The sequence below is a fragment of the Equus przewalskii genome, chromosome 5 (genome assembly GCF_037783145.1).
Source record: "Equus przewalskii isolate Varuska chromosome 5, EquPr2, whole genome shotgun sequence".
In the NCBI taxonomy this organism is placed as follows: Eukaryota; Metazoa; Chordata; class Mammalia; order Perissodactyla; family Equidae; genus Equus; species Equus przewalskii.
Window position 1 is genome coordinate 15,714,654 of NC_091835.1, and position 72,089 is coordinate 15,786,742.

General features: G+C 41.2%; 1 protein-coding gene across 6 annotated transcripts; it reads right to left on the bottom strand.

Moving 5' to 3' along the window:
• Positions 1-11,578: 11,578 nt before the first annotated feature.
• Positions 11,579-39,003, bottom strand: LOC103546381 (thiamine transporter 2). Of its 6 annotated transcripts, none has more exons than XM_008512927.2 (8): positions 38,901-38,997; positions 36,215-36,371; positions 31,066-31,227; positions 27,375-27,526; positions 24,913-25,741; positions 23,136-23,328; positions 21,535-21,676; positions 19,656-20,754 (listed from the first exon to the last, which is right to left on the bottom strand). In XM_008512927.2, the coding sequence occupies exons 3-8, from the start codon at positions 31,097-31,099 to the stop codon at positions 20,578-20,580; spliced, it is 1,527 nt and encodes a 508-aa protein (XP_008511149.1). In that variant the 5' UTR covers positions 31,100-31,227; positions 36,215-36,371; positions 38,901-38,997; the 3' UTR covers positions 19,656-20,577. The 6 variants fall into 6 exon arrangements, with proteins under 6 accessions (XP_070474613.1, XP_008511149.1, XP_008511150.1 ...); XM_008512928.2 differs by having other exon boundaries at positions 31,066-31,221; positions 38,901-38,993; XM_070618512.1 differs by lacking the exons at positions 19,656-20,754; positions 38,901-38,997 and adding an exon at positions 11,579-11,732 and having other exon boundaries at positions 31,066-31,221; positions 36,215-36,332.
• Positions 39,004-72,089: the final 33,086 nt, after the last annotated feature.

The window sequence follows — 72,089 nt, forward strand, 5'->3', positions numbered from 1 at the left end:
TCATCTTGCTATTTGGATGCGATGAGCTAGGACTAAGGATTCATTTCAATGACATGTTTCCCCTTCACCCGGCTAACCACAAGGATTAATGGATTGTTGATGCCAATTTTGGTATTGGGAAGTGAGCTGCAGCTATGACAAATATCTAAAAATGTGGAAGAGGCTTTGGAACTAGAGAATGAATGAGTAGAAACTGGAAGAGTCCTGAAGTACTTGATAGAAAAACCTTAGACTGCCTTGAGAATATTGCTGGGAGAGATAGGGTCATTAAAACAAATTCTGGTGAAGGCTCTGAAAGCAGGGAGAAGAGCTATAGAGAAATCTTCTATTGTCCTAGAGAATCATATATCATCATGAGCAGAATGAGGCTAGAAATATGAATGGTAAAGGTCCTTCTGGTGAGGTCTCTATGGAAACGAGGGAGATGCTATTGGATGCTGGAGGAAAGGTGATTTTTGTTGTGAAACAGCAGAGAAGACGGTTGAATTATGTTCTATTATTGGGAGGAAAGTAGAACTTGTCAGCAATGAACTTGGATATTTTGCTTGGAGATTTCCAAACAGCGTGGAAGGTACAGCCCAGCTTCTCCTTGCTGCTTATAGTAAAATGTGAGAGGAAAGAGATAAATTGAGGAAGGAACTGCAAAGCAAAAAGTAATCAGCACTTCATGATTTGAAAGATTCTCAGCCTACCCAGATAATGTGCTTTAGAAGCAGGGCCAAGGGTGTGGCTGGACAATCATTCGCTAAAGATTAGTGTGTGGCTAATGGGGCCAATCAACCATCTCAGCAGAAGCCAAGACTAGATACGGTGTTATCAAGGAAAGTTCCATGGAGAACTCTCTTTTATGATGGTTTAGACCTCTGTGAATTGCATGGGAGACTGACAAATTTGTTGAGAATTTTGTACCCGCAGAAACACCACCAGCTTGGACTAAAAGCGCCAGAGACAGTATGAAATGAAGGAAAAATGACACTGAGGGCAGAGGCATGGATGCAAAAGCTTGAGTTGATGGGACTTCCTTGTGCTGAGAGGGCGGGGCTGCCATCCCATCACGCTGAGAGGACAGAAAATTATTCTCAGGGCTTGAAATCTAATGGAACTTGCCCTGCTAGTTTTTAAGACTTGCTTGGGACCTATTACCGCCCCCCCCTCCCCCTTTTAATTCCAATTTCTAGCCTTTGGAATGGGAATGTCTGCCCTATGTCTGGATACTGCATTTTGTAAGCAGATAACTTGTTCTCTGGTTTCTTAGGCTCACAGATAGAGAGAAATTTTACCCCAGAATGAATCATATCCTGAGTCTCACTCAGACTGATTTAGATGATTTGGGTGATGAAATGTGGAACTTTAAGTTAATGATACTTAGATGAGATTTTAGACTTAAAGTTGATGCTAAAATGATCAAGACATTTAGGAATGTTGGGAATGGGAGACCTATTAGATGAGTTGTCCTCTTCTTTGAGGTAAAGTAAATCCTGGTCCAATTTATATCAACAAAGCTCTTACTTAAATAGGGTAGGTGGCGAGGACAATCAGAAACTGAATTATATCAATAAAGAGCAATGATGACAATGAAAAAATTTGCCAGTGGTTAAGTTGAGGTGACTGCTTTCCATCTACTTCTACCTCACTGAATGTAGGGAGTTGCTCTTCTATGTGGGATGCTTCTGGAGTTTTCTAGGCCTTTCGTGTGTAACTTACTGATGAAATGACTATCGCTGGTTCATCAATGAGACTTACTGGGGTCATCTATTTTCTGTGCTCCTGGAACCCCACTCTCTTCTTTCTTCCATTATATTTCTGTCCAGTCTGACCATGGATTGTTTGCACAACTCCAAAGTTGAACTTGAACTGAATAGCTCGTCTTTTCTTTTCCATGCGTTTCATGTATCTATTTCTATTTCTGCTGTTCTGGAGATGCTGAAACTCGCTGCCTGTTTTCATCTTTTTTCCCGCCTTGGCACTCCTGCCCTCTGAATTTGGCTTGAGAAAATCAGAAATAAACCTAATAGAAGAAATATAATCTCCCACTTGATGGGGAGGAGAGAGGACCACAGCCTCCTTGGAGAGAGGAGGGGATGAATAAGAAAAGGTGCCAGGATCAGGTAAGAATATAGAAATGGAGGAAGATGATCTTGAGAGAGAAGGGAGATGGAAGTTATTTCCCCCAGTTAATAAGGAGAGCAATCACGCTGCTAGTATTTTTCAGGTTCTTGAGTTCAAACACCAGCTTCATCATTTTCTAGCTGTGATTTTGGGCATGTACATGTGGTCATTGTATTGTCTTTGATCCTCATTGCTGCTCCCAGACAATTATTCCCAATCTCTTGGGAGAAAATTAAAATGTTTGCTTCTTTGAAACTCATCTAACTTGACCGCTTTCTCCCAGTTGCTGATATCTACTGACCTCCTGATCTCTTTTCCTCAGTCATCAAACTCTTTGGCATCAATTCTTCATACCAAGTCCTGCTACTGTCTTACAGTTCTTCAATATCCACATGAAAGTCATCTCGTCTTTCCAGTCCTTCAATCTTCTTATTTCCAAAGAGCATTTTTTCCATTCTACCTCAACTACCCATTCTTGTGGCCATACCTCCATTCTCCCTCTAACACGGAATTCAGTCATCTGGCCTGTCTACAACTATCTCTTCTTGCTTACTTGATCAACTACTTCCACTGTACCATTCTTCAGCTCCGTCAGGATACCTCTATTCTCCTTCCAATCTTTACAGCCCTCTCCTTTCTTTCTTTCTCTTATTTTTTTCTACAGTAATCATGCTAATGCCCTAAACTCCATTGCTGTCCATGTTTTGATCACACCTGTGTGGAAAAACCCCAGTCCTGGGGTTGAAACAGAGCCTATTTCTTAGTTGATGATTTTACATTCATTATTGTGCTTATTGGATTAATAGCTGAGTTCTCCATTAGGGTGTAATCTCCACGACATCAAGGATCAAGTGTATAATTATTGATTGCAAACAATATCCCCAGTATCTAGAAAAGAGTCTAGCAGAGGCTTAATAAATATTTTTTAAATGAATGGAAAATTTACTGAGCCCCAATTGCCTCATTTTATAAAATGGGGAACACAATATAGGCTTCATCAGAATGCTGTGAATATTAAATAAGATCCATGCATATAAAGAACATGGCACGGTATCTGGCATATAATTACTACTCATAGTTTTAGTTCTTGTTTTTCCTCCTTCTCTCTTTTTCTTCTTCCCATTTTATAACTGACAACTGGTTACTTGCCTTCATGAGCAGGAAGTGTGCAGGTGTCCTGTGGTCCAAACCCTGGTCTCGGCAGATGAAAAGAGTGAGTGGTGGTCTCGGGAGGGATGAAGGACTCATCATTGACCTGTGGAGTATTCAGGGGCTCCCTTAGGCTGTATTTCTCCAGACTCTTACCCATTTTCACCAGGCCTAAAGCAGATGCTTCTGCCAGGGAGAAATGACAGGAAGGCCATCTGCTCAGAACTGAGCCAGAAACTGTCATTCTTAGAAGGATGGGCAGAGAGGTCTGAGTCTAGGGTAATAGAGAAGGGTTAAGCTTCTCAGTAATCATCAGAGGACTCCTTGGTAATAGGCACCCTTATTGGTTTGACCTTCTACATCAGCTCTGAGAGCTGCTGGGTAGGGGTTGCTTCTGGGCTTGGAATCCTGCCTCCTCTCAAATACTCAGACATGGGCGCTCCTCCAACTCCATCTTTATGCCAATGTTTGGGTGACTGTCGCAGCTGATTCATTTATGTGCCTGCCTCATCCTTCACTCCTCTCACACAGGTCACTTACCAAGACTGTAATGGATAGCTTTCAGCATCAGATTCACTGGGGAACTTGGTAAAATACAAATGTCCTGGTCTCATGTCTACAGCTTCTGATTTTATAGATCAGGTTTGAAGCCCAAGAATCTGCATGTTTAACAAGATGGAGTGGTCACAGTTTGATGCAGCGGACCGAGGAACACTGCATTTCATCCTTTCCATTGGCCCAGCTCCCCCAAAGACAACTTCGTGAGGTATATGCCACTGTGGCCATTCACAAATGTAGGAGGTAAGGCTTACTACAACTTTTTAGGGCTTTCTCCCTCTTACATGGAGATCCTGGGGTACCCTTCCAGGAGGTGGTACTAGAATGTCCCATGTGCAATTTTCAGTTGCTACTCAGTGATTCTTCTGATTTGGATGTGCCTTACTCCAAGCTGAGGAACACTCTGGCACCCCTGCCCAGATTGCTTTCCCAAAAAGGGACTGCCCGAGTGTCAGGTCTGCATGCTGCCCGGTTTAGCGCTGCAAAAAGGCACTGGTTAAAAGATATATGCACACAAATATCCGAAATCTTTTAGTCCACATAAGACTTTCTCCACCTCCATACCCCTTAGAAAGACCTGTGTAGTAAAATACAACCCATCATCTACTAATGCCTGTTTACTTTGAATAACCCCCATAAGTATGACTTCTGGCAACCTAATTCAATCTGGTTGTACCTGTCTATCCACATTTCCTGAGATTGTGAGTGCTCAGCTTGCACTCCAAGTGTGCAATTCTCCCTCAGAACCAAATCAATTCTTCCTAACACATAATATTAACAAGTACATAAAAATGACACTGCTGGTAGTTGCCATTTTTTACCTAATTTCTACTTAGGCAGATCTTTATACGATATGCTTTCCATGCCTTGTTTCTAGTCCTTTGAAAAGTTTGCAAAGTAGATATTGTCTCCATTTGGCATGTAAGAAAGTAGAAATTCAGAGAGAGAACACGGTTTGTCCAGGGTTGCAGAGTTTAGAATCCAGTTCTATAAGGACGCAAAGCCTGAAGTCTCTGTCCTCTCCCTGCTGGGTTGTGGCATGATAGTCTCAGTTCCTTTCTCTCCTTCTTTTCAAGTTGTTCCACAGTCTTGTTTATTTCCTCTGTCTCTGCTGGCTATTCCCAAAGGTTGGACCTATGTGGAATACGACTTAAGGTTGCCATCTAAAATGATGTCTCATTAAATGGTTGAGTATTACCCCACCTGATAATAAATGGAGCATGCATTCTTGAAATCAGTTCAAAGGACATTTACAGAAGCTCTTCTTCAAATAGTTTAAACCCTCAAATGCTTTTCCTTAGGCCAGTGATCCTGTACTATTTACTGCTAGTGACATCTACTGGGCACAGTTGGAGCTATTAGGCTCTGAGTGACATGGAGCTTAATTCCCATCTGAGAAGGTTCATATGGAAGGGAGGAACATCTGGATTGAGCGCTGGCTCTGTCTCTGGGGCCCAGGAATGCAACAAGGGATAAGACCCTTGCTTTTCTCTTCCTCCAGATTAGGCTGCTGCTGGGGCCACTAACAGAATTTTGGAGATTGCTTCAAAGATTCTTTCCCTTTATTCTTGCACCTAATAGTGTATAATGTTGAGTAAATGTAGCAGCCCCTCTCCAACCTGGGGCAAACTACAAAAATCAATGACAGTCTAATTATTATATGACTCATGTAAAGGACTTCTCTATGACAGACCCAGTGAGGAGTAGAAATAAGAGTTCCATGCAAATTACTATTTTGCTATTGCCCTCTTTGTTCTGATATAAAAATTTTCTCTCCTCTGGAATGAATAGTTTTCCCTACTCAGAATGCAAAAAGGGTTAAATCCCTTATTTTCCAACGTGTTGTGACATGAATAAAACTAACTGGTGAAGTCTCATAAACACAGTTCTTTACTTTGCACCTTTATTTTCTGGGCTGGCCAAATAAGACACTAATCCTGTATATCTTTGCTACAGCAGTTGGTAACACACACACAAAGTCGGTTCCCTGAGACCCCATTTACAAAAGCCTCTGCAAAGGATTCTAGCCACATACATAAGTTCAAGACAATATACAGATGCCAAAAAAGCCCAGGCGTGTTGATAGCAGAACTAATCTTCTTGCTAAGAAACAGAAAACTTTTAAGAATGAGTGAGATGAACACAAAAAAATGGTGCGAGAGAATGTAAAAATCCCAGTACACCTGGCTAGGCCAATGAATAGTATCTATAATCATAATTATGCAACTACTTATTGCTTTTTAACTTTTAGAATTGCTTGATGGTCAAATTGTTGAAGGCTTGTCAATAGTCATAGAAGGGAATAGAATGTTATCAATCCAGATATTGTGAAAACAAAAGGAGAGACAACAGAAGTTCAGAGCTGTAAAAGGAAAGGATAGATGGAAGAATGACGAGGAGTCTAATATTCTCATTTTATAAGGTGGGAAGGCAAAAGATAATGTATAAGTGAGTGATACAAGACATAAAGGAGATAGCGAATTATTTAACAAGAGATGATTAATAGGCGAACTCAAAACAGTGATATGCCTCTATTAGGGACCTGTGATTTAAGTTAACTAAATCTTTAACTGTAAAAGCCAGAAATCAATGGCTAGTGTTGAAAATTGATAGAGCAGAAAAAAAGGGTCTGAATGCATCCTCTAGAGATAGGGCAATATTTCTTAAGTGAAACCTAGGAGCAGAAACTGTTAAGAGCATTAACAGAGGTTCTCCTAAGAGAGATTTAGGGCTGAGGAGGAGCACAGCAAGAGAGGACACCATTGCCTTACCCCATAAGGCCTTCTATCTCCTTTGATTTCTTTGCTTTGATAAAGTATTTAAGATTATATAAAAAGAGTAAATGATGCTTTCTCAGAGTGGTGCACACTGATAAGTTACGAAAAAATGAGCATTCTTCCAGAACCATGACTCCCAATTCATCATCAGTCAAGTAATTTGGTGAAACCAATGTCTAAAGCAAAAACTAGAAAGATGTCTTTCATCAGCTGCTTCTTCCAGTAGTTAAGTACTGTTTGTCTGGGTTTACCTATGTGGTCTTGAAAGTGAGAGAAGAGGAGGCTTTAGCCAACGGGAGAGTGTTAACCAGCAAAAGATGGAATGAACAAGGTGAACATGGAGCTCTGTACTCTGCCCAATCAGAACACAAGCAAGGCCAGCCACAATCAGCCACAATCTCAAAGTTCCTGTCTATAGGGTTGTGAAAATCAATAAAGGCAAAACTCTTTTAAAATGGAGCCAGGAAGCCAGAAGGGGGAGCTCCTATGCAGTACCACTATAGGTCAATTACAGACCCCAGGAGAAAGAAGTTGTCAGTTACAGGAAGAAATGTGCATTGCATCCCAAATAGAAATAGACTATCTCAGCAAGTCAGCCAATGAGAAGCCATCACCACCTTGAACTCTTGCTTTTCTCCAATGGACTTTTGTTCAAAACAGCCCCTCCCAATTGCCTCCTTTTTCTCTGTAAAATAGCATTCCTCTCCTTTGTTTGTTGGATTTGCCTATGGTCCATAGCATGCACACCCTGAATTGCAATTCTTTGGCTATTCCCGAATAAACTTGTTTTGTGAGTAAAGCAACTGGCCAATTTACTTTTTCAGTTGACAGGGCAGATCGGATAACACCTGCCACAAATCTTGATTGAGCAATGAAGCTCACTGTGACATGCTGCAACCCTCAGCAGACAGGAAGGAACAAGTCAGAGTTCCATTACCGCAGGTTCCTGAAACTTCCACCTTGGCATTGGGAGAGATTAGATTTTTCCTTGTTTTAAAGATAAATCACTGCTATTATATCAACAATTTCTCTGAGAAGCTAAGTTTCTGGATTTTCTCACCATCTAGTTTTGTTAGTGACCAGAAGACCAGCTACATTCCTTCTATTTCACTAGCTTCTTATTGTAATCTCATGCCCTAGGGCTTTTCCAACATCACAGCTTTCTTCCTGGCACATCTAATTGGGTTGAATTTTTAAGAGTCCACACACTTGCCCTTTTCTTTGTGACATTTGCCTTAATTTCTCTAAAGTGGTTGCATTTCCCCCTTATCATTTTCTTTGATAATGTCTCCCTGTCCAGGATCTCCAAAGTGGTTTGATCCCTTAGGATTAGGATTCAGACATCTGTCTCCCTTTATTGCACTTATTAATGTGCTACCTCATTATTCCTGTTACATCACTTACAACCTGTTCGTGGACCACCTCCTCCAAGACCTTTGCAGCTGGCTCCAGGCCAGCATTCTTCTCTTTCTACGTGGGTGTAACTCACAGGGATGGCATTTGCCAGTCAGCACTGTGGATTTTATATAATGGCCCTGAAGCCCACACACATTCTTAGATGAGATTGGTTGTCCTTATAATTGTTCTGAAAGATAGGATAGGGAAATGATGTTCATGAAGGATTCAAAAAGAAATGACAGTGTTGCCCCAAGTTCTCATTTTGTGCATAATAAAAGGGGACAGAGTGTGGGCTGTCCCCCCTCCAATACTCTAAGAATCCGCTTTGGGTAATTTTAGCCTCCCCTTACCTCTCAAGATTCATCTCTCATCTTTCTGAGTCACCTTGCCTGTGGGAGAGAAACTCAATGCAATACCTCGAATAATAGTGTCTGTGGAGAGGACACAGTCAAATTCCCCCATATTTTTTCAATTCTGAAGCTCTAGAAGAGCTAAGCTAGTGACAAGAAATTTGCAAACCATTTGATTCTCATCGCCAAAAATGACCACATTACCTTGGCAACAATGCTTTACACCCCTCTTCATAACCCACCATTTCTTCCAATGTCTCCAGAATAAACTCTGACTATAACGTTACAGATTGGGAGTTGGGGACAAGGTCCCCAAAATTGGATACCTGAAATGGAAATTTAAGCATCTAGTTGAATTTCATACACTTTCAAATAAAATAAATTTCTAATTTACTCTTGAGTGTTTAAGCAGGAATAAAACTCTGAATTTAGATAAAGACACTCTATGTTCTAATCCTGGCCAGGATCAGATGGAGCAGAAGCTGATGCTATGGGAAGTGAAGAGACTTGTTTCATTTCTGCTTCTCTGCTGCAAACAAAGAAAAATGGAAAGTGATTTTTCTAAGTCTTCTGATTAAAAATAAGCTAATTGTAAGACCTATAAGAATGCCTAGTTCATATCAAGCACTCAATTAATTATTAATAAGAGGTCTTGCTTTAGATGGGACCTCCTCCAGGGCAATTCAGTATTTTCAACCTCACGCAGACTGTCTCTTCGCAAGACCTCTAATTTTCCCATTACTCCAATGACCATAGTTTCCAGAACCCAAACATGTGCTCTGTTGTGTAATTAGGCAGTACTATGAGATATTTGAAATTGGGACTGTCCCAGAAAAATGCTAACAATATCATCTCTGCGTCAAAACTGGGGCAGCTCAAGAAAACGTGTATGCCTGGACATCTCACATTTAGAGAAATAATTATTAATAGTAATATTAGCCAAGACTTATTGAGCCCTTCCTGTGTGTTGGGCATTCTTTTAAGCACTTTACTTGTGTGTCTTAATGCATTTAGTCCTCACAACAATCCCATGAAGTAAGACCATTCTTGTCCCAGTTTTATAGGTGAGAAAATTGAGGTATAAAAATGTTGAGTAACTTTTCCCGAGTCATGCTGTATGCAGGGATGTGAAGCTGGGCAGGGTGACTGGAAAGTCTGATGTCTGGACCACTTGTCTGTGCCTTCTGAAGAAGGTGCACATGCAGAACAACTCCCCCTGCAGCTCCATCAAAACACAGTATCAAACCATCCCTCTTCCATCATCGAGGAAGACAGGATGTTGGTAAATGGAACTAGCTACCTTCTCTTACTTCTGCCTGTTCTTATTCCTTTCTTCCTTTACCAGTTCTGATTTCTGCTTCTCCTGCTACCAGTCTCTGTGGTTGCCCAGCTTCTCAGTCCCTCTGAGCCACCTCCCTCCACTGCCAAAGTGTCAGGGCATAGTCTAGACACTGAAGCATACTCCCTGCTGAAGCCAGCTTCTTTTGTAAAGTCACGCAAAAACTTGATTCTCGGAGCCAGTTCCTTCTGGAAATATAGGTAGCTGGGGAATAAAGCTTGAACCAAGATTTTCCCCAGACTGATAGAATCGAAGAAAACTAATTCAGAATTTCTTTTGAATTCTGTGCTCAGTGGCTTAAAGTCCTAGAACCACAGATTTAGAAATGACTCCAAGTGCAACCTCCCACCCAGTGCAGATAGCACCTGGAGGCCATTCCTTCCAGGTGATGTCTTCAGCCTCTGAGGAGGAAAGGGATACGGAATGGGCGGGTCAGAATGTTGTCACTTTTATCCTGCTTTTCTACTTTTCACTTGAATATGAGGTGTTTTGCTATGTAGGGAAGAATTTGTGCATCAGTAGAGAACTAGATATTGGCTAGACTCTAGAACATGTTCTTCTCGGTTACCTATTCTAGCCTTTCATTGCCAGGTGGGCTATTTCACAGATCGGCACCTTGCAGATGACTACAAGCAACACGAAACAAATCTTGTCTATAGACCTGCGATTGAATTCTGTCCAGAAATAATAACTCACTTACAGGCTGCTTATTCCGTTTATCTGTGGTTAGATTTGTTTAAGTATCAGAGGTGACATGTAGCTGAAAACGGAGGACTGGGAAATACGGTGTAGGTGGAAACATAGCTTAGTTTTCCAGCACCTAAAATTCATTGTGGGTGAGTGGTCCCAGGGTTTGTGTCCCATTCTTGGTGGCTTCAGCCAGTAAACATTATGTCCAACCTATTCCTTTTTACTTAAATGTCTGTTATCCCAAACTTTGTTTTCCTAAAATACATCAACATGGAATGAGCTGGTTAATTCTACTTGTCAATGCTGACATTCTGCTCTTTGGCTTGCACACTTTTTTTTACATATTTTTATGGGTGTTTACCACATATAGCATAGAAGAGTGAAAGATCATGGGCCTTGCAGTTGGACAGGCTCCTGGCTCCATCGCTAACTGTGGGACCTGGGACATGTTACCTCCCTTCTCCCTTCTGGATCTCCTTCCATTCATCTGCAAAATGCGGATGAGAGATTTACCACTCAAGTTGTTGGGAAGAGAGTGTCTGGCTCCAAATACACCCCAAGTGCTCAGGGATATTTGCTATCTGCCACCATTACTTTTTCCCAGTCATGGTCAGGGACAGACCGCATGTCCCTCAACTCATCTGTAATTAACAGGTGTGAGAACTGACAACACAGACACAAAAATCTCAGAAGAATGTCTGGATATTATTGCATAATTAGTGTTCCAGGCTGCCAGGAATTGATCAGATAAATTTACCTCTGAATCATTGTTACTCTGTAAATTAGCATTATCTGTTTAGATGTGATAGTTGGGGGAAAAACACAGTTAGGTAATTAATAAATATAAGATTATTTGAAATATGTTATCTACTGAAAGAAACCCAAAAAACCTTTAAACACAGTCCATAATCTGTCAGATTCTTTCGAAGGTCCTAATTTTGGTGTCAAACTGATCAAGTCATATTTTCAGGTATTATCTATAGCTGTATTAATTTTTTCTGTGGAGGTCCAGGTATATCAATTTGTCTTTGAAACATTATTCATTTTTCTCATTTTCCACCTTCAAGGAAGTTTAGAAATATACTAAATCGACAGCAGCAATCCCACTGGATTATCAGAAGTTTATTTCAAGACAGTTATCTTTCAACAACGGCTCAATTCCTTTTTGCTTCCTTAATAATGAGTTCTGACAGCAGAGCAAAGCTGAACCCTGTCTATCGCTCTTCCTCACAGGGACATCTTGCTGCTCTGAAAGGATTTGCTCCTTTTTAATTCAAGTCTGTTAAATTTGGGAGAAGCCACAAAACGCCATTAGGAGGTAATTGTATCACCACTTTCTTTTTTTTTTAATTCCAGGTAAACCTGTGGGGATTAATAGGGGCAAAAAAGAAGAAGAAGAAGATTCACACTGATGTTCAAAATAAAGCTTCCTTTGTCTGCCAAATGAGAATAAAAGAGGAAATATCCTTTTGAGGGTGCAGTCTAATTATACAATCTTCCTTAGCTAATTTTTATGTGCATGTGTAGAATTGACATAGATGTTTTTCTTTCTTATACTTCTCTTGCCAAATTTCACTGTCAAATTATAACAGACTCATGGAAAGAGCTGGGGACTGCTCTTTCTTTTTTTAACTACTATCTGGTAGACTTTGTGAAAGATTCAAATGAGCTGTTCCTTGACTGTTGGGTAGAATTTGCTTGTCAAACTGTCTGGGTCTGTTTTTTCTCTTCTTTTTTGGGTGGGAAGATTTTAAACTCCTAATTTGATTTCTTTAATTGTTAAAGACCAATTCATGCTTTCTGTTTCTTCGAGTCAGTTTTAGTAAGTTATATTTTCCTATGTCCGTTTTGTCTATTTTCAAATTTATTGGTATAACTTAGTTCATAATATTCGCATGCTTTGATCCCCACTGCATCTGGAGTTATATATATCTTAAAACTCATAGTACTATGTGGAGGGGGCGTGATGCCCTTTTTTCTCTTTTTTTGTGACCAATTTTCTGGACGATTATAAATTTTCTTAATATCTTTGAAGAAATCTACTTTTGGCTTAGATAATTCTTTTCACTGTATATTTGCTTTATTTTTCAGTAATTTCTGCTTTTAGCCTTAGTGTTTCTTTCCTATTTTACCTGGATTATTAATTTTTTCTAATTTGTTAAATCGAATGAGTAGTTTAACAATAATTAGCCTTTCTTCTCATCCAACATACAGATTTTAGATCTATAAATTTTCCCCCGAGGACTGCTGTATTTACATCACACAAATTGTCTCACATAATAATTTTATTATCCTTGAACTTTCTAATTTTTATTTTTTGATAAATGAATTATCTAGAAATGTTTCTATATTTCTAAAAATATGGATTTGATAATTATTTTTTGTTATTGTTTCTAACAATTGCATTATGATCAAGATGTATAGCTTATATAATACTGAAGTTTTGAAAAATTTCGAGACTCGTTTTGTGTCTTGGATAAAATCAACCTCTGTAAATGTTCTATATATACTTGAAAAGAACATTCACTTCATTTATTATAAATATTGATATATTTGCATTCATAGTTACCATTTTTACTTTTATTTTCTTGCTTTTCTGATATGTTACCTTGTTTTCCCATTTTTGCCTTTTTTTAGACTAAGTATTGGTGGTTGCTGTCATTGTTTTTCTCATTCTTTTTTTTACCTCTCTTCTAGTTTGGAAGTTATGAATTATAATTCTAGTTTTTTAGGTGCCACTTGAGTAATTATAACAACAAATATGTTTAGCAATCGAAGTTTGAAGTTAGATGATGTGTTTGTTCTTCTCCCAAGTAATTCAAAGACTTTAGAATGCTTTAACTCAGGTCATTGTCCAACCTCAATGCTGTGGTTGTCACTATTTTGGGGCTGCATTTTTCATCCCGTGGATGAGAAGTTGTTGTGTTATACGGTCATTGACTGTTTAGCTCACCCACCTGGTCACCTTTCCCTTTACTCAACCCCTTCCTCAGCATCTCAGACCTTCCTTCTGAGATCATTTCCTTCTTCCTGAACCACATCCTTCCATGGAAGTTCCTTTAGGGAGGATCTGTAAGTGATAAACATTCCATTTTTTTGTCCGAAAATATTTTCATTTTCCAAGAATTCTTGAAAGAGAGTTTCTTTTGGATACACTTCTAGGTTGACATTTATATTCTACTGTCTTCTGACTTCCATTGTGTTTAGACATCTGCCTTTGGTTTAATGATCATTTCTTTGCAGCTAATTTTCCTTTTTGTCTGGCTATTTTTAGATTTTATTTTTCTTTTTTGTTCTTCGGTTTCACTACAATGTGTGTAGTTTGAATTTCTTTGATTTTTATCCAACTGGTATTTGTTGAAATATCTGAATTTGAGGATCGGTGTCTTATATCACCATGGAAAATTACCAACCATTATTTTTGAATAGTATGTCTTCTCTATTCTCTGTATTATCTTCTTCAACTTCAATTAGACATTTGTTAAGCTAATGTTTCTCAACAGAAACCCTGTTGTAAATCTGGATGGGAAAATTCTTTATTGTGTGGGACTCTTCCTTGCATTATGGGACATTTTACATTCCTAGCTCCCAGACACTGTGTCATTGTGATGAAATGCCTTCATACATTTCGAAAACCCCCTAAGATAAGCAGTTATACATCTGCTTGGGAACCACTGTGATAAATCTTTCTTTCATCTGTGTCTTCTTATCTTTCATAATTTTAATCTCTATGCCACTCTGTGCTGAATTCTGAGTAATTTATTAAGCTGTTTTCTGTCACTGGTTTTCTCTTCAACTGTGTCTAATAATCTGTTTAATCTTTCTATTGAGTTTTTAAATTCAATTATTTCATTTTTCATTTCTAGAAGTTCTAGAAATTTGGTTCCTTTGCAAATTTGTTTGGTAATTATTTTCATTTATTTATTTATTTTTGGTGAGGAAGATTGGCCCTGAGCTAACATCTGTTGCCAATCTTCCTCTTTTTGCTTGAGGAAGAGTGCCACTGAGCCAACATCTGTGCTAATCTTCCTCCATTTTGTATGTGGGACACCACCACAGCACGGCTTGATGAGTGGTGCGTAGGTCCGCACCTGGGATCGGAACCTGCAAGCCCTGGGCTGCTGAAGCAGAGCACATGAACCCAACCACTGCACCACTGGCCTGGTGCCTGTTTGGTAATTATTGATAACTTTGTGTTCCTTTGTCATATTTACATTACCTTCTTTTATTTCTTTAAACATATTAACCATTTAAAATTTGTATATTTCATTCAACCCAAGATGTCACTGATTATAAGAAACATTACTCATTTATGTATCACTAAAAAAAGATAAAAGGCTCTCTCTAGGGGCTGGCCCTGTGGATGAGTGGTTAAGTTTGTGTGCTCCATCCGCTTCAGTGGCCCAAGGTTCACTGGTGGTGGCATCGCACATAAAAGAACTACATTGATCTACAACTAGGATATACAACTATGTACTAGCACTTTGGGGAGGAAAAAAAAGAGGAAGATTGGCAACAGATGTTGGCTCAGGGCCAATCTTCCTCCCTCCCACCTCCCCCCCAAAAAAGGCTCTTTCTGTGATAGACAAGTGTTATTCCAGTATCCCTCTGTAGAGAAATATTTTTTCTTCTTCATTCAATATTTTGAAGGCATAGACAGTCTTACTTATCTTTGGAAAATAATCAAACATCTAGCACTTTTTCTGGAGATTTCCCTGTAATGTGAATTAAGGCTTAAGTTTAGAACTGTAGTGGGAGAAACCAAAGAGATGGCTAAAAGGAAAACCTAGTTGGGATATGACATAAATATTTCAGTTATACAAATTATTTTCATAATTTCTTTAATTCTATTTTGGTGACCCTTAACACAGTCAACCTGCCCATCCATGGTATAGATTTATAAGACAACAGGGAGATTTAGGTATAATTTGTGGTTATGATAATGGAGTAAATTTAAGTGGCCCACATAATGGTATAACTTGTTCTGTGGCCCCAGTGAAGACTCAGTGGTCCTTCTTTGATGACACAGTCCCAACTTGGCTCTCTCTGGTGCTGCCAATAGCATGGAAGATGGGCTATGTCTCCCACTTGATCCTAGTCCTGGTTGTCTGGCCTGACATCCTTAAGTCCTGGATCATTTTACTCCTGCCACAGTGACCCTTGGCAACCTCCCCAGCCAACATCATCAGCTCGCCTCTCTGTGCCTCCACAGTGCAAGGAGACATTTGGGGTCTCTCCTACTCCACACGGGATCTGGGGGTCACTCTTTCAAGTTGAACAGGCCATCCCAGGATAAGATACATGTCAAATTATTCCTTCTATTTCGATTTTTCTGTCTTTTCTTCGCCTCATACTCTACTGAGTCAGAAGGCATTCATATACTCCTTTCTTGTATGTCACATCTTCTGAGTTTTTTAAGTCTATGAGGCCTGGTTCTTAACATGTAAATAGGATTTTAAAAATTTAGAAAATTTCCTTCTGAAGGTCAGCTCTTTTATTAAGCCAAATGTTTCCAGTAAGGATAGAAATGAGAAAGAATTCTAAATACTCTTCTGGATACTGGGATAAATACTAACAAGGAAGAAGCCATTTGTCATGTGTCCTGGGTCACTCCATCACCATCCTCCTCAAGATGGTATTTAAGGGCCTCCCCCAGCAGAAGGTGGCATCAGACCTCCCTCACCTCCTGAACATCCGTCCTCACCTCTCCTGAGTCCTCTCTACTGACACCATGGGGTGCTGTGGCTGTGGAAGCTGTGGTGGCTGCGGTGGTGGCTGCGGTGGCGGCTGCAGTGGTGGCTGCAGTGGTGGCTGCATTGGCTGTGGTGGCTGCGGTGGTGGTTGTGGTGGTGGCTGCGGCAGCTGCACCACCTGCAGATGCTACCGGGTCGGCTGCTGCTCCGGCTGCTGCCCCTGCTGCTGTGGCTGCTGTGGGGGCTGCTGCAGTGTCCCCGTGGTCTGCTGCTGCCGCCGCTCCTGTGGCTGTGGCTCTTGTGGCTTGTGCGGCTGTGGGAAGGGCTGTTGCCAGCAGAAGTGCTGCTGCCAGAAGCAATGCTGCTGCTAGGGGGCCGGCCTGGCCCCAGCTTTAGGGTGAGAAATGCTGGGACTTGCTCTCCTCATTAATGAGACTTTTCTCCACCCATCCTGTCTGCTCCTCCTCCCAAACCTTCCCACTTGCTGTCACCTGGGTGTCCTGGGACTTCTTCTTTTGAACATATCTCTGGTTTTGGAACTCTGCTCCCCTCTCTTTCAACCTAATAGTCTCAAACCTTTTTATTTGAAAAAAAATTCAAAGAAACAAGAAATGGCCATCACAACGATGTAAACCCGGTCCAACACCTGACGACCCAACACCTCCCTGAGCCCAGCCAGTGATCACGATTCTGAGGTTCTATTTGATGGATATTCACGTAGCCTTCCAACCTGGTACTTCTCCCTCTCTGCGTCTGTGTGCACACGATTTCTATTACTCTTACCTTTTCTATTGCTGTCACTATTGTTTCCAGTCACCACAAAGTTGTTGCCTAAATTTCCTAATGAAACACAGAAAACAGCCCTACGTGATTCTGCTTTTGTTCAGCTACAGCAACAGGGCGCACACAAGAGATTTCTACCTTCTGGAACAAGTTGAACGATAACTATGCAATGACAGCAATGCCACCACCAGGCCTCCGGGCCCCGCCCCTCCCAGCTGCGTGTCATTTTTCCATCTCATGAGATGGGCTATTCCCTCAGATATTTCAACGCCACTGCTGTGTGTCCCTCTTCCTTGAAGGCCCTGTGACCCTGCTTACTTGTCAAAAGTGCGTCATGTGCCTCTTCAGCCACAACTTCCTCAAACCGGATCTAAATATCTCGTCTAAGTCAAGACCTAAATATCGGCAAAGGGCAAGTCCAGACAAGCTAGAACCATAAGATTTTATTTTTTTCTCAGAAATGGTTATTCTCTTGCCATAGCTATCCCCTTATTTCTGTTATTTGTCTATGAATTCTGTTTCTGAGTCATTTTATGTACAAAACAAAAAATTCAAGATATTTCTCCATAAGGTGTTCTTACCAGTCACAAAAACCGACACCTTATAAAGCAAACCTATGTTTTAGTTTTAAAAAAAAGGTATCTCTTTAATGAGATACCAAATAAAATTTTTTTATTTAAAAAATATTTTTTCTTCTGTCTGTTCCCTTTAATTATAAATGCACATTTACTTATGCATATATATTGCAAAAAATGTAAAAACATCAGAATGGTTACATATAAAAAAATTAAAAATCTCCAGCTCTTTCTTCTTCACTGCTAGTTTATTTCCCAAGAGGTTAAACAGTTTTTTAAAATTAGCATTTTAATTTGGGGTGGGTAATTTCCAGGGCGCAAATATCAAAAGCTGTGAAAAGATGCCATCCTCCCATTTCCCATTACGCCACAGCAGGTCATGACTGTTAGATGTTTTGTTTGTCCTTCCAGAAAAGTTGTACGTGTATATAAACGAACATAGATATTTTTCTCCATACTTTTAAACAAATGACAAGCCATTGCATTCATTATTATTTTGGCACTTGACTTTTTCTCCACACAATAATATATTCTAGAGCCCTTTATTGCTATGTAAAGATGCTCCTCATTTTCTAATGTAGTTAATATGATTATAAATGAATATATTAGTGTACCATAATACATTTCCCTGCCATTTAATGAAATTTAAATAGTTCCCAGTCCTTTGTTCTTAGAAACAACACTGTAATAAAAAGTCTTTTCTACACGTCAGTTCCCAGCCTTGCAAGGATATTGGTAGTGTATATTGCCATCAGAGAAGTCTATAGGTGGAAAGAGATGAACATTTGTAATTTTGAGAACGTGGGATTTTCCTTCGTAGCAATGAAACTACTTTACACTCTGACCAACAATCTTTGAGACTGCTTGTGGACCCATTCCCAGGGAACAAAGTGCATTGTCACACTTTGGGATTACTTTCTGGTCTGACAGTTGAACAATGGTATCATTGCAGTTTTAATATACGTTTCTCCCATGAGTTAATTTGAGCTTCTTTTACATGTCTGAGCCATTTGTATTTTTCTTTCTCTGAATTCCCTGTTTGTGTCCTTTTCCCATTTTTCTATCAGGTTATTGATCTTTTTCTTATCAATTTGTATTGGTTCTTTATGAATTAGGGGAAGTAGCTTTGACAAGTCACACTATTTTTCCCAGATTATCATTTGTCTTTGCTTATAGTTTTTCTTTGATGCATAGTTTAGCTTTATGCTGTCAATTCTTTTTTTTTTAATGACTTCTAGGTTTTGTGTTCCTTTAGAAAGGTTCAGGGTTATAAAATAATTCTTGCATGCTTTCTTCTGGTATTTTTGTAGTTTCATATTTTACATCTGCATTGTGATTCATATATATTACTTATTGAGAGATATTCTAGCACTCTTGGGTCCTACTTATTTTCTCCTTTGAAAAAAATCTGTTTCAATCTTATTAACTATTCCATCCTCTTCTTCCTCTTGTATGAGATGCGATCTTTATCATAGTCTTAAATCCCTTATGAATTAGGGACTCATTCAGAACTTTCTACTCTGTTCCATTGGACTTTTTCATGCTCCTATGTTACTGAAATTAAGAGCAGAGAGTAGCATTTTACTCTCTGCAAATAATTTAACCTCCTTTTTACACTTAAAAAAGCATTCATCCTCAAAAGTGTTTTCAGGTGAATTCATATATGTTATACACATTTAAGTTATTAATTAAATATAATCTTAGGAATTTTATTACTTTTGTACTACTATAAATGGGGTCTTTTACATCCATGTTATCTTCTAAATAGTTGTATCTTAAAGCTGCCAGTTTTGATATATACTTACACTGTCTCAGTTTTTAACTGACTCTCTTCAGTGTATACTTGTAGTCTCTGGAATAATGATAATTTTGCCTCCTCCTTTCCAATTTCCGACTTCTAATTTTTTTTTTTGCTTGTCTAATTGTGTTGGCTAATACCTCCAATGCAACAAGTTAAGTAAGAAAGCTGATACTGATCATCCTTTCCCTGATTTTGCTATAAGTAGGAAAGTTATTAATTTTCTCCATTAAGCGAATGTGTTGGCTTTTGGGCTGAAATTTTCTTTTCAGTCCAGGGACTGAACTTTTGGATTTGGAGAAGAGTGTATTTGAAATACAAATCTTGAATCAGCATTCTTTATTCCCGCTGGCAGACTGCTCAATACAGCCTCTACTGAAGATTCAAAGGACAGAAAAGGCCAATTTTCAGTACAATTCATCAAAAAATTAGGCTCTTTAATATTTTTGCACATTTAATTTTATTTAGCACAATTTCTGCCATTTAAAAATCAGGTGCCTCCCCCATCAGTGTTTTCTTATTTACGAATACTTCTAGAAACCCCTGGAAATTTCTACTTAACTTTTTCTGTCTTGGACAGACATCATGCTGACAGAGCATTAAAACACCTCTCTGGTGTCACATTAGGGAGAAAGCTCATTACTTTTCCTAGGGCCACTGGGAATGGACATGAATGTCATTCTGTGGACACACAGGAGGGTTGCAGCTATTCCTGAGGTAGAGTTTCAACAGCACAGCTCAGCAGAGCGCAAAATGAAAAATAATCATGAAACAATTAAATGGTGATATTATCAAATACTACTTTGTGAGTGATGCTATGTTATCAGGATTGAAGAGGAGTCCTTAGAAATGGGACTAAATCCTGCAATTCTCTCAGAGAACTGTTAAGTTATATAGAAATACACTTAATGGAAGGAGAAAAATGGCTCATGTGACAAAAATGTCCCATGGGTTGCCTGTTTTGGTAAGATAAAACAAATATCTAAGCCAAGCAACAGGGTCAGTCTAGCTAGTATTTCTGCTCACGAATGGGGAACATCAACTCCAGGACAGCTGGAACTTTCTTATGGTTTCTTTCCATGCCTTTGCATGTCTTTGCAAGTGATCAAAACCAGAATTTTCCAGCTATTGCTATTCACTGGGGTTGCCAAAATGGGTTGTTTCATTGAGATAATGGGCCCTGTTGACTTCATCCAGTTCAGCTGAGCACATAGATATCTGGTCTAAAGCTGACATTTTGTTGTGGTTTTGAAAAGGTTCATTGGAAACCACACTTGTGAAACATGTCAACTTATGGCACTTAGTGGCTTTGTGACCAGCACAGTCCTTGCTCAGAGGTTGTAATGGTTCACATAAGATTAGAGCTTTGTTCCCATGATGACATCCCTTGGCTCCTCTGGGTGTGGTCCATATGGATTCTGACTTGTAGCAGAGCTCTGCACCTTCTTTTGGCATTTGGCTGCATAGATAATGTATACGCTTCTCATTAGGAAAATTCCAGCAATGACTGCAAAATAACTCCCATAAACTAAAAACTGGAGAAAAACAAATGGAATTAATTAGACGCACACAAAATCTGTCCATGTATGTCATTGGTAATACATGGTGATGCTGTTGATTTGCTTGGATTATGGGGTAAGCGAGACCCAGGATCTTAATATGGGTCATTTAGATTTGCACTAGACTCCCTTCTCCCATCTTAGAAGAACCAGGTATGAGAACGTAAGCAATACAGTAACTAAGGGTGTGGGCTCTGGAGCCAAGGTTGCTTGGGTTCAGATCCTAGCTAACAACACCAATAGTGAAAAAACAGTGAATCTCACTGATTTTTGTGTCTATGACTGGAGGATGGTGCAATGGTATATGTAATGTCTCTAAGAATCAATTTTAGACATTGAGGTGACTTCCTATCTATCTTATCTCCCTTTCTTTCAGATCCATATGCAAAATGAGAAATTGGACTAATTTTAAGTGAAGTAGGGAGGAGGGAACTGAGTTCTGCAGTTGAATCTCAGTAAACCTTGGAACTGGATGGTGGGAGGAAGAGGAAAAACATAGGGGACACAAAAACCAGTGTTACCCAATGATGTTTTAGGAGCCAGAGGTAAATGCTGACCTATTGTGATTATTGTTCAAAAACTATTTGGTATGTTATAACATGATAATTAAGGAATTGCTTATTTTAAAATTTTCCTAGCCAAGGAATTCAAGAAATTTGAATGTTGGCAGTGGTAAGGTTGAAAAAAAAACCTTTGAGATTACCTACTATATTTCCACCAACTACAGGAGTAGGAACACAGAAGTACTGAGCTCACCTGAATGCTGATTGGCAGATTGAGCCCTCTCTGATCCACCACGATCACAGTTACAATGGTCTGAATCACCAGGGCAATGAAGGTGTTGATTCCAAACACGAGAGCATAGCGCTCCACGCTCAGATTAACTGCGATCTGAAATCTATCATCAAACATCAAATAAGTTTTTAACAAGAACATACATGAGATTCTTATCTTTAAAAGACAGAAATGGAAGAGAAAGCAGTATCTTGTTACCAGCACTTTTTGTCTAAATCTCCTCCAGGAAGAGCAAAGAAAGGGAGTTAAAAAATACAGTGAAAGGCTGAATTAAAATACAGTTAAAGGAAATGTGGCAAAATTCCTCCCGTGCAATTTGATGCTTCCAGAAATTAAACCTAACGTTCTAAGTTCTCATAACTTGGGAATATTGGATGCTATCTGACTTGAGATATGGTTTTGCAGTAAATTTTTATGAAAATGCAAGCAATACCCAATCTGAAGAATTTTTTGCAGAGTTATTCATTTTATTGTCAACTGTCTGCATTGACAGTTTCAAAATTTGGTAGGTGAATTATTCTTTGGAAGATCCAGATCATGGCTGGTTGTCCAAGTGAGTCAATTTGTAATTAATTTATTTTTAATAATTATATAGGTTTTGAAATCTTACTACAAAACATTTATGAAAGACTGGCAATTGTATATTATTTAGAGTTCTTCTTTGTAATTCAGGTAAAAGGCTCTGGATTCTGAATACTGTTAAAATGAAAAGAAATCATATCATCTTACCTTAACAAATCCTCACATTAAAAAAAGAAACTCAAGACTCATGAGTTTGATTCATTAAATTGACACATTTCAGTGAAAAAAAGTAAACTTCTCAAAAGTTTTATCCCTTTCCTTTATTTCACGATCTTTTCCCAGAGTGCTTAGAGTTCTGTGTTTTGTCAATTGCTTATCAAACATTTTTCACATATTAAAAAACAAAACTTGATAAACCTTTTGTCTCTACTTCTTTTGTGGGATTTGAAATTCAAATGTTTCTTACCTCTTTTGGTTAATACTAAAGCACATTTCCTACCGTTAGATTTCTATACACTTATTTTGGAACTAAATGTTTTCAATGGTTTTTAAAAAATGATCTCTGGGATTTACAGTTTCTTGTAACTTTTGCATCTATCATTTCCAGTATCCAAGTTTTTATAACCTGCTGACAATATTTTGCTTCACACAAAAGCATATGCCTTTTATGAGAATTACTCAAGCAATTAAGTGAAATTAAGGATGAAATCTAAACCTAATCATTCAAAACCAGATTGCACCACCCCTTGTTATGGCCAACTGCTCGAAACAGGAAACCACAACCTGACAATCTATGTCACTGCTTTTGGTTTATGAACCTACACAACTTTCTCTCCTTGATGACTAATCTTAGCAATATTCAGAGGGCAAAGAGTTAAGCGAAAGATGGCTTAATTTTCTCTAATTTAGTATGAAGTAGTCAACATTTAATATTGCAACTGATTAAAATTCTTCTGAAGTTCTCAGACAAATTATAGGAATACAGAAAAGAGAATATGGTTTAGTTTTAGGAATGGAAAGAAATGGTTGGTAATACCTACACAGCTATGGTTATAAGAAGCATATAGCTGGACTTGAATATCAAATAGCCAGCATAGCATGCCCAGATGTTGGTTGTGTAGTGCATGAGAAAGAGAGCGCCTGCATTGGCAACTGAGAAGATCGCCAGAGCCAGCTCTCCCAGAAGATCCCAGTTGACTTTCACATAACCCACTGCAAAGGCAGCCACAGCCCCTGAAAAAGAAACATCAAGGAAGACGACACATACTGACTTTGCACATGGGAAATATCAAAATGCTCTCTTAAAGACTCAGGTCTTAGGTAATTCTCAAAGATGAATATGTTGCTATCGCAATTTGTGAAAATACTGCAATACACCTAAATGTGGATTTATCCTTTTCTCAATCAGGTTTTCTTTTCCCTTTACTTCCTATTCTTTCAATCATTTAGTCCTCACACTTTCAATCAGCATCAACTACCTGCCAAGCGCTGTACTATGCAGAGAGGCCAGAAAGGTTCCTAATCACAACAGAGCAGAGAGAAATGATACATAAACCCAATCACTTAATATATCATCCTAAGGGCAGAGACAGAAAAGGATGAAACGATTGCTCTGGGAGTACACCTGGCCTGTCCATGTTCGTCTTTCTTTATTGTTTTTTATCATATGTTCTTTTCAATGATGGGTAACAGATGTGTTGCATTGGGTAGTAAGTTTTAGTCTTCATTATTAATTTTTCTTAACCTTAATCTTATCTCTAGTCTCCATCTTAATGTCTTCAAGATCTGGCCTAATTTACTTGAGGCTTTTGGTGCACAGACCTATACTGACTTATAGAATTTAACAGATTGAATAATTGCCAGTAATTAGGGTTACTAATTATAGTTCTCTTAAACAAAATGAAAGGCATTTATGTTTCAAATTATTGACATTCGATTATGTAACTTTTCTGCATGTGACCTAGGAAAGAACCATTGTTACAAAGGGCATAAAACTATTTCCCCCCCTAGAATTTGGAATGTAGGAGAAATAATTTCAGTGAACCAATTCCAGCATAATCTTGGTTTTCAGAAGTTAAACTGAGGCCTCCTAAAAGCAAGACAATAATAACACGGATGCCACATGAGTTTTCTGAAATTTTTGTAAATGAGGGTGTGGAAATCGGCAACTTCCTAGAAAATATCTTCAAAGTCTCGGTTGAATTTAAGTTTCCACTTACCAGGATATAAATATTTATTGTAGAGAAAACTTCAAAGGCAGATTTCCCTCTGATATTAGAATCCTGACTCTCACATATCTTCCACTCATTTAAATCTCATAGGAAAGCTACTTTTGAAAATTTTTGGTGTATGGCCTAGAATTGCTAAAGGTGGCTGCCAGCTAAGTCCAATCCTTTCTTTAAAAAAACTCTCCCAGTGATAATCTGAAGCCTTAATAGTTCATTTTCTAAAATAACAAAACTCTTAACTTATATACAAGATGCGTATTATCTTTTCGATATTAAAAACAAGTCTGGAAGAACAGGGTATTTTATTAACTTTTCTGATGATGAAGTGGAATCTCAGGAATTTGGCCAGAATTTGGTTGAGCTCTTGAGTTACCTGTTGTAACTACAACACACTAAATAGAAGTGTCATAGTCCTGTCCCCTCCACCCCCCCACCACCCACCCCCCCACCCCCAGTGCCTTCCATTTCAGAAAAACATTGATATGCCTTCCGAACACAGCTAATTTTCCACCATGGAGAAGTTTAGCAACTGGAAAGATGAACTTAGTTGGGGTAGCCCATCAAGGAAGATAAATCAATGTTTACCTACCTCCAAAGGTTGCGAGAGCTTCTACTGCCCCATTATAGACAGAAGAATTTTGGGATGGTGCTTTATAATCCCACAAGACTTGAACATAGTTCAAAATCTGGTTAAAACCTGCTGTGGAAAACGCCCACCACAGGGACCAGTAAAAAAGACGCTTTGAGGAATAGCACTCCTTCAGATCTTGGAACCACTGCATGAAAACTCTCAAAGCTAAATTTTTTGGCTTTAGGCTGCTCAACAGGCCATCATCTGGGTTCTCCGATGTGGCAGATATTTCCGACGTGGGTTTCTCCTCTTTGCAGCCTGGTGCTTCCCCCTCCTGAGGTTCACCTAACACGCCATTCTTGTTTGATGGCTTTTGTACTTCTTTGCTGGGTTTTGCATGAAAAAACATGCTTTTCTGGGGCATTGGTAGAAAAAGTGAGAGAAGAAAGGCCATGGAGACAGAGACCAGGGATATGACATTGAGGTAGAAGTAGGATAAATTGGCCAGAGATACCAAGATCTGGGCCAGCACTGAGGCTGCTGTGTAGGCCACCAGCGTGACACTCCTGCAGTAACCACTCACTTTCTGATAGTGTTCTGGGCTGACCACACTGTAAATGTAAGCATAGTAGGCCACCTCGGTGGCAGTGACCATCCCATAGAAAAACTCTACAACCTGCATGGTCTTCACTCCTTGGCCAAACAAGAGCAGCAGCCAGGTAACGATGAAGCTAATCCCTTGTAAGATGATGACTGGCTTGTAGCGGACGTAATCGGTGAGGACAAACACGGGGAGAAGCAGCACCAAGTAAGAGTAGGTCCACACAGGAAAGATCTCATTTGTGATCTGCAAAGTTGAAAAATGGATCATGTGACCACAAAGCATGAGGAAGTCAGAAGTGCTAGCTTTCTCAGATATGTACATTACTAAGGTATACGTGGCTTGCCCAATGTCAAATTCTGCATCTGATCGGATAGAATATTCTTCATATTACAGAAAAGCACAGTAGAAAACCGATTTTCAAGGAAACCACTAGGAAAAGCAAGCCTCCTGCCCCCCAAAAAACCAACTTACATACTTATGTGCATTCCAGCAGAAAAATATAATGTGCAATCTGAACTATATTAAGATATTATGTACATTTGAGTAAATTAGCTAAAAATTATTCAACAGATACTTCTGGGTTTTTAAGGCTCTTAAAAATTACCATTCTCTTCTTGTTCAAAGATTAACATTAGATGAATCTGGAAACCTTTATCTTTATTTGATCCATCACTACGTCAAAAATATCAGCCCTTCCAAAATCTGGATGGACATATATATGAAGACGGCAAAGAGTAAATAACCTTGCAGAATTATGGAGTGGGAACAAGTAATGCATTTAATTTCCTTGCTGGCCAAATTTGCCAGGCTCAATCTTATTCAATATTGCTTTTTCAATTCTGGCCTCAGTATAATATGGGTCATCTCATGGATTTAGTCGGAAATGCATAGGAACTCAATGTTCATTCATAAAAAGAAAGGACTGAAGAAGTTGTTGATCTCTGGGGCATGACAGGTGAGTTGGAGCTCGGTCACATTAGCCTTTGTTCTGGTCTCCAGCAACCTCAGTGGGTCCAAATGTCAATGATGAGGGGAAATTCAGTGATGTGAAAGGCTAGTGCGACTGAGCTGCACTTTTGAGGATGGGGACATTAAGTGATCACACAAGCAGATGCCAGTAGGTTCACTGGCTGATTCCAGACCTCTATCTGTTGTTTGCTTGTCTTAATTGTGACATGCTTCCATCTGCGTAACTCTGAAACAGAGTTTCACTAAGCGATCTTACAGCAAAGCACAACAAGCTTGCTTTTCTATACTTACCACCTTATCACCTAATAAACCAGCATCAATTAGCCTTCCCGGTAAAGCTACACTCTCTGCAGTGTCTTCATAGCTCTGGCTGGAGATTATAAAACCAGCCAAGGGTAGCTCTCCAGCGCATTTTCTTGCTGCACTTGTTATAATGAAATAGGGAGATCTTTTAAGTAAGAGACTTTGGCCTTCTGGGGCCTGCTGGTAAATAGTTTTTCAAAACTGAGTAAGTGTCCTAAAGAAATGGTACAATTCTTTATCAGATTCTGCTTATACCTCAGCAGCATGAAAGTTTATTAGGACTAGATCCTGTGCCTGGCGGTGATTTTATTTTAGGATTAGCATAATAGAATTAATGGAGAACTGAAATGTTCCGTGTAGTAAGATTATTAGTAGAACTCTATAAAAGTTAAAATATTTATTTCACATACACTGTGTTTTGTTTCCCGTTTGCGCAAGTATGAGGAGGAAAGAATAATTAGACCAGTTCTATTGAATAAGAAGTACCATGAAAATCGAGGTCAGTGGTTATCTTTCCCCAAGTTGAATGAAACTCTGACCTCATGTCCTTGTTCAAGTCCTGCAAAATTAAACCACATTAAGATATGTATGTATGTTAACCTACCTCTGAGCTGGTCAGGTTTTTATCTGGTCCAGATAAATAAGGGATAAGGAAGGGTTCTGAGGGTCTCATCATGGAGAAAAATCCAAATAAGCAGAGGATCACAGTGGGATAAATCCAGGAATGACTCGGCGAAGTTCGGAAACAACCCATGGCTGATCAAACGGAAAGAGAGCCAAAATTAACTGATGTTTATTCCTGTCCTTGGATGTAATGAACAATTGATTATTTCTAAATGGTTCATGAAAGGATAAAGTTTCATCCATCTGCAGCTGAAGTGGAAAGGTGAGTGATGAATAGCTGCTCTCAAAAAATATCTCTTAGGTGACCAAGTCAAATCGTCATTGTCAACAAACTTATTCATTAGTCCTGGGGGTAGAGTCACACTTCTTTAGTTCTCCATCACAAATACAGTAATAAATAGCTCCTAATAAATGGTAAACAATGGGCCCATGACTGCTTGAAAGTCAGTAAAAAACACTGGCCAGGGAATTGTTGGTGTACATGTGGTAGATAAGGTACTTCTAGGAGGTCAAACCCAAGAGAACATAGATTGAGTTGATCAAATCTTCTATTATCTGCCCACTATATTTTGCACTGTGACTCTGAAATTTTTAACACACTGAATGGCACGTGTGTATTTATACATTTATCTCTCCACTAGACTATCCCTTGCTTAGTATTGTGCTTAACACATCATAAACATCCAAGATATTTTTAAGTGTCTCCAATCTGAGAATTTATAATTCTTCAGTTAAAAAAATTAAAATGGATAATGATGTAACTGGCCATCTTCTCCATATTTCTTCCTTCTCCCATACTGGTCTTAACACTATCTTGGGAATGGAAGCCATCCCTTCTTAGTCTGTTACTCCACTTTTCTTTATGACTGGGCCCATTTCTTCCCTAAACCTGCAGTTTCACACTGTTCAATGCGGCAGGTAGCTAATTAATAGTTCATACTTTTTTCCTAACTTAGAAATAAAATTGCTTGAAATTCAAACTTCAGACAAAAAACCCAGCAGAGTATCTCATTTTCCACTGCACAGAAATAGCAAAACAAAACCAAAAAAACTCCCTTATTTTATGGTGGCTATCTTTGAAACAATCTTTTTTTTTTTTCATATGGATTACAATGTGCATCAGGAAAATCCTGTCTCATTCTTTCTTATTTTGAATCAAGCTTTACTTTGTAAAGCATACATGTTTTTGGTAGTCTCGGATGTGGTTAAGTTCTCTGAGATAGTATATAGGAAAGAAACTAACCTGCTGTGAGTATGATGCTTTTCTGCATATTATCTCATTAAATTCTCATAATAACTGTAAAATATGTACTAACTTCTCAGATTCCCAGGTGAGTACATGGGAGATCCAAGATGTCCAACAAGTGGCTTCAAACCACATGGCCAAGAGTTGAATCCAGGTCTCCCTGACTCCCATCAGGGTCCTTTCACCTGCTCCACTCTGACTCATTCTCGTGGTCTTTTCTCCTTGGCTGCTGGTATTAACCTAATGTCAACCTCTCCCCAGTGAGGGAAGAAAGTGTTTTTATAAACACATTGATACTAAAGATTACGGCCTAATGCATAGAGCTGCCAGGGCCAATTATAGTTTGAAAGCGGGCCAGAGAGAGGGAGGATGCTCACTTCAGAAGAGCAAGTCACCAGGGTGGAATTCCAGGTATTCAGGAGGAGGAACTTCGCTAGGGGCTAGGGAGGTGGGCAGAGCCTCCTGGGTCATACCTCGGTCTGACCCCACCCTACCCTTTCACAAGGTGGCCCCAGACAGCTGCATAGTTCCTCTCAAGTTAAATAAGGTGAACACTGTTTCCATCTTTGTCAACAAAACCCTTGATGAAGTGGTGCAGAGACAATGGAAACCGAATTTGGAACTGGACTGCAGCAACTATGAGCAATGCTGACAATGTGAAAACTTTGCCAGAGCACCCTGGGTTTATCCTCCACCTCCTCCCCAAGCCCAGAAGGCATGAACTTATCTTCTTCCCGAGCTGCTGCAGGAGTGTGCTGGGGCCTTCTTTCTTTGTGAGTAATGTTCTTGTAGAAAAGGCTAGCCTGGGTAGGCAATTACTGAGGCTTGGCCGTCTTTCAAAGTGTGGTCTTAAAGGAGTGGCATCCGCCGACTCGACATCTAAAACGTTCTCTCACTAACTCCAAGTCATCATCTTCTCCACGCATCTCAGAAACCTAGGACTATGCCCATGGGCCCTGGGCTGCTAAGAGTCCCCTGGACTACTGACGTCTTCGTCTCTTAACTGTTCTAATACTGCTGCCTGACTGGATTTAGTTGGGAAGGTGAAGCAGAATTGGACAGTAAATGCCCAACTAGAGTGTAAGCAGAAGGGCAGGGCTTTTTAACTGTTTGGGTCACTGCTCTATCCCTGTGCCTTGAAGAGTGCCCGACACACAGTAAGTCTTGTAGAAGGAAGGGGGTGAATGTCAGACCTCCCCACTGAGAACTAGGAAAGCTCTGCCTGGGTTTCCTGAGTGCACTTCCTAGCTGCATCAGGTAAAGACCAGGGAGGCCCTCAACTCCACAAGGGTCCTGTGGTTCAGCTGCTTGTCTGTAAAATGGGATAACAATGCCACTTGCATTGTGTGAGCACGGAGCACCTCGATACTTGGAAGTGACTTGGGAACATGTTGAGCCCAGAATTGCTCCTCAAACACATGTCATTTCTCTTCCCTTTGCTCTCTCTATGTTGGAGGACTCAACAGTGCTTCTGGCTTAATGAGGAGAAAATGAGAGAGGACTTAGCTGAAAACAACTGAGAAAAATTTGGGGAGCTCGTCCCTGCACCCCAGGATGCTGGGCTTCCTTCCCTCACTCCTTTTCCTAGTCCCCTCCCCTGGAAACAAACGCATGCGCCAAAGTTAGCTTTTGGCCAGAGGAAATGAAAGAAGGCACTTAACCAAACATTAGCAGGAGTCCTCTGAAACCAGGACTGGGAAGAGCAGCTAGAGTTCCTGGTTTAACCGCAGCAGCAGCTCCCAGACCCTTTCAGAGACCATGTCTCTCCTGGTGGCTTTTCTTCAGCCTTCAGGGCCACAGCCACTGTCCCTGCCCACTGCCTGCTCTCCACTGGGAGACTCCTGAGACTCTTAGCTGCTAACATCTGGCTGTTCTTTCACCTCTCTGCAACTCAGAGTCTCTTTGTCCAGCACGTGCCCCATTGCATAACCCTTTCCAACCCTGGCCAGTGAACAAAGACTGTGTGAACATGACTCACATGTCAGAATCACCTGGGAGCTTGGTAAAACTATGGATCCCTGGACTCCATCCCTAAAGCCTGATTCAGTAGGTATAGTGAGGCCCAGGAATCTGCATTTATATGTACTGAGTGATTCTGCTGCAGGAGGCCCAAGGACCACTGTCCCTTATCTATCCACTGGGCTTATGGGTTCCACGCCGCAGCCTTGGACCTTAATGGGCAGTGAGGGAAGTGGATGGAAATCATCTAGGGAGCTTTTTCAAAGCTACATATGGACTCACAACTTTGACTTTCTTTTCTGGCCCTCCAGGTCCTGGAGAGTCCAGGACAGGTGGAAAAATCCTCAGGTGACTCCGATGTTTCCGATATGCCTCTTGCACTTTGCCCCAGTCGACTAACCCCTCCACAGACACACATCACTCCGTGTTTGTGACCCACTCTGTCGCATCCGGCCTCAATCCTTACCCAGCAGGGGCCCCGGAACACCTGTGTTCAGCATTTAATAGAATACCATGGTTGTGGCTCCTTCAGTTATGCACAGTACAGATATCTGACATCATCCAGCCAGCACGGCCTTTCACCCACCCTCTGAAGGCAGTGATCGTTTTCCTTACATAAAGTCTGCAACTTACACAGATAAAATGGTATCAGTTATTATTTACTTAGCTCCTGCTTTACACCAACCATCGGACTAGTCGCTTTATATAATTGTCTCTGATTCTTACAACAATCCTAATTATACATATTATACATATATTTACATATAATTATATATTTACATTATATAATTATACAAATATAATACATGTATTTATTATATAAATAATAATTATAAACATTGTTATATTAAATAAATATAAGGATATAATGTTATATAATATTTATTACATTTAATATTACATAATAATATATCATTTATATATACAAAATGTGCCCAATTTCTCAGACATGGGAACTGAGCTTCCTCAAAGCTCACAGCCACCCAGCTAAGAAAGGTTCCAGCTGAGCTCAGAGTCTGGTCTGTTGGCTGCAAGTTTACATTCCCCCCTCTACTCTGACAGGTAGCTGCCTCCCACCTCCGGGGCACCATTCCCACCTCCTCGACATTTTCCTCTCCTCCTTTTCTTGCCAGCTACCTCCAAAGGCACTGTCCGTGTGGGCTCTGGGATTCCCACCGAACAAGCTGGGTACTACCAAAATCGATCTCTCTCCTACTGGAAAAGCCTGCAGCTAATGGTCTGATAATGCTTGGAAGTCTTGATCATCATCTTTTATTTTATCTTATCATTGAGGAGATGCTTCTCTCTTCTGTCATCGAGACCATGACTATGATAATCAAATTCCTAATGCAAGCTCTATAACTTTTACATTTAGAAAATTATTTTACTCTTTCTTTGACAATTTTGTGAGGAAGACAGAGGAGATGGTGTTGTCCTCATTTTATAGATGGGGAAACTGAGGGCCATAGGCAATAAGATTTGTGTGTTTTTCACATTTAACCAACCTCAGAGCCTGAACTTGGACTCAGTTTTTCTAATCCAAGTTCAGTTATCTTTCCTGTTACATCATGTTGAGAGTGCCGAGTTATATCCTCAAAATTCCAATTCCAGTTTATTTTAGAATAGTGCTATTCAGATCGTGGGTGTCAAAAAAATTTAGTGGGTTGCAAATAGGATTTTTCAGCAAATATTGCAGAAAAGAATATTAAATATCAAAGTACGCTGCGGAGTAGGGCTGTTTTTTTCCTGAAACTGTGCTTGGGTTATTAATATACAGATAAACAAAAATGATCACAGTGTGCATTACAACCTACTATGGGACACAGTCACTGGGTGAGAGGTTGCCGAGAAAAGACTAGGACTAATATCTTCACATCCCTCATAAGCACACCCATCTGGGAAGACCATAGCCTTCATGGCAAAAAATCATCTGGAACAGACTGTTCTCTTGTAAGTTTTCATTTTATCATTCTGTTCTGACCTCATAATATTATTCTCCTCCTAAACAGTATTCTAGATTTCCCTTCATGGAATCTAACTTGAGGACATGAACTGGGTTGGTACGTCTGAAGGGAAGATATTTATCTTTCCCCTTTACTTTCTGTGCTTTCCAAATAAGATAATCCTTTTAAAAGGTGTCCCTGTGCCAGTAAATCTCACACATTACTCATATGCTCTATGACCATTTTTTAAAAAGTACAAGAACATTGTGTGGGTAGTAGGTTAAAAGGAAAATAAAGAAAAAGGACATTCTTCAAACAAGTCAGCTATCAGGCTATCGTGACTCGAAATCTACAGTGAAGATGCCAGAAGCAACAAGAGAGGCTGAATGAATCAGCCGTTCCTTCCAGCAGAGATCCGGAGCAGCTCAATCCACCAGAGCTTACCCTGGTGGGCTGGGATGTGTAGGGGAGCTCTTCGGAGGGAGAGCTCTAGCTAGCAAAAGCAGATGGAGGAAGTGAGTGCTGAGCATCAGCTTCTGCTATGGTGGTCCCTGGCAGGTTGAAGTCTCCCTGTTCTGCCCCTCTAGGCAACCAGGGATCACCTGCTTATGACCCAGTTGCGCCATCTGCACACACGTTCAACACACCACATGGGCCCTGGGAGTAAAGGGTCACGTGCACTGTTGGGGTTACCAGCCAGCCTGTGGTGATCCTGAATGAGCCCCAAGGGCTACCAACACCTTTGCACTGGAAGTGACCCAACTAAATTACTTTGGAAATGATGTGTTTCTTTCTCTTTTTGCTGGTAGGGGAATAATAATTATTTTTCATTAAAATTCACAGCTGTCCCACCAGGGGCCCTTCAGTATTCTACTGTTAACTCTCCAGCTTCTCTCAATCTCTAATTTGGGTCCATTTCTAGAAGGCCACATATTTCTATGGCTGCTTTCCTTTCTTCAGGTATGGGGGCTGCTGCAGCCTTCTTCAAAATAGCAATCCCCTTGCTAGCATATCTAATCTGACTTCATTTTAAGGTGTGCGTAGATTTTTTTCTTCATCTTCTAAAAAATTTAAGACTTACTTATGTTTTGACTATGATCAAGTTGGGCTGTGTACTTAGAATATTTCTAAATATATATTTCCATTTGCATAGAATAGGTAACTACTAAAAAGAACTGTAGAAACTGGCACACACGAGTGGGCTTCCTGGCTCCTGAGTCCTGGGTAGACTTCACAGCTAAGGAGGACCTTAGTTGAGCAGATTCCTCCACCCACTCCTAGAAGATGGAATTCTGCTCCAACAGAGCTGTGGGGCTTCCTGAAGTAGGGGACAGGAGGATCTGGCCAAAGCCAAGACCTTCCCCAAGCTTGGATTTGCAAAGGTTCCCCACAACAGAGAGCCTAGAGTATAAGGGACTGGGTCAATGGAAAGGAATCATTTTATCAAATCCTCTTCCATACTTGTTTAGAAGATAGTGCCAGAATTAACCGAGATCCCAACAATTTAGAAGGAAACTATCTAGAAACCCCAGTCTCCACCCAACACCTGTCCGCCCCTCCCAACTAAACCATCCAGTCATCTCAGAGAGGGTGCCTGACAAGACCACCAACGTCTGAGAAGCGGGCTGGCCTAATTTTCACATTACTCCCCAGAACCTTTACTGCAGTCAAACACCTACCTCAAATAAATTAGACTGATAACCTAAAATAGTCACGAACCTCACAGCCTCTAAAGTTCCAAAGGACCTGGGCAGCTGGGCAAGAGAGATGACACTTGCAGATGGTTTCACTCCCCAAGGCCCAATGCCTTTTGAAAAATAGTGAGGGTCAGTATTTATTACATTTTCCAAAAAACGTCTCACTTTTCATGTTTTCAACATTGCCAGAGCCAAGCCATTCACTGGACAGAAGCAAACCAAAAGTTTGATTACTGGAAACTAAAATTTTTGCTTTTAGCTGATATCAGAGTATAACAACTAATGAAGCCTTTTAGCCTACTTACTACTGAAAGAGAAGAGAATATAACTTGGAGAAAAACCCAAATAAAACAAGAGCTGCAATGTGCTAAGGTCAAAGCAGGCTGGTGCTGGAGGAAGGCATGGGGAAGGGATTCCAGCATAGTGCTTTATTACTATACCTCTGTTGCAAAATCAGGATTGCAGGATGGTTTTGCCAACTTCTACTGTGCTATTGTATTTCAGTTGTGACTTCACCTGGTTTAAAATGCATTTTACTGATCTCTATCTCACTCCATACACAAAAACCAATTTGACGTAACAAACTCTAGGACCTTAGAGTACCATCTAGAAGAACAGAGCTTTGTGACCCAGGGATTAGCAAATATTTTACCAAAATGACAAAAGGACTAAACTTAAAAGGAAAAAAATAATGAATTGGATTTTATCAAAAAAACATATCTGCTCATCTAGCGATACCATTAAGAAACTGGAAAAAAAACCCACAGAGAACATTTCACAACCACTGGAATGCCTGAGTATAAAAAGACTAGCATACCAAATGCTGGCAAAGATTTAGAGCAGCTGAATTCGTATACATTGCTTGTGGGAATGCAAGGAGGTACCAAATTCTTTGGAAAACCATTTTGTAATCTATACAAGAAAGTTCACGTATTCATAATAGTGGAAAAAAACAGGAAGCAACTGAAATGTCCATTAAACGGTGAATGAATATACAATACTGTATATTTATACACCTAATACTGATTCAACCAGCAATAAAAAGGAATGAACTATTGTAAAAACTTGGATGAATATCAAAAACATTAGGCTGTGACAAAGAATCCAGACACAAAACTGTATGATTCCATTAATATCTAAGGTCCTAAAATAAGCAAAACTAATGTATAGTGATAGAAATTGGATCAGTGCTTGCCTGGGGTGGGAGACAAGGGAGGGACTGACTGCAGTAAACCACAAGAGAACCTTCTGGGGTGATGAAAACACTCTGTATCTTGATTGTGGCCGTGGTTATAAGGTTACGTATATTTGTCACAACTCATTGACTATGACATTGACACTTATAATGTACATGCATTATATGTAAACTATACCTCCACAAAGGTGACGCGGAAAAAAGAAACTAATCACTGATACATGGAACAAAACAAATGACCCTCAAACATTATGCTTCGTAAAAAGGATCCAGACACAAAAATGCCCTCCTGTACGATTCCACTGCCGATAGAAGTCAGAACAGTGGTCATCTCTGAAGTGGAGGTGTAACGTGACTGTAAAGGGGAAGGAAGGAAGATTCGGGGGTGATGAAATATTCTATATCTCAATGGGATATAGTTACTTGGGTGGATACAATTATAAACACTTAAAATCCAGACTTTATATTGCATGTAAATTATATCACAATTAAAAAAATACACCGTTCCCCTCCTCCCCTACTTCAAAGCATTTTACTGTGTAGGACTCCCCACAGCCCTGACTTATTCTATTGGTGCAATGACTAAGGTTTTTCCAAATTTCACATGGGGCAAGGCCTCTATTTAATCTGAAAACAGAACAGCATCTTTGAAATTGGGTCTGTCCTAGAAAATTGAGAATGGAAACAATGCCCGTAGATCAAAGCTAGGACAGGCCAAGAAACTCCGGAAAGCTGGCCACATATAACACTCTTCAAAATAATACACAGGGAATCAGTTACCTGTTCCTTCCGTGCCCTGAGCTTATTTCTTTCTAGAAGCAAGTCCAGTTTCCTGCCTTCAGATCCAGCTTCTGCTCCTTCCTGCTGCCAGCTGCTGGGAGTCCAAGACACAACGGCCCTTCTTCTCCTTGGAGTCTTGAGTCCTCCTCCTTCAGGACTGTGCAATCAAGAGCAATGGCCTTACACAGCAAAGCCCACCCTTTTCTAATGGCTTTATACACTGGAACACACCCTCTTCCACAGCCACCCTCTTTTGGAAACCCATTAAAAAAAAAAGAGAACCAGATTCATATCTTTCTGAAACACAGATGATTAGGGAGGTAAACACCAAAAACCCTTCTCCCTGAATGTTAGTACTAAAATAATCGAATTTAGTTTCTCTAGAATTTTGTCTTAAGTGACTTAGAATCGCAGAAAACCTCAAAGTAGTCCCATCACCTATGCATAATCCTTTTTATAGCCACCCCCCCAAAAAACCAAAGACCAAGAATCTTTGCTGAAATGAAGTACTCCACTGAACTTCACAAGGTAGGAATAGGCCCAGATATTAAACATGTAGGCCAGAATAGTTCAGCTTTTGGTTAAAACCACTGCAAGAGTAGATACAAGTGATCTTTAAAACACACGCTTCGGATTCCATTTTGTCACATATGGCATCATTCCTTTTTGCTTGCATGACACATTTGCTGATCAATTAACCATCCCCTTACAGACTGTTTATTCTCTGTATGTCTATGGTTAGATCAACCTAGTCTCAGGTGCAGCTGGAGAAATAGGCCTGTCGAAACGATAAAACTGGCAGAAACTTACATAGAAAGTCAACTGATCATATCTAGCCATTGAAATGCATGTGGGTAAATGGTCGAATGCATGGGGGTTGGGGTTGGGGTGGGGGTGGGAAAAATTTATGCTTCAAGGAAAAACTACGCATTGTTTGAGCTATTTTAAACCTCTGTAAATTATAGTGACTGATAACAGTGTGCAATAATTCTTGTCTATAGACATGCAAATAAGTTCTATCCAGTGAAGGGAACTCTTCCAGTCTCCCCCTTGGAAAACCAGTTTTACCTCTATCTCAGTATTTCTGATCTATAAGTGTACCTATTTTTTAGATTCTCCTTTGATCTGATTGTAACAGCCTTACCATTTTCCTCATTAATGAGTTAAATAAAATCTTTAACCCGTGTTCATTTTTATATCCGTACGAAAGTCATAATTTTATCATTTTCCGAAAGTTATCTTTTTTAATACTAGTTACCATTCGCCGTGCCTCTAGCCTATCCGAATAACCTCTAATTTATTCCTCTGAACCTAAATGATTTGCTCATAGCTGTTAAATTACTGAATTAACTTTAATATTTTGACATCTCACTGCCACCCTCCCAGTCTTAGCTTTTTTTTTTTCACTCCAGGTTTGGGTTTGCAGTGGCCGGTGTGGTCCGGGGAAAGAGCATGACTTTGAAATCTGGGGCTCCTGTTCTTCCTGGCCCCACCTCTGTTTGTGGCAGTACGTAACCTCTCCAAGCCTACTGTTGAAATGTGGAGGATAATCACAGCCACCTCACCAGGTTGTCCCCGGAACTACTCAATCTGGTTCTTGGCCCATATTACACACTCAATGCAGATTCCCACCCATCTCTCTCATGCAAGCACAGGTTGCAAATTCAACACAACACAGCTGGGCACTCACAGATGAGAGACAGCAACTTCCAAAAGGTACACAGCAGATAATTTCACCTAAACGGCTAAGGAGCAGCAGGCCAAATGAATTCATCTTTGAATATTTATGCTTGAATTGCATTGCCCATTACCCAACCTTCAGAAACCATCGTTGGTCCATAACCAAAAATGACCAAAAGAAATTAGTTCTTTTGTCCATTTCAGCTACTACTAAGGCAGTTTGAAGAAAAAACTTTTTGGAAGTTAGTTACGTTCTGGTCTCTTTAAAATAGGTACCTGGATGAAAACACAGCTTTTGCCTTAGAAGACAACGATGTGTTCTGATAGCTGTAGGAGCAAAACACTATGTGTGAGTATTTTTAGAAAACACTATTTCCTTCACCCTTTTCAAACTTGAAGCACTCCACAAGCTCAAACCTTCTGCGTATTTACAGCAGCAACAATGACTTGACAAACAATTGGTAGGTTATTTGATGATTAGGTATCCTTTCCGGCAATATTATCGTAAGGTATGGTTATGTTTCCTTTTAGTGTTATTAAAGTCTTCTGAATCGAACCCTACGTCTCTTAACCTCTAAGTCCCCCTTCTTTTCCTCACTAGGGCATTTTTGCCATTCTTGGATCGGGGTTTGGAATTCTGGGCTAAGGTTTCTTTTCAATTAAAAGCTGTGAACGCGGGTGTAACCATGGGGGATGCTGGCCCTTTATTAGGATCGTGGTTTTATTTAAGCTGCTTTTCCAGATGGCTGGAAGTGAAAATTCTAGCCAAACCTCCCTGGTTGCGTCTCAGCATTGCAACCGGCAGCAGAGCTCGGGGATGGCAGCCCCAGGGAGCGGCCTGACCCCTGCCTCCGGCCCCGGGATGCAGTCCCGGCCGGTTCCAACCCGCCCGCTGCAGCGCAGGTGCCCGCCCGGCCCGCGCTCCTGAAACTGGGGCAAGGGGAGGGCTGCGGCCGGGGGATGACGGCGTTTCTTCGCTTAATTCACCTCCCGGGGCTCCTCTTACCTACAGGAGGGAGTCTCTACTCGCCAGATCGCTCCCATGCGGGGATAACAAGCGCCCGGACCAGCAGCCTTTCTGTTGTGTGAAGCCAGGCGCTGGGGGGGGGGAGGGGGGGGCGGGACGGAGCCCGGAGGCCCCGCCCCAATATTTTGCACGTGCTAATTAGACTTCTTAACCTTTAAACGAGAGGCGGGAATCCACGGTCTGTAGACAAACCTGGAAGGAACAGCTTAAAATAATATACTGATGCCCCAAGTCAACGTAACAAAGCAGGATGAACTGAATGTAGCATCAATCATCTTCTCTACTTATAAATACGTCCTTTCCTGTAAGTCCACTTATTTCTCCCAAAAACGTATGAGAGAGGTACAGCTATGATCCCCATTCTGCATATGAAGAAAGCGAGGCAGAAGGAAGTAAGACTAGTAAATAGAGAAGGCTGGATTGTGGGAGCATCCTGACTCCAGAGCCAATGTTTATAATTACTATGTATTTTTTTTTTTAGGCAGTGTGTTGGGATGGTTTCCTAGCACTTTGAGGATTTTGTAATGCAAATAGTTAATATATTAAATACTGTTTATTAAGCGGAGTTTTTTTTTTAGGCAATATAAAGTTCTTGTTGGTTAAAATGGAATTGTTTTTAAAACTTTTTTAATCTGTTGTGGAAACGGAAACTCTTCTCCCCAAAGTAAACACTGCTTGGTTTCTAAGGGCTAACAGCTCTTAATGAAATTGATTACAATTCCCCTAGGTGTCTGGGGTCACGATCCTATTGGTTTGGATTTTTCTATTCTCACCCTCCTTTGATTTGTGGAAAGTCTGCCTATAAATTACTAAGGTGCATCTCAGGAATGGGAGTGCCCTTGTAAATTGCCAGGCCCTCCCAGAGAACACTGTGGAATTTTCTTAAATGTTGAAGGTGTCATGATTTCCTCCACACCTCTCACCAAGAGACAACCTCAATTTGGACCTTGAAAAGTTTAACTCTCTGATATCTCATAGGCATAGTCTAAATCAGAGAGAGATGATAAGGAATTCATTCATTCATGTAAAGGTAAACATATTTGCTGATGAGGTGACATGAGGTCTGGATTTGGTTCTGAACGATCCAGTGGTGGGAAGAGAGTGGGTGAGGTCATAGATGACAAGAGATGGGCTATGTGTTGATAATTGTTGACCTGGGTGATGGTTCTTAGGAATTTATAGTACTATTCTCTACTTTTGTGTATGCTTGGCATTTTCCATACTAAAAAAGTTAAAAAAATCATTTATTCATTCAGAGGCTGTTTATTGAGTATGTACTATGTGCCAGACGCTGTTCTAGATACTTGAGATACATGAGTGAACTAAGGAGTGAGAAGTCTTTGTAGAGTGTACATTCCTTTTGCTTGTGGGGTGAGGCAGAGGGAACACCATAAGGTAAATGTGATAAATTCATGAATTTTATGGTATGTTAGAAAGTGTTAAGTCCTATGAGAAAGAAAAAAAGACAGACTAGAGATCAGATGAGGATGTAGTACAATGGAGAGGAGGACCAGGGCCTGAGCCGTGGGGCACCAGTGTTGGGAAAGAACATACAGAGGAGGTGGAAGAGGAGCTGCAGCGAGGGCGAGGGGGTTATTAGGAAGGAGGAAGGAAAGCCAAAGAGAAAAGTTTATTAGGGAGGAGGGAGTGGCCAGCTGTGTCAAATGCTGCTGGGAGGCCAAATGAAAAATGCTGTGGAAGCTGTAAATCACTCACTTGGTTGGCTTACCTGGCAAAGGAATTGAGAGTCACTTACGTTGATACTCAACCATGTGGCTGCAGTAATGGATACAAAAATCTACATAAGTCATTGATATAGGAGTGGGGAAAAGGTAACCAGGCAAAGGAAATCTGACATAGGAAGCTGTATTGTAAGTGACTGTCTCTATTTCCCTCTAGGACGTCAACTTGAAGGCAAAGACTTGTTTATCTTCAGCTCTCTAGTGCTTGGCTGAATACCTGGCCTAAAATAGCACTCAAGTATTTGCTGAATGAATGAGTGAAAGACACATGGAGCTCTAGAGTGAAGCCATGACCTGCCACACTAGAACTGTCAACACTTATAACCAGAATTCGCTTGCAGAGACAGACATCATGAAAGCATCTGTAAGAGAGCAGAGGAATTTCCCTCATTGATATTGATGACCAGATTTCCCCCCAAATTTATGTCTTTATTGTAAAACCCATTATAGGACATTATAGGACCAATGATCCATTAACTGAAACCTAGCCTGTGTCTTTGAATATCACTCTTTTTTTTTTCTCCATTGTGCTCACCAGTGGGAGGGTACACATCTTACAGAACAGAGAGACACATTAGAATAAGAAAATATTTTTTTTTATTAAGAAAGAGTTGCCTTTTTTTTTCAGAGACATAGAAATGGGAAAGATGTTAGTGAATGTACAATAGAAAAGAACAAAAAGTTCATCGTAAGTAATTTTTTCAGGAAAACTAAATATTAGCTATCATGATTTTATTTTGTTAAGCTTATAATGTAAATAAATTTTTGACATGAGTGGCTGTGTTCCAACCTCCTAATGTTGATGATATAAGGTGATCATTTTATCTTTCTTCCAAACAGAGACAAGATGACAGAGAATAGATACTTCTTTGATGCTAAATTCTGGATGATGCCGGGGGAAGAAATTGATGTCATCATGATACCACACTGAAAGGATAGAACCAGCCCTGAAACTTCAGAGTACAAGGGACAGAATGAGCAAAGTTCCACGACATCGAGGTACATAGGACAGGAGGAAGCAGGCAGGAGAGATGGAGGAAAGTCTTACCAAGTGCTGTGAGCTAAGTCCCAAGCATCTCTTACCCTAGAGGTAGAGCTGACCGACTGCCTAGTGGCAGCATTGCTTCTTGCAGCAGCACTTCTGCTGGCAGCAGCACTTCTGCTGGCAACAGCCCTTCCCACAGCCGCACGAGCCGCACGAGCCACACGAGCCACACGAGCCACAGCCACAGGAGCGGCGGCAGCAGCAGACCACGGGGACACTGCAGCAGCCCCCACAGCAGCCACAGCAGCAGGGGCAGCAGCCGGAGCAGCAGCCGACCCGGTAGCATCTGCAGGTGGTGCAGCTGCCACAGCCACCACCACAACCACCACCGCAGCCACCACCACAGCCACCACAGCCACCACCGCAGCCACCACCGCAGCCGCCACCGCAGCCACCACAGCTTCCACAGCCACAGCACCCCATGGTGTCAGTAGAGAGAACTCAGGAGAGGTGAGGACGGATGTTCAGGAGGTGAGGGAGGTCTGATGCTGCCTTCTGCTGGGGGAGGCCCTTATATACCCCATTCGGGGGAGCCTAACCCAGGGCATGTGGCCACTTCCTTGTTGTAGTTTCCACCAGCTTCCCTGGGAGAATTTCACAAGACTCTGAGTGTATTTCCTCATTGAACACCTCTGACCTCATAGAATTGCTTATTTCAGCGTTTACTTCTTCCTCAAGTTATGCTTCTAATGAAACAATGTGTTTCTAAAATGTTGATCTTGTTTTCATCTAGCTGTCTTCCAGGGTAAGTAGGAGCTGCCCATGAGTCTCATTTGATGAGAGTTCATCTGTTTTCTGAGCATTAGGGTCCCTCAGCACTGAGGAAGAACTTTCCCTTGGTTTCAGAGGAACCCTTCTCTGCTTGCAGATATTCTTTCCTGAATGCCAGAGAAGGTGGGATCCAGTGTAGGAAGCAAATCACCCAAATTTGCCTCTTCTCACATGTCACAAGTTTCTGCATCTAAAAAGTCAAAAGGGTTTTCTCATTTATTTTCAGATTCCCTTTTGTCCTTGACTTATGCGTCAAAATATGGGAAAGCTGCTTTGAAAGGGATCGCTCTGGGGTTGCAGATCTTGTGACAATGTATTTCAAAATGAGTTTCCCACGCTGGCTTGTCTCTCCTCTCTTCTCTGCTCATGGGGTCGTGGATGAAGGAGCTGAGAGCCTCAACCACCAGCTGGCTTCATGTCCCAAATAAGGCACAGTCCCTCTGTGGCTCAGTTCCCTTAGTTTAGGGGAGATCATGTCTATTTTTTAAAAGTAGACAATATTTTTTAGAGCAGTTTTAGCTTTACAGAAAAATCGTGCTGAAAGTACAGAGATTTCCCATAGACCCCCTGCACCAACACACCCATAGCTTCCTATACTATCAACATCCCTCACTAGTTGTTAGAACTGATGAACCAACACTGACATGTCATTATCACTCAAAGTCCATAGTTAACATCAGGGTTCATTTTTGGTGTTATACATTCGTGAGTTTTGATAAATGTATAATGACAGGTAGCCACCATTATAATATACAGAGCAGTTTTGCTGTTCTAAAAATCCTCTATGTTCTTCTTAGTCATCCCTCCTTCCCCACTAATCTCTGTCTCCAGTTTTACCTTTTCCAGAATGTCATATACTTAGAATAATTCATGTCTAATTAAAAAAATATATATAATTTATGTCCTGCCTAGACTTGTGTTGGCCTGAAATAATCACAATTAATCTTCCTCAGTTTGTTGATGTGTCGTATCACATTGATTGATTTGTGGATGTTGAACCATCCCTGTGTCCTTGGTATGAATCCCAGTTGATCATGGTGTACGATCTTTTTGAGGTATTGCTGTATTTGGTTTGCCAATGTTTTGTGCAGGGTTTTTGCATCTATGTTCATCAGCAATATTGGCCTGTAATTTTCCTTCTTTGTGTTGTCTTCGTCTGGCTTTGGGATCAGAGTGATGTTGGCCTCATAGAATGTGTTAGGAAATGTTCCATCTTCCTCAATTTTTTTGGAATAGTTTGAGGAGGAGAGGTGTTAAATCTTCTTTGAGTGTTTGGTAGAATTCTCCATTGAAGCCATCTGGTCTTGGATTTTATTTTTTGGGATGTTTTTGATTACTGTTCAATCTCTTTACTTGTGATTGGTCTATTCAGATTCTCTATTTTTTCTTGATATAGTTTTGGGAGGTTGTATAAGTCTAAGAATTTATTTATTTCTCCTAGATTGTCTAATTTGTTGGCATATAGTTTTTCATAGTGTTGTCTTATAATCCTTTGTATTTCTGTGGAATCTGTTGTAATTTCTCCTCTTTCATTTCTAATTTTATTTATTTGAACCTTCTCTCTTTTTTGCTTAGTGAGTCTGGCTAAGGGTTTATAAATTTTGTTTACCTTCTCAAAGAAACAGCTCTTTGTTTCATTCATCCTTTCTACTATTTTTTGGTTTCAATTTCATTTCTTTCTGCTCTGATTTTTATTATTTTCCCTCTTCTGCTTACTTTGGGCTTTGTTTATTCTTTTTTTTCTAATTCTGTTAGGTGTAGTTTAAGATTGCTTATTTGAGATTTTTCTTGTTAAGGTGGGCCTGAATTGTAATGAATTTCCCTCTTAGGACTGCTTCTGCTGCATCCCATCTGAGTTGGTATGGTGTATTTTCATTTTCATTTGTCTTCAGATTTTTTTTTTTTGAGGAAGATTAACCCTGAGCTAACATCTGCTGCCGATCCTCCTCTTTTTGCTGAGGAAGACTGGCCCTGAGCTAACACCTGTGCCCATCTTCCTCTACTTTATATGTGGGATGCCTGCCACAGCATGGCTTGACAAGCGTTGTGTAGGTCTGCACCCGGGATCTGAACTGGCAAACTCTGGGCTGCTGAAACAGAACGTGTGAACTTAACCACTGTGCCACTGGGCTGGCCCTTGTCTCCAGATATTTTTTGATTTGTCGTTTAATTTCTTCAATGATCCATACTGTTCACTAGCATGTTGTTTAGTCTCCACATCTTTGTCACTTTCCCAACTTTTTTCTTATAGTTGATTTCTAGTTTCAAGTATTATGGTTGGAAATGATGCTTGATATGACTTCAACCTTCTTAAATTTATTGAGGCTTGCCTTGTTTCCCAACATATGGTCTATCCTTGAGAATGTTCCATGTGCACTTGAGAAGAAATATGTATTCTGATGGTTTTGGATGTATTCTTCTGTATATATTTATTAAGTCCATCTGGTCTAGTTTTTTGTTTAAATCCACTATTTCCTTGTTGACTTTCTGTCTGAATGATCTATCCACTGATGTAAATGGGGTGTTAAGGTCCCCTACTATTATTGTGTTGTTGCTAGTATCTCCTTTTAGGTTTGTAAATAGCTGCTTCATGGTGCTCCTGTGTTGGGTGCATATATATTTAAAGTGTTATGTCTTCTCAGTGGAGTGTCCCTTTTATCATTATATACTGCTCCTCTTGGTCACTCATTACCTGTTTTATCTTGAAGTCTGCTTTGTCTAATATAAGTATGGCAACACCTGCTTTCTTTTACTTGCCATTAGCTTGGAGTATCATCTTCCATCCTTTCACTCTGGGCCTGTGTTTGTCTTTGGAGCTAAGATGTTTCCTGGAGGCAGCATATTGTTGGGTCTTGTTTGTTAACCCATCCTGCCGTCTTGTGTCTTTTGATTGGAGAATTCAATCTATTTACATTTAGAGTGATTATTGATATATGAGGGCTTAATGCTGTCATTTTATCACCCATTTTCCTGTTCTTCTGCATTTCCTTTGTTTCTCATCCCATGTATTTCAGACTACCGATTCAGATAGGTAGCTTTCTCTGATGGTTTTCTTAGTTTTCTCTTTATTTATCATTTGTGTCTCCGTTCTGATTATTTGTTTAGTGGCTACCATGAGGTTTGTATAAAAAATCTCATAGATGAGATAGTCCATTTTCTGATAACCTCTTATTTCCTTAGACTAAGCCAATTCCCTCCCTTTCCTCTTCCCTTTCTAAGTTATTATTGTCACAACTTATTCCATCTTGTCTTGTGAGTTTATGGTTAAAATGATGAGATTATATTTATTTTTGGTGTTTTCCTTTCCTTTTTCTTTAATGTTATAATCAAGTGTTTGCTAACCTGTTCTGATAGAGAGCTGCAATTTTCTAATTTTGTCTACCTATTTATCTCCCTGCTCAAGGCTTTTTGACCCCCCCCCCCCTTTTTTTTTTCCAGGTATGAGGGCCTTCTTGAGCATTTCTTGTCTGGGGGAAGGTCTTGTGGCAATAAACTCCATTAGCTTTTGTTTATCTGGGAAAGTTTTTATTTCTCCATCATATCTGAAGGAAATTTTGGCTGGATAGAGTATTCTTGGCTGAAAGTTTTTGATTTTCAGAATTTTGAATATATCATTCCACTCTCTCCTAGCCTGTAAGGAAAATCACTGAAAGTCTGATAGGGGTTCCTTTGTAAGTTATTTTCTTCTGCCTTGCTGCCTTTAATGTTGTTTCTTTGTCGTTGACTTTTGCCAGCTTTACTACTATATGCTTTTGAGAAGGTCTTTTTACACTGATGTAGTTAGGAGGTCTATTGACTTCTTTCACTTGTATTTCCAGCTTCTTCTCCAGGTTTGGGAAGTTCTCAGCTATTATTTCTTTGAACAAGCTTTCTAGACCATTCTCCTTCTCTTCTCTCTGGAGTACCTATAATCTTTATGTTGCATTTCCTAATTGAGTTGGATATTTCTTCATTTTTCTTTTTAGTCTTACTTCTCTGTCTGAAGCATTTCTATATTTCTGTCCTCCAGACTGCTAGTTCATTCCTCCATACTATCAGCTCTTTTATCCAGGAAGTCTAGATTTTTCTTTATCTCATCCATTGTGTATTTCATCTCTAATATTTCTGATTGGTTTTTCTTTATAGTTTCAATCTCTTTTGTGAAGAACTTCCTGATTTCATCGAACTGTCTGTATTTCCTTGTAATTTGTTGAATTCTTTTTATGATAGCTATTTTGAATTTTCTGTCATTTAGATTACAAATTTCTCTTCTATCAGGATTGATTGCTGGGTGCTTGTCATTTTCTTTCTGGTCTGGAGTTTAATATATTTTTTCATGCTGTTTGATGGCATGGATTTGTGCCTCTGCATAGTGATAGTATCTGGCTGCAGCTTCCACCTGTTGCCACTGGGTGGGGGTCAAGAATTGTGTATTCTAAGCCTACTATGACCCCTCACAGCTGCTGCTTGTCTACCATATGTGGGGCCACTCCGGCTGACGGGCTGAGCTGGAGTGCTGGGCTAGGCAAGGGGCACTTTCTTTTGCCTGTGCAATATGGGGGTTGTTCTTGCTCTGCCTTTGCTATCTGTTCTCCTGGGGTCCTGGCTTGATGAAGACACCCCTGCAATAACTTAGTCACCTCTGTGAGGGGCTTTCCCACAGGCTGTGAGGGAACTTGGAGAGCGAAGGTGTTCCCACAGAGGGCCCCCCGCCCCCCTCTCTCAGAGCTGTGCTTGGTTCCATGCCTTGGGTTACTGCCATTGGGGGAGGGAGAGGAGATCCCCTTACCTCCTTCTACTTCTTTCGGGGAGTCCAGCACCTCCACTTCCAGACGGATGTCTGCATGGGTCTCTCAGACACCTTTTGTGTTGTGTGAATGTCCTCTGTTGGTATATGAATGTCCTTTTCCTTGTATCTTGGTTGGTGAGTCAAAGGTGGGGGCTGACTCTGCCATGATACTGACATCCAATCACGCATTTATCTTGACTGCCACTTAAGGAGGTTCACAGTAGATGTAAGAAACTTACTTTGCACACCCCTGTAGCTTCTATATCTAGCTATCATAGAATAAAGAGACTAACTACATGTACATGGCCCTGCTCCAGGTATTTTGTTGTATTTATTCTCAATACAGTCCTGCAAGGTAGATTCATTAGCAATTCTGGCTCAAAGGGGTCAAGGGACATGCTGAGGGTCACATCTGGAGTCTGAGCAGGATTCCTCCTCAGCCCTGTGTCACTCTCCCTGAACACAACAAAGGGATGACTATGTCTCTTTGATTCTTAGATCTGCTCTGTCTCCTCAGAACCTACTGCCGTGACTTCCATGCTAGAGTTTTCCTTTCAATTATAACTTTGAGATACAACATCACTTGCAGTGATTACAATGATCTCCCATCGCATTTAGCATATTTTGTGCAGAGCGATGGTTAGTTGAGTCTATGATCCTCTGCAGAAATGCCTGAAATGGATCACGTATGCTCAGTCACCCATCACTTCTGAAGGAGCACTTGTGTCTCAAATATCCTCTGCAAATGTCACCACAGACATTTGAGAGAATGGTGAATGACCTATGCTTTCACAGCCAAGCTTGGTTTCTTGGTCAGATTTTTATACTTGGAAAGATACCATGATTGGTCATCTAAAAATCATATTTGAAGAAAGCTACCTCACCACCACTGTTTTCCTCACCTGTGACCTCTTGGAAGATTTTTGGTCTTATTCAAAGCTCAACTAAAACATATTCTGTCCACTATTATTGCCCACAAAGCATTGCTCACTCCTCCCTTCCCACTTTCTCTGTTTCTTTCTTGATGTTCTCATGTTGCCAGATTACAACCTGTTGTCTGTGTTCCTGACCAGACTGTGAGCTCCATGAAGTCTGGGATCATCTTGTATTTACATTTTCATCCCTGTGTCAGGAACACAGAAATGAATTGACAAAAGGACAGGTTGATGAGAGGTGAGGATGTAATGGACTGAATGTTTGTGTCCACCCAAATTCATATGCCGAAATCCTAACCCCCAATGTGATGGTGTTAGGAGATGAGACCTTTGGGAGGTGCTTAGGTCATGAGGGAGGAGCCCTCATGAATGGGATTAGTGCCCTTACAAAAGAGACCCCAAAGAGCTCTCTCGTCTTCTTTCTGCCACGTGAGGATGCAACTAGAAGTCAACAGTCTGCCACCTGGAACAGGGCTCTCACTAGAACCTGACTGTGCTGGCACCCTGATCTTGGATTCTAGCCTCCTGAACTGAGAAATAAATTTCTGTTGTTTATAAGCCACCCAACCTGTAATATTTTGTTATAGCAGCCTGAGTGGAGACAGATATGATCAGGTAAAATAACTTGGCCAAAGAAGAATCACAGTGCAGACTTCCAAAGAGAAACTGAGAAGAAGGCTGTGGCAGGCTATGGAAAGATGGGGACTTCCTACCCAGCCTGGAAGAGACAGCAATCGAGGGGGAAGAGGTACAGGATAAGCACTGGGCCAGTTACAAGATGGCAAGGTTTACTGGTGGCATTCTCTCAGCTCCATTTTCCTGCTTCTTTTCTACTTTCTGGAGCATTGCTTTTCTATTCCCCACAACCTAGGTCTCTTAGAAGCCCCTTTGAGCTCCCTGGGGTACCTAATATTATGAAAAAATGTTCGTCTCCCCGGGCTCCTTCCCCAGGCCTCCTGTCTTCTCACCAGTGACTTGTGACTGCCAGGAGTCAGCAGGCAAGCCCACTGGGGTCCAACTATGGCACCTGCTCTTCCCCTCACCAGCATCATTTGCATTTCTTTGTATTTCTTTTTCCCTTCCTGAAGGAGTGAAAGATAGAATGCTGGGTTACCTTGATTAGCAAAACAGCATGGACTTCACGTGGCTTTTTTGTGCTTTGCTCTTTCTATACCACTTCTTAGAAAGGAGGCAGGATTTTGTTTTGTTGCCATTGCTATAATTTCCTGTGGTGTTCTCACTATTGATTGCCTGCCTTCCTGTGGTATTTGACACAAGAGAAACTAGAGGAGAGCACAAATCAGTTTACTCCAACAAACATTTTTTGAGCACTTGCGCCTTGTAAGTATGGTGGCAGGGGTAAGTAAAAGCAGCGAGCCCCTCCTGTCCTCTCTCACCAGCTACCCTAGGTCCTTAGCCCCTTTAGGATCATATGCTCCAGGAATTCTCTGCAAACATTTAAAAGGAAAGAAGAATTTCATAGAAATCCTTTTTGCAGACTTCAAGCAACTATCTCTAAACTGGCATCCTTTTCCAGAGCGCTGTGATCAGGGATCTCCCTCCTTATATTTATGTAGAGCCCTGGATCTCAATGGGGTGCGAGTTTGCCCTCCGAGAAACATTTGGCAATGTCTGGAGACATTTTTTTTTTTTGTAAGGAAGATTGGCCCCGAGCTAACATCTGTTGCCAATCTTCCTCTTTTTGCTTGAGGAAGACTTGCTGAGCTAACGTCTGTGCCAATCCTCCTCCATTTTATGTGGGACACCACCACAGCATGGCTTGATGAGTGGTGCTAGGTCCACCTCCAGGATCCAAACTTGTGAACGCTGGGCTGCCAAAGCAGAGCATGTGAACTCAACCACTGGCCACTGGGCTGACCCCTGGAGACATTTTTGATTGTCATAACTGGGAGAGACATTGCCATAACTAGTGGGTGGAGCCCAGGAAGGTGTTCAACATCCTACAATGCACAGGAAATCCCCCTACAACAAGGAAATATCTGCCTCAAAATGTCAGTACTTCCATGGTTGAGAAACCCTTCTTAGTGCTTTCTTTCCAAAACATTTTCCCATCTGTTATTTCAAAACAACATAGTTGCCTGAGACTGGCCTGAAAGAAAATTATTCCTCAGTTCATTGATAAAGATGCATGGAGCCCCTGGCATGTAGGAGGTTTTGTGCTGGGGTGTTCTTTAATGGAACATTTTGTGCCATTATTTGGTCTCTGAATAGAGCAGGAACTAAGGCTGCGTGTAGGGCCACCTATATCAGACCATGTAGAATGTACAATATGGGTCCTATTAGTCAATTTCAAACATGTCTTGAATATTAATTAAAAAAATATATTTACATGATTAAATAATTCCATGGTGCCCTCTCCCATCCCACCTGACCTTCTAGGCCACTTAGCAGAGGCAGTACTGTCATCTAGTGAGCTGTTTCTGATGGGAGCTGTCCTATATTTCTTATTAATTCCTTTATATGGCTATTTTTTGATTGCCAATGTTAGTTTTTATTAACATAGGTGGGGATTTAACTCTCTTATACTAATCCCAATATTTTTATATCACTATCTTTAGTAAAATCCATAACTGATGCTAAATTAATTATTACAATATAAATATTACACATTCTAGAGTCAAAGTAGTCTATTGTGATTATATTTCCTTAATGTGCAATCTTTCATTTTCTGGAATATCTGTCTTTTTGCTTTTGTTTTATTTCTCTTTATCTGCCATTATAAGCCATATTATTTTGCATTTAGATTTTCATCTTAGATATCAATTGATAAAAACTTTTCAAGCACCTGAATTCATTTTTCCTTCTAATTAGGAAATGCTTTCTTATTTTAAATGCAATAGGAATTGTACTACAAAGAGGTGAGCCACTGCAAAGATTTACTTGTGCTTTCTAAGCAGTCACACTGTGAAATATACTGCATAATGGGACACAGCAGCTTGCTTTACATCTATGTGGTAGGGAATAAGATCTTCCATTACCTGGTGAACAAGCCCTGGTGAGGGTGTCACCTGGCAATGACACATGAGCCTGAGACCTCTTTCATTTCTTCAGTCTTTGGTAAGAGGACTTGTGGGCTGAACACAGGAATAGCCTCCAGATGATGTTTATTTGTTGTTCAGATGTCAGACCATCAGTTCAAGCAGAGCCTGTTGTGCTATGTGGGTCTTCCTAGTGGTCCCATGACTGTTGACAGTATCCCCTTCTCCGTGACTTCCAGGGGCCCTTGCTGGAATTTTTAGGGCATCTGACTTAGAAAAATAAATAAGTCCAATAAATCTAGCTGACATTCCAAAAAAAGGAAGCAATTAATGTATTATGAGATTCTCCCATGACCACTGAGCCAAATAGCAACAGGGAAGTGGTCATGTGTCTTCCCTCTCCTGTCCCTAGAGCTGGTATATAAGGGCCTCCCAGCAGAAGGTGGCATCAGACCTCACTCATCTCCTGAACTTCCCTCCTCACCTCTCCTGAGTCCTCTCTACTGACACCATGGGGTGCTGTGGCTGTGGAAGCTGTGGTGGCTGCGGTGGTGGCTGTGGTGGCTGCAGTGGCTGTGGTGGCTGCGGTGGTGGTTGTGGTGGTGGCTGTGGCAGCTGCACCACCTGCAGATGCTACCGGGTTGGCTGCTGCTCCGGCTGCTGCCCCTGCTGCTGTGGCTGCTGTGGGGGCTGCTGCAGTGTCCCCGTGGTCTGCTGCTGCCGCCGCTCCTGTGGCTGTGGCTCCTGTGGCTCGTGTGGCTCGTGCGGCTGTGGGAAGGGTTGTTGCCAGCAGAAGTGCTGCTGCCAGCAGAAGTGCTGCTGCAAGAAGCAATGCTGCTGCTAGGTGGCCTGCCCGGCTTCTGGGAAAGTGCTGCAGGTAACTGTCCGATTGGTAAGATTTTCTTTCTTCCTGCGAGTCCTCCCTGATTTGAATGTCACAAGGGTGACATGAGACTGGTTCTCAGGCTGAGGAGTTTAATCTATATCCCCTGGTCCCTGAGATCCTGCCTCCAAATGAAAAACACCAACAAATCCTCCTCCATCCGTCACTGAAGTATGAACCCAGCAAAACAGAGTGATGGTTTTTAATGCTATGCTTTCTTGAAATTTTACTGTTGAAATGGTGGTTTCTATTCCTCTTCTCTTCTTTTGATGGCTTATGAATCCTGTATCTCTGCTACTATTTTCTGTTTCTGTAAGCCTAAGACAATTCTTTTCCTAATAAACCACATAAAATCGGCATTCAAAGACTCAGCAACATCTCCTCTTTTTTTTCTTTTTTGAATGTGTCTCACCCAAAGATGCAATTAAGCCCATTAAAGTGAGTAAGACCCCTGCTGTTGGTTTGAGATGGGTTTAGAGTAATTAATGGATAATTTGTCTCTAATAGCTTTTCACTATTGATAGTAAAAATTTGGTGGTTTCAACTACCCTCTTATATAAATCATAAAAAGGATTCTGGGAACATCATATCCCTGGATGCTTATTTTGTCACTGTCTCTTCGGCCCTAGATTTAACTTTTCTAACAGATTTTGATCTCAGCGTCTATAACCAGATGAAATTCAACACCTAAAGCAATGTGTATCTATTTAGGTCTTGTTTATTTCAGTTTGGTCCTATTAACAGTCTAAAATTTGATTACAGTTTCATGAGATTTTTTAATTCCATCACCAGTACTAGTTAACTGTCTTTTTGGCAGATTATGGTCACAAAATACTAGCGTGGTTTAAGTGAATCAATCTATCGGGAAGAGTCGTGAGTTACTAAAAGGCTATCCCCGTTGGTTATAGTCTATCATAAGTAAATGTATTATAAGAACATAAAAATAAAGAGGTTACCATGTGTTGCTTTCAAACCACATCTCTCAGAGTCCCTTGAAGGTGAAACCACCCATGGTGTACATTGATAAACCCACCTTCAGAATGCAGGGCCCTTTCTTATGAACCATCCCTTAGAATTTTCTACCTAAATCTGCTCTCTCTTGAAAGTGGGAGATGGAGAAAGGGGCAGAAGAGCGCCTCCGTGGTTCAGGCAGCTGGCCCAGGGCTGCGAAGGTGATTGACCCCCTCTGGTTTATGCCCTCTCTCTCTTCCACTCCGTGGGGGGCGGGGGGCAGTACTCACAGAGAGTAGATGCTTCAGAAGTGTCCCATTGAAAAGAACTGCAGGAAGCGCTGGTACAAGAGTGAAAGCACAGCAAAGCACAACAGCAGGAGCTTGCAGAAGGAGGCTGTGGGAGGATTTCACAAGCTCCAGGAAAAATGGGTCCTTCCTGCCTGGCCCAAGTCTGCTTTCAGATGTCCCTACAAGATAATGATGGGAGATACTGCGTGCTGGGGGGTTATTATTACTTGTTACTGCTTGGCAGCCATTGTATTCATATGTGCATCACAGGAACCAGATAACAATATAAAATAGATGAATTCGCTTCAGCATGTACCTCGAGATCCCCAGCTCTGTCAGACACTGTGCCCGGCATGGGAGGAAACACAATAATCCAGGGCTGGAGCTCATGGAGGGGATTGGATCCAAGGGATACTCAGTAAAGTAAAGACTTCTGAGGATCACAGCAACGTCAGAAATATGCACCAGCAGCATAATATTTTTATAGATACTTTATATCCCCTCATTTTACAAATATTTATTGAGTACCTACAATGTGTTAGGCACTGTCCTAGGCACCAAGAATACTCCAATGGACAAAACAGGTAAAAACTCCTGTTCTCAGGAATTTTTTTTGTCATACCTAAAGCTTTATCTTAATACGTTTAATTAATTGCAGAACATCACTGACAACTAGAAACTTGTATGCAAGAGTGATTTTTACAACTGGAGAGTAGATAAAAATATAATAGATAATGGAGGGGTCAGCCCCGTGGCTGAGTGGTTAATTCACGTGCTCTGCTTCAGCTTCGGTGGCCCAGGGTTTTGCTGGTTTGGATCCTGGGCAGGACACGGGACTGCTCATCAGGCCACGCTGAGGCAGCGTCCCACATAGCACAACCAGAAGGACCTGCAACTAGAACACACAACTATGTACTGGGGGGCTTTGGGGAGAAGAAGAAGAAAAAAAGAAGATTGGCAACAGATGTTAGCTCAGGGCCAATCTTTAAAAAACAAAACAAAACAAACTAAATAATGGAGTTGTAACAATAAATACACCTTAAATATGAGTATACATATCGATACCCCACCTGTATAAAAGTGACGCTCTGCAGATACACTCTCCACGTACTGTCTTTGTGGGGTACTGAATTCCGGGAAGGATCTTTGAGGGTTTACATGTGTCCTATTAGTTATGGTTATTTCCAGAGAGCTTATGTAGGAGCAACACATTACAAATTAAAAAAAAAAGTATCACACAAATTAAAAAAAATTTAATTCATTTTTGTTCTGTCAGGAATGAGCGTTTCTTAAATATTACAAATGGTGAAACAAATATACTAGCTTGCAGATATGTACAATTTACTACTACATACTTCAAAAATGCAGGAAGATGAATTAGATATATATAATATATATAATTTTAGATCTAATGAACAATTCAATATTGCTCTTGTGTTGATCTTGCTGTATTGCATGCACGCCCAGGGCACACCTAATATCCTAGTCGTGGGAGTTAGACAATACACATAATAAATAAGCACATTATATAGCATGTTAGAGACTGAGAGAATGAATATACAAATGGACAATGACGGGACCATATATAAAACTAGAACTCTGACCCATAACCTGCAGCACCTGCCCAGGAAACCAACCCATTATCTAAACAACCAACCCAGGCAGCCAACCTGCTATTCACAGTCAGACCCACAGGAATGCAGATCACTACCTCTAGCAAAGAATCCAGGAAGTCAGATGATAGCTCCTGTAACAATCGGCCCCAAAAGGCCATGGCTTGATTAATAACTCACAGCTTCCCTAATTTTTGTCCCTTCTTCCAACTTAGGACCAACCAGAGGCAAATACACACTCTAACCAGTCACATAGGATGCCCCACTTCTAGTTAGCCCACCTGCAACTTCCCCAGGCCCACAGCCTCCCTTCAGGTCACACCTGGATCCTTTCCTGTCTCTACCATAAAGCTTTCTTACTTCTCTGTCTGCCTTTGAGTCTCCCCAAAGGACAAGTGATGGGGGCTGACTCATTTGCTATTGTGAACTCTGAATAAATAGCCTTTGCCTGTTTTCTTTGAGTGGTCTTCATTTATTTCTACAAGACTCAGGAATTCTACTCCTAGATTTGTGTAAATTCTTGCACATGTGCTCCAGCAGATATATACAAGACTGTTCATAGCCCCACTGTTAAAAATAGCAAAAACCTGGAATCAATAGAAATTCCCATTACCTGAAGAACAGATGAACAAATGAATTGTAGTATATTCACAGAAAGGAATGCATACAGATGCAATAAATCCATGTCCAAAACAAAGCAAAGAAATATGAGAACAAGTTTAGGGAAAGGACTGCCCTGGATGCAGGGGTGCAGAGGGATGGGTGGAGGTGGTGAGGAACCTTATAGGTAGACTATACTGTCAAGATCTTAGCCTGTTACCTTATTAAAATACTTAGTGAATGAAATAAAGAAGACTATGCTTAGACCTCATTATGAACCAAAGAGATTATGGTCTATTGATTTCTGTGCCCCTGAGGACCTTTAAAAAAATAAAGCATATGGGGCTGGGCCCACGGTGTAGTGGTTAAGTCTGGTGAGCTCCACTTTGGCAGCCTGGGTTCCGGGGTTTGGATCCCAGGCATAGACCTACACAGCTCATTAAGCCATGCTGTGGTGGCAACCCACATACAAAACAGAGGAAGACTGACACAGATGTTAGTTCAGTGACAATCTTCCTCAAGCAAAACAAGAGGAGGAGTGGCAACAGATATTAGCTCAGAGAGAATCTTCCTCACAAAAAATAAAAAATAATGAAAAAATAAAAACAACAAAAAATAAAAAAATAGAGTATATTAAAATGTGACATCAAGGAAAAAAACTAGAGCAGTGTATGAGAGATTCAGATTGTAGGGGATGTGGGTGGGATTTCAATTTTAAATTGGGTGGTCCAAATAGGACTCAAGGGGAAGGTGACATTTGGGCAAAGAGTAGAAAGTGATGAGGAGTGAAATCTCCAGTTATCTGGTACGAGAACCTTGTGCACAGTGAGACACGGGGAGCGAGAAGGCAGATCCATGAGGGTGCTAGAGTAGGGTGTTCAGCAAGGCGATGTGGGGACTGCGTTGCATGGGCATCATTTTAGGTCATTGTGCACCTCGGCTTTGACTGTGAGTAATGAGGGCAACCTGGAAAGAGTTTGAGTTTAGAAAGATCACTTGCCTCACACTGTAAAAAGATTCCCCTAAACAGCACCTTGAGAATTGTCTATGGGATGGGAGCTGTGCCATCTTGAGAAAGTTCTTGCTGGGTGGGGGTGATGGGGTCTGGACCTGTGGAGTAGGGGTGCAGGTGATAAGCGGGTGGGATTCTGGTAACGTCAACTCAATCTGCTGATAAATCCAGTGCAGGGCATGAGAGGAAAATAGGAGTCATGGTGGCGCCAATGTCTTTTTGGCCTGTGCAACCGAAAGGATGAAGCTGCTGTTAACTGAGATTGACCAGGAAGTGTGTGCCTGGGAGAAGAGCACTTTTTTGGGGGGGGGGGGGGGTGGGGGGGGGGGAGGGGTTACTGGTCGACGATCAAGAGTCAGTTTTGAACGTGTAAAGCTTAAGTTGTCAACTGTCTTCCCTTCTATAATTGTGCCCCTGTAAAACCTGGGTGACAGCAGGAAAGGTTTCATATAAAAGTTCAAGGCAGTATCCGTCTTGGGTGTAGGGACTTGAAGTTACCTTCAGGTTACTGCTCCTTTGACTTGAGTCCACAGGTAGACAAGCATTCACCCCCTTCTTGCAGATGCAGATATGGAGGTCCCATCAAGGCATGTTGATTTGCCAGGTATTTCACTGTGTCGACATGGAACTCTTCCAGTAGACTTACTTCTTTTCTTTGCACGGATTCAGACGCCTCCTTGCCTGGGGTGAGTGGGGGAGGTGGTAGGGGGGAGGGTAGTACATGTGCTCTGGTTCAAGCCAATGCTCACAAATGGTCTGGAGCACTGACCTCAAGTCTCTAGAAAAGATGTCCCAGTTCAATTTTAACCCACAGTGAAGGAGGGAGTGTAAAAATGAATAGGACAGAGTTTGGCACTTTTCAAAAGGGGCGTAATATTGATATCCTACACATGTGACACTTGAAATTAAATGCGCCAAGCATCAGGAGGTATGGCAGTTGGTTTATTGAATTCTGAGGTCATTATCCTGCTGTGAACCCGGGGCTTGGGGGCAAGACCACATCCATGTGGGTGGGAGTAAAGTGGGATTTTCCCTGAAGGGAGCAGACAATCCACCAACCTCAGCTGAGATGGATTTAAGAATAGGACGTGGGATGAGGCCCTGCCTAGGGTGAGCCAATCCTGCTCTTTTCATTGGAGTTTATTTTCGGTTTGTGTCTGGACTCCAAAGGGAGCAAAAATGCCTGAGAGCATTCCTGTGGGAGGAGGGGAGCTGGCTGGTGCTACTGGGCAGGCAGCAAGGTGGGAGAGACGGAGCCACAAAGGCATCGGGGCAAAGAGCATGGCTGTACTTGGTCACGATTTTAAATCACATTCTGTTGTCCTTGAACTTTTAGTGGAGACTTACCTGGTTATACCTGGGGTCTGAAAGGTTGTGGGGAATTAAAGGAAGCCCTTGCTCCATCCTTGGGAGGGAAGAGGGAAAAGGCTAGAGGGCCGGAAGAGTTTAAGAGCAGTGGACATCCTCGGAGCATGCACAATCCAGCAGAGCAGGACTTGTGAGAGTCAGTAGGTGGCAGCAGAGAGCTCCCTGGTGAGGAGGCCGGAAGTGAAGGAATGCGTGTGGGGGTGCGGTCTGGTAGGGGCAGCTGTGTCTGGTATGTGACCCGGCACCCTAGGGATCTCTCAGGACAAGATGAGCTGAGAGGGCACCTAGGGCAGTGCAGCACACTACCAGAGGGACAAAATTCCAGGAAAAGGCTGGGGGTGGATCCAGCCGTCACCACTGTGGCATTTAATAGAAGTGTGATGCTGCTGTAATTACAGGCCTGGGCGTTTGGGCGGAGTGAAGCAGGTCGCTACAGTTCGTCCTGGTTTGAAATATATTGCATGCTATGATATAGGGAATATTGGCATTGTATATATGCACACACAGACACTGTAGGTCTGAGGGTAAAACATGCTTGATGCTTGTATGTTAACTCTCAGTCGTATGTAGCACAATTTATTTGGCTAAACCCATGTAAGTGGACTGACAAGGCCGTGATGAACGTCCAAACATGAAATACGCAGGCCTGGGCTCGGATTCCCAGGGTTCGAATCTCAGCTTTAATGTTTACTAGTTGGTGCAATAACTTCACCTCTCTGGTGTCCTTATTCCTAAAATGGAAATAATACCGAATTCATAGTTATTACGCAGATTAAATGAATCAGTGTCTGGCACAAAATTAGAGCTCAATAAATGTTAGCTATATATTACATCTTTTCTCTCTTTTGATTGTTTCCTTGGAGCAAATTCCTAGAGGTGGGATTACATGTTAGATCAAAGGTTATCCTTGGTTTGTATAGTCATAAAAGTTACAAAATTGCCCTCCATAAAACGTATATCAGTTATTCCCACCCACAGTTTATGATGCTAACTTTTTATTCTGCGACCAACACCAGTTGGGTTAAAATAATATTTTGTTAATACAGCAGATGGAAAAATTAGTATTTTTTTGATGATTATTAAAGTTGAGCATCTTTTTCTAATTATACACTACTTATTGATCTTTTGTATTTTTAAGCTATTTGTTGTGGAAAAAAAATTAAACGTATATAATGAACTCCCATTTACCCAGCTTCAAAAATGATTAATTCATGGTTAATTATTTTGAGGCAAATTTCTAAGATATTTCACGCACACAAATTTTATTATGTGTATCAAAAATGTAAGGACATGACTTAAAGCATAACTGCAATACCATTGTCATGCCTAAAAATTACGAATAATTTTTAATATCTTTTAATAATTAGTCATGCTCAAATTTCCCCAATTACTTCATTTTTAAATACAGTAAACTAGCCTGAGTTAGAGTTCCAAGAAGAGCCATACGTCACTGCAGCTGGTTGAAGTGTCTCTTACGGTCTCTTCTAGTGTGTAGTTCCCCCTCCATCTCTCTCTCTCTCCTTCAAACTTGCTTTTCCTGTAGAATTTTCCATGGCTGGATTTTGGAGTGTGATGATTGCATCCCCATGGAATCATTTAACACTCAGCATTTCCACTGAACGGGTAATTAGACCTAGAGGACGCCTATGATTCCATTTCTATATTTGGACAACACTACTTCATAGAAGACTATTTCTATTTGCCTAAGACTGCTTCATGGTGTTGAGTTCTTCCCTTAGAAGACACATAGTTCTATGTGTCTCTCTTTGTGTAATATTGGCATCCTTTGTTAGTCACTGCCTACATCCATTAATTCATTAGGGTTGCAAAATAGTGGTATGCATTTTCCTTCCTCTTTATCACCTGGACTACTTCTACAGAGAGAAATGTTCCCTCTTCAACTCTGTGGTAACTATGAGGTACAGTTGATTTAGGAAAGGCAGGAAAAAAGCCTGATTCTCCCCCGACTATTTTTAAAAACCAGTTTCAAAATAGTGTCTTAATTTCCTGGCATCTTTCAAAGATGACTGATGAGGTTTATTTATTATTTTTTTGGTATTATTATGAACTCATGAATTTAAAAATATTTTTTTTCAGTTCATTGCAACTATTATTCTTTTCGATGCTCAAATTGTCTTCTTGATATGATCCCACCACTCTTCGCAGCTTCCTTGTTTTCTAGCATGACAAGATCTTCAGGGCTCTTCTTGTCCATTTTTTGAGCCAAATTGAGAATCATTCATTTTTCAAGGAGCCTTGGTTTATATTTCTTTTTATAATGCCTAATTCTGTATCTTGCACATTTTTTCCCATATGGATTTGTAAGAACTCTTTACATATGAAATTATTAAGCTTTGTCTGTCGTATGAGCATATATGGTTTTCCCAGCTTTAAACATTTTGAAACTTAGCTCTCTTTGCTTTTAGAGGTAAAATGACTAGTTTTGGGACAGATGCCTGAAGTTAAAAACAGAGCCTTCCTGAGTTTCCTTCTTAGTCTGTAATTCAGCTTCTCTCAACCTGAGAGTGTCTTTAGACCCTGGCGAGACCCTGAGCTAAGAGCATGGTGCCTTAAATCTATCCTTCATTTTCAACTGATTCAGGTAATGGTTGTTCTTTTATACTTGTTAGACTAATTAAACTAAAATCAGATGTTACGGAACCAAACCTCCTGTGATAAAGAAAAATAATATTTCCTATCTAGTTTTTACGTTAGATAAATGTCAAGGATCAATTACTAAGGAATATACTATAATATACTGACAATTTCTTAACTAACTTCTTTTAAGTACATCATCTTCCAAGAATAACATCCTGTATTAGTCTGCTAGGGCTGCCATGACAAAATACCAGCCTGGGTGGCTTAAACAACACACATTTATTTTCTTGGAGTTCTGGAGGCTGGAAGGCCAAGATCAAGGTGCTGGGAGGTTTGGATTCTCCTGAGGCCTCTCTCCTTGGCTTGCAAATGGCTGTCTTCTAGCTGTGTCCTCGCATGGCCTTTCCTCTGTGTGTGTGCATCCCTGATGTCCCTTCCCATTCTTATAAGGACACCTGTCATATTGGATCAGGGCCCCACTCTAATGACCTCATTTACCCTTAATTACCTCCTGATAGGTCCTATTTTCCAAATACAGTCACACTGGAGATTAGAGCTTCAGCACATAAATTTTGAGGGGAGACAATTCAGTCCATAAAGCATATCATTATTGTAAACCCACAATGGTGTGGTAGTTTGATCAGAATGCATAGTATTAAGGGCACCCTAAATGAGAATCGAAATTAACCTCTAAGAATAAAATTAGGAATATTTGAAATATAATTTATGCATCCAGTGGTATCCTCCTACATGGGCAAAATGATGTGTGCACAAGGATATTTGTTGCATTATTTGTAGTAGGAAAAGATTGGAAACAACCTAAAGATCCATCGAAGGAAGACTTAGTTAATTTACAGTACATATATGAAAAGGAATAAATATAGCAATGAACAAATATGGGGCAGCTGTCTTTGTATTATTTTAGAATAATTTTGATGAGAAGATTAAAGTGAAGGACAGAATGGTATATGATGCTATCATCTGTGCTGGGATATGTATAGAATATCTTTAGAAAGATACTCAGGATAACGACAGGGAGGGAAGTGGGTGCCTGAACGACAAGAGAGGGAGGGAAATTTTCTTTTCATTGTCTTTTTTTATACGTTTAAAATTTTACACCATTTTTTCAGAGAGAAAAAAGTATGATGAAATCAGTTCACTCAGAAATAATCTCACCCAAGAAACTGCCTGGAAATGTACGAGGAGGGAGCATCAGGAATACTCCAAATCTGAACAAGCTGGTGTGAGCATAACCTCAGGGAGAAATGACTGGAATGAGTGTACAACTACAGAACTTAAGTCAATGCTGTCTTTGGAGAACTAGATAAAATGAGCTTTTGTCACCTTAGACACACTTAAAAAACGGCGCAGATAATCTATGAATACACGCATGGAAAATTGCAATGATATGGAAGGATATGGAGTATGGAGCAAGACACCTCTTCGTCTCCCCCAATCCCATTCCCATCCTGACAGACAGCTGCCTTTGTCATTTTTGTCCCTAAACACAGATATTTGCACATTCAGAAACATATCTTGTTGATCTTTTTTTTTTTTCCAGAAAATTGATCTTTTTCATTAGCATTATGTCTTGAAGATTTCTCCAGGCCAGTTTATATAGATTTACCTCATGCTCTTGACGTGTTAGTTGTTCTCTTTCTCTGTCTTTAGATCAGGGTTCCTCAGCCTGGCACTATCGACATCGTGAGCTAGATAACTCGTTGTTGGGGGCTGTCCTGCGCACTGTAGGATCTTTAGCAGGATCTCTGGACTTTACTACTAGATGTCCCTAGTGCTACCACCGCCCTCCTCTCCACCAGTGTGACAACCAAAAACGTCTTCAGACGTTGCCAAATGTTACTTGGAGGGCAAAATTGCCTCCGGCTGAAAATTGAAAAAATCTATTTCTTTATTGATAAACATTTAGGTCATATCTTCTTGATGCAAATGCCGAGTATTCCTCTGTGACAAATGCTTAAAAATGGAATTCCTGGGATGAAACTTAAATTCTGATAGACTCAGCTAAGTTGTTACAATTTAGACCCTGACCTACTGTGTCTGAGATTAACTGTTGCTCACCCTTGTCAACACTGGATATTATTTTTGCCAATCTGAAAGGTACATCAGGGCATTGACTTGAATGCCAATGATGCTAGGCAGTTTTTCTCATGTTTATTTATCATCACTGTTTCTTTTTCTGCCAATTTCTTGTTCACGTGCTTTAGGCAAGTTATTGAACCTTTCTGTGTTACTTTCTTCATCTGTAAAATTAGGGCAATAATATCTACCAATAGCATTGTTATGGAAAGAAATTTTTTTTCTTTTGAGGAAGACTAGCCCTGAGCTAACACCTGTGCCCATCTTCCTGTATTTTATATATGGGATGCCTGCCACAGCATGGCTGGATAAGCGGTGTGTATGTCCATGCCGGGGATCTGAACCGGTGAACCCTGGGCTACCCAAGCGGAGTGCACAAACTTAACCGCTGCACCACCGAGCCAGCCCCTGGAAAGAAAATTTTTAATATCACTCATAGAGATCTTAGCAGAGTGCCCAGCCCAGGCCCAGGGTAAGGGCTTTATAAATGATGGTGGTGTTATAATTACCATTATTACTATTTGCTGGTAAAATAAAGGGATGAGCCACATGGCATCTTTGACAGCAGAGATTGAGGGACAGTAATCTGACAGTATGCCATCACACTGACAGGTGGCATTCCCTCTCTGGTCCCATGGGCGGGTACATCTCTCTAGTAAATCTAGGCCCATCTAGCTCAATCTCTGTGGACATTAAGATCCTCCACGTAATTCCACTTTCTTGAATCCAGGGCTGACAAGGAAAGCTCTCATGATCTTCTGGGCTCCCTGTAATTAATTTTGTTGTAACTACTTAAGTAATTATTTTAAGAGGCTATGCTATTCAGGGGATTTAAGAGTTGCTGCACCTTTGCAGTTACGTTTTTCCTTTATAAATCAATCACTTTTGGTCTATGTGACTGCCTTGTTTGTGCTTGGGAGCCCGAGTCACTGCTTGAGGTCCAGGTGCCCTTTCATTGTGAAATGAAGTGGAATATAAATAAGCAAGCAAGAAAATAATCAATCAAACAAAAGCTGTCTGCGCTTTAGCCAAGAAAAATGTTGGTAGCTCCTTTTCTTTGCTGGAACTTCCTGGAATTCAGTTTCTCTGATTGGTTCCTGCTGAGTCACCCTGAGCAGTTTTCTTCCTGCAGGACAAGCACACAACTTATGAAAAACCTTTCTCTCTACGTTCATTTCCCCCAAACTTCCACCTACCTTATTTTGATGCATTGTGAAAAATGGACCCAATAATTCCTCAAAAGAGTCATTTGTGCCTAACGTCGAAGAGAGGTAGGTGAGATTGGAAGAGATGAACTTCAGCTGGACCAGCCTTCCCCTTGTCTGCTGAGGTTGATTTTCAGTCATACTTCTTTGTAGAAATTCAGATACGTTATGTTTTGTTGATCCATGTAAATTATTCTTCTTCAATGTAGACATCTTTCTTTATGTATTTCAGAACTGTTCTCCTCTTGTCCCACTTTGCCATCCCTCAAGGCCATACTTGCCAACAAGACTGTGAGTATGGTCCATTCAAATAGGGGAGAAAAATGGTTTGGCTGAATTCCCCTGAGACAGACCACAACTTCTTGTTCTGACATCCTATTGGAGCTTTCAGCATCTGCCTCTTGTCTTCGCACGCATGCCCTCTCCCAAAAATCCAAATTGCAACTCCCTAATGTTTTCTCAAACTCGTTAGTGCAAATACTGCTTTTGGAAATGTCAAACCCAAATTTGAGATCCCTTATTAAGACCTCACAGCATCCTTTTTCTGTATGAAATTCACTCCTGACTCTGCTCTATCTTTTCTTTCCTCCTTATTTCTCCATTCTTGTTTCTGCACTTGAAAAAAATCTTCTATATATGTGTGTGGAATAAAGTGGTACATGATTAATAAATAAAAGAACGCAATGTTAGAAAAATAGTTTTTCTTCTTTAATTTTACACTAAACAGAAATAACTCCTGGTGGCCTTTTTTGGTAGTGAAAATATTCAGCTCTATTTGTGTGTTTTTTTTTTTTCTTTGCTGAGAAAGATTAGCCCCGAGCTAACATCTGTTGTCAATCTTCCTCTTTTTTTTTGTTTTGTTTTGTTTTTTTGCTTGAGGAAGGCGAGCCCTGAGCTAACATCTATCCCAGTCTTCCTCTATTTTACATGTGGGTCACTGCCACAGCATGGCTGATGAGTGGTGTGTGTCTGAGCCTGGGATCCAAACCCCCAAATCTGGGCTGCCAAAGCGAAGTGCACAGAACTCAACCACTACACGATGGGCCCAGCCCCTATTAGTTTTTAAAACTAGCTTATGAATACTTGTATATCTTCACAACTACATTGTCAATGCATATTCTCTATTCAAGAGGTAACTTCCTTTTCTTTGGACTCTTTTGGCTAAGACTGTAATCACAACAATGCTTCTTGACGTTTGGGATTCAGTGAACACAGGACCTGTTCTCCAGAACCTAAACTTTGTAGGTGAAGACACTTAGCAGACCCCACAGACAGTTCGCTTTCTGCAGCTGCGAATGTGCATACCTCCATGTGCGTAGCTGTGTCCATAGACGCGGTACAACCTGATGATGTTATTTTATGAGGGGCACTTGGTGGGAGTCCGGGAAAGGGAGCTGGCAGGGCTATCCTGCAGCAATTGGTGAAGAAGATGAAGGCTGATCTCGGTGTTCTCGTCCTGTCCCCGTTCTGTGGCTTACGTTGGTGGTGGGGGGTGAGGGGAGGGCTTGTGCAGTCACCTGTGTCCAGTGACTCATGTGTTTGCTTTCTTTTACAAAGCCTACTCCCAGCAGCTATTTGGTAGCAGACGTCAGTTATTAAAAGCTGTGTGACTTCCCTGAAGGTGACAGGTCCCAGACAAATTTTCATTTAACATATTGCTTTTAACTGGGAACTGTTTGCCTTTGAAAGTCTGTCAACTATGGTTACTAGTTGGGGTTGGAGCACTTTTGTGATGTTCTGTACAAGTTCTGGTCTAAGAGGAAAGCTGTTTGCATAGATAGCACAAAGAATGTTAACCCGCTTGAATGATAATTATGCAAAATAAGGATTAACAGCACTCTAGGTAATTATCCAACATTTGTGTCCTGACCCTTTGTCACATAGTGCAAGAGTAAAGTGCACCAGCTCCAGGAAAGAGCAAAGTTTAATAATTGGCTATGAGGCATCTTGATAGCCATTTCCCCAGGCTCTTTCTACAGTGGGGAAGATAGCTTCTTAAATGATTAACACGGTTCATAGTTACTGTTCTTTGTCTTCAAAGAGCGTGAGGCATTTTGTTGAATATGTGCAAATGTGCGTTTGTGTGAGCAAATTAAGTCAAACATTAACAAATAACGTAGAAGCTTCCTTGTTCTCTTTTCTTGCACTTAGTCTGTTTTCTCACTTATTTCTAGGGGAAATTACTGAAGTGGGATCATCATGGTACACATATGTGGGTGCCCAGCCCCCGTAGGTGAGATGTAGCATGTGCTACAGACATAAATGCTGGTCATGGATAAATACTTGTCTGCCCCTCTACCTCGTAGTTTCTGAGTTTGCTTGCCAGCTCTCAGAGCGGAGAACTGAAAGAAATCCAGAAAGACAAAATTGTTTGTATTTGGATGACAGGGCAGGACTAGACAAGGAGAGAAAATAGGTGGGATCTTGAGAGAAGGACGCCAAGACTGAGTGCTTTGGGAATTTGCGGGTAGTTTTGAGAGGTGGGGAGAGATGAGTTCAGCCACGCTCTGTGTGGAGGGCACTGGGGAGACGGAAGGGTGAAGATGCTTAGGATGCTTTTCTTTGGCTTCTGTAATTTACTTCCCACTTTGAACTTGGCTAAGAGGTTGCAGCGATGATTCATGTTGCTATTTTTTTTCCTGGATAACTGTGATCTGTACTGAAATGGCCCATAGGCAATGCAGCTTTACAAAGAACACACACACCTGTCTGTCTACCACTCGAGCTAAACCTACATTAATTTTAAGTTGCAAAGGTAGATCACGGTAAGGGAGAAATGTAGACAGTTCGGAACTGGACAAAATAAAAAGCAAACATCCACTGTGAATCTTATCACCTTAATAGAACCACTTTTACACGAGGTGGCTACACTCACAGATTTCTTCCGAGCATAGATTAATATATAGTTAATATTTGCAAAATGAGACTACGTTCTATATACTTTTGTGCCATTCGCTTTTTTCACTTGTCAATACTGCCTGCTATCTCTCTGGTCTATGCATATCTTTTTTTTTTTTTTGTGAGGAAAATTGACTGAGCTAACATCTGTGCCAATCTTCCTCTATTTTATGTGGGGTGCCACTGCAGCATGGCCTGATGAGTGGTGCTAGGTCCGCGCCCGGGATCTGAACCTGTGAAACCTGGGCCGCAGAAGTGGAGCCCGTGAATTTAACCACTACGCCACTGGACTGGCCCCTGTCTGGTCTCTGTGTATCTTTTAGAAATTGTTGCAAAGTTTTCCATCTTATAGATTTACCATACATTTTTTGACTTTGTTGCCATTAATGGACATTTAGGTTGTGTCCAAGTTTTTGGTATTGTAAAAAGGTCTGCAATGAGCATCCTTGAACATATGGACATATAGGTTCTACCAGAGACTATCCTTAAAAAAAGAAAAAAGACTTGACTACTTGTTTTATTGAGTGGTGGTTTGCCACCAAAGCACCACAACAGTCTCATAAATGTGGCCCAGAGGTCACTGTGGCGTTGAAAAGAATCCCCCCAAATCTGCATCATGTGGCTCTAAGTTATCTTAGTAATTCCCTCTTCCGTTATTATTGGAATTTGAATGCAGAGAATTAAACAATGTGTATGAAATGATAACATGATTCTCTGTTCTATAATCTGTTTCCTTCTTAATGTATTTTTTCTCCTATTGGCCGGAAAAAGGACACTGCTGCTAGTGTATCTTTTCATGTAGTAGGACAACACGCTTCCCTCCACTAGTAAAATGTAGAAAAGAGCAATGGTCCTGGAAAACTCATTTTTTTTTAATACATAGCCCATGTTGCTTGTTAAACTTTTCCTTATGCCTAAATTCAGCACTGCTACAAAAGGATTTACTTTCAACCCTATTACCTTGATTTTAAGAAGAAATGATACAATCTCTCTGTAATTGCTGGCAATGCAGCCAAATAATACCTCATGTTTATTGATCTCTTTATGCTTTAAACAAACCCTTAGACAGCTGTAAGTAATTAATAATTACTATGTAATTAGTCTATACTCTAAAAGATCAACTAATATGACATTCAGAATAGATCAATTGATGGCTTTTGTTTGTATTAAAAAGCAGTAATATAAATTCTAAAAAGAAGAAGCTCCAAGATTTGTATCTAGTTAGTCTACGAGATTCAAACACATGGACCTTTTCTTAGCGTTTGTTAATATCTAGAGTAGTGTTTCTCAGGTGTGGTCCGTTGGCCTGCTGCCCGGGAATCACTTTAGAGTCTAGCTAAAATGCAGATTCCTGGGCTCTGCTCTAAGTTTGAGTGATCAGAATTCCTGCAACAGTGCTCCCAGGATTCTGTATATTCTGTGAGAGATGAAGACAGACTTCATTCTGCTCGACTTTTCTAGAGATTGTGGACCCATCTATAACTGTTTTGGGATTTCCTTTGTGCTTGATATGTGTTGTGCATCGAATGGGTATGGCAGGCAGAATAATACACCCTCCCAAAGACGTCAATTTATTAATCCTCAGAATCTAGGAATAAGTTACCTTGTATGGTAAAAGGGACTTTGCAGATGTGATTACCTTAAGGATATTGAGATGGAAAGATTATCTTGGAGTGTCCAGTTTGGCCCAATGTAATCACATTATAAGAGGGAAGGCCAGAGTCAGAGAAGATGTGATAACAGACGCAGACGTCAGAGTGAGCTGATTGCTGGAAATGAGCCCTGAGACAGGAGCGCAGACAGCCTCTAGAAGCTGGAAAAGACAAGGAAACATTCCATCCCGGAGCCTCCAAAGAACACATGACTGTGCTGATATCTTGACCTTCTCCCAGTGAAAACATCCCAGACTTTGGGCCTCCAGGACTGTAAGACAATCAATGTGTATTTTAAGCCACTGAGTGTGTGGTAGTTTGTTGGAGCAGCAATAAGAAACTAATACAGTGGCTGGAGTTTCGATCACTCTCTGGAGGACTTTATCCTCCCGCAACCGTGAACCGGACAGGACTTTGAAGCAGGGGAGTGGCATGTGCAGAACTGAGCTCCTGAAAGTCCCTCTGATGAGGAAATAACAAAGGCAAAGGGTTTGAACAAGCAGTTCACAGGGGTGGGGTGTATTTACAAACGCCCAGGAAACTTCGCCAATAACTCGGAGAACGTGAAACTCCTAGGAGAGGATGAAGAGACTCCCGTGAAGGGAACTCTCTGCTATTCATGTTTAAACATGAAGTATTAATCACAGTCTGCTGGGAGAGGTGGAGGCCTCAATAGAAAATTATGGTTTAACAACAGTTACTTTTATGGAGCATTTATCATGGAACTTTCTGAGCGCTTTTCATAAATTAGTTCATATAATTCCATGAAACAATTTCATGAAGTAGATTCTGTTTTACCTCCATCTTACAGATAAAGACAATGAGACACATAGGGGCATTAGGTGACTTACCATTTAACTAGCGGTTGGCAGAACTGGCATTTGAATTTAGGCAGCTTGGTCCCTGAGCTGGAGCTCGTAAACACAGCCCTGTGCTGCCACCACGCGGTTCCAAGTGCAAAGTGCAATAATAGAAGTGTACTCTGACCAGCCTGGGGAGGTCAGAAAAGGCTCCCTAGAAGATGTGAACTTGAGCAGAAATTAGGAAGGTGAGGCTGGAAGACATTTAAGCAGAGGGTGCAGCACGCACCAAGGCAGGAAGGCTACAGTCATGGCTCCATGCCTGGGGAACAAGACGATCTTGGTGAGTCAGGAGGAGAGTGGAACTTGTCAGGAGATTAAGTGGAGAGGTTGCAGAGGACTAGGTTATGGGAGACCTCCTAGGCTCAGCGAGGGGTTTGGAATTTATCCTGGGGCTGATGGGAAACCACAGAAGTCACATAGCAAGATTAGCATTTGACATAAATTCCCTCGTTGTTAGGAGAAAAATGGATGTGGGAGACAAGACCAGGGGCAGGAGGCCAATGAGGAACAACCAGAAAGGAGACGATAAGTTGCTGAAATGCCAGGATGTTAGTGGTGCAGATGGATGGGGAGGAGAGCACGAATTCAAGAAGCATTTAGTAGGCAAGGAGGTCAGGACTTGGTGAGTGGATGTGAAGTAGGGGGAGAGGACTAACGAAGGCTGATGGCTGGGTTTGTAGTCTGAATGATGGCATCTATCATCTGAAATGGAGAGAAAGCAGGGGAAGCAGGTTCAGGGACACCAAGAAAAAGACATTGTTATAATTGTTCATTGTCTTTGAAGCTTGATAGTGGTGATGCTCAATCAGGGGAGGTTTTGGCCCCAGGAGACCTTTGAAAATGTCAAGACATCTTTTCTCCTCACAGCTGGTGGTGGTGGGTGCTAGTGGTTGCTGCTAAACATCCTACAGTGCCCAGAACAGCCCCCACAACAAAGAATTATGAGCCTCCCAAGTGTCAATAGTGCTGGCCTCAGCACGCACCGAGCTCAATGGTGCTGGTGCTCAGCTTTATGGCTACTGCGCGGAATGCTGGTGCAGGTTGCTGCCTGGCTCCATCACGCTGAGCTCATCCCCTCTATGCTCAGGGAGCCAGAGCAGAAGGAGGCACTTGCCATCTACATGCCTTCTTGTAGAAACAAGGCCCTGTGTTCTATACAGATTCCCAGGGCATCCCACATGGGCCCCTGGCCCACGATTGGGCTGTCTTCATCCAGGGTTCCCATATGGGGGGTTTATAAGCCTCTGTGGGCTCAGAACTGCATTCTGAGGCCCAGACAACTAGATTACTGCTTTACTTTCAGGGAAGCCACTGGGTAACATTGGCGACTAATGGGAAGGTTCTCCCTCAAGTGGGTATTAGTTTGCTCTGAGGGTATGTTCAAGCCTTCTCTCTTTTCCTATCCAGGACCTCCCTTTTGGAGCAGAGACTGGGACCTCTAGGCTATGAGAGCTGCAGCTCTATCTACTAGTTGTCCAACAGGGTGGTCCTGTGGTCAAGATAGGTTGTAGAGGGTCAGGGGACAATTTAAATCCAGCTGGCCATAACGTATTTCTACAGTTATTTTCAGTTAAAAGGATGCCTGAAAATAGGAAACAATTTTACATTTGAGAGGAGAAAGGATCTCTCAGCAGTGCAGATTTAGTGTGTACCGATTAGAAGGCAGGTGTATTGGACTCTGTTCACATGTCTCCCCAGATTCCCCTGGCCCCCTGCCCGCCAACCTTGCCTGCTAGCTCAATGGAGTCCCAGCCTCCAGCCATTGTCCCATCTCCTATCAATAGCCAGTCATCCACTGGGCCTCCATTGGCCCTATGGAGGAAGCCAGGAAGACCAGTGCCTGGGTCCCCTCTGACTGGATCCACTGAGGAATGAGTTTTATGGCCGCTTGCCTGAGAGGTGGATGAGAGGAGCGAGGAGAGCAAAGGATAACCCCATGGCATGGACTTAGGACCATCCAGAGTTAGGAGACCAGAGGTCTCTCTTTGCCTTAATTAAGGCTAAATGAGGTCCTTAGGGTGGGCCCTAATCCAGTCCGACTGTTGTCTTTCTAAGAAGAGACTAGGACACAGACACACAGAGAGAAGACCGTGTGAAGACACCGGATGAAGACGGCCATCTACAGGCCACAGAGAGAGGGCTCGGCAGACATCAACCATGCCGGCACCTTGATCTTGGACTTCCAGCCTCCAGAACTGTGAGACAATAGATTTGTGTTGTTTAAGCCACCCAGTGTGTGGTACTTTTTGGTGGCAGTGCTGGCAGACTAATACAGGCATCTTGGTGAAATGATAACACACAGTGATGGCTAGTGAATCCCGTCAATTCATAGTTTCTCCACTAGACTCCAAGTCATTTAATGCCTAAGATTTCATTCTGTTGACAAGGTGGCTCAGGGAAGTTTACTGCCGTAAAACCTTTTCGTGGTAGTAGGAGCACCTCATCTGGAGTTTGCAAGGGGGGGGCGGATTTAAGCAAGGGCCGACAAACCATGCGTGTGGGCCAAATCTGACCTGCCACCTGTTTTTGTTCAGCCCAAGAGCTAAGACTTGTGGTTACATTTTTAAATGGTTGGAAAAGAATCAAGGGAAAAACAAGATTTCATGACATATGAAAATTATATGAAATTCAAGTTCAGTGTCATGGAGTGTTATTGGAACATAGTCATGTCCGTTCATTTACTCATCCTCCATGGACTCTTATATGCTACAAGGGCAGAGCTGCCTAGTCATGACAAAGACCACATGACCTGGAAAGTCTAAAATAGTTACTATCTGGCTCTTCACAGAAAAAGTTTGCTGATCTCTGATTTGAGCATCAGCATAAGCCGGGGACCGAAAGATGGGTTTCTCTGGGAGGGCTGTTTTCTTCCACAGAT

Bases quoted from the DNA above. Each gene is read 5' to 3' on its own strand.
- LOC103546381 (XM_008512927.2), bottom strand. From the start codon at position 31,099: ATGCTGAACACAGGTGTTCCGGGGCCCCTGCTGG. The intron at 21,677-23,135 runs GTAGGTATTACC...GTTTGATGATAG, and splicing joins CTTCTTATAACCATAGCTGT to ATTTCAGATCGCAGTTAATC. The intron at 20,755-21,534 runs GTGAGCTCAGTA...GTTTTTCTCCAG, and splicing joins ATCTGCCAATCAGCATTCAG to TTTTTAGTTTATGGGAGTTA.